Source organism: Pinus tabuliformis, chromosome 5_2, assembly GCF_031772625.1.
Source record: "Pinus tabuliformis cultivar Carrire ecotype Pingquan chromosome 5_2, CPIR1, whole genome shotgun sequence".
NCBI lineage: Eukaryota > Viridiplantae > Streptophyta > Pinopsida > Pinales > Pinaceae > Pinus > Pinus tabuliformis.
Window position 1 is genome coordinate 455,182,055 of NC_142306.1, and position 72,089 is coordinate 455,254,143.

Consider the following 72,089-nt stretch of genomic DNA (forward strand, 5'->3'; position numbering starts at 1 on the left):
CGGGTGCTTCGCACAATTTGATGCCAAAAGCAATCATGGAAAGGCTGGGATTGGACATCACAAGAAAATATCATGATTTGTATTCATTTGATTCCAGCCGGGTAAAATGCATCGGTTTGATCAAGGACTTGGTGGTAAGCCTAGATCAAATTCCAGCTAAAAATGTTTTGATGGATGTGGTTGTAGCGGATATTCCTCCGTGGTTTGGTATGTTGCTTTCAAGATCTTGGGGAACTAAGTTGAAAGGTACACTTCAGCTAGATTTTTCCTATGCTACAATTCCAGTCTTCAGTCAAATGAGAAAGTTATATCGGGAGCAAAAGATGAAATACATGATAACTAGCAAAGAAAAGCCAATAAATCATCCTGTAAATTATGTACATACAGATTTGGAATCGTTTGTTTTGTTTGCTGATAATTTTAATGAGGTAGATAGTCAGTTAGTTCAAGCAGAAGATATACCAGAGATTACCAAAAAGTTTCGAAAAGTTTTGCAAAAGGAAAGAGTAGAAACGCCAGCTGCCATGGAGCAAACAGCTGAAGCTAATGGGCAGCAAGCAGAAAAAACAGAGGCAACACATTTTCAGCACTTGGAGGAAGATGAAGATGGTCTTTGGACCATGGATTTCGATGGCGCTGTGGGCAGCGATGGTGCTGGTATTGGTGTGTGGATTCGAAGTCCCTTTTCTGCCCAAGACAAAGTCCCAAGCAAGGTGAGAGTTTGCTCTTATAAACTAGCATTCGATTGTTCAAATAATGAGGCGGAATATGAGGCTCTCATTGCTGGCCTTAAAATTCTTCGAAAGCTGAAAGCAAAGAAGATTGCAGTCTATGGCGACTCCGAGTTGGTGATAAAGCAAGTTAAAGGTGAATTTCAAGCCAAGCATCCTCGTATGAGAGCATATCGAAATGTTGTCCTAGATATTTTGAAACTGTTTTCTGAGCATACTTTGACATGTGTGCCCTGCATACAAAATGGTGTTGCTGATGCATTGGCTAAGGCAGCAAGTAACTTAAAAATTCCCATGAATTCCAGCAATAAGTTTGAGATTTATGTGAAGCATCGTCCTACAGTTCCGGACAATCAAATATGTTGGCAAGTCTTCCAGGATGATGAAGAAATTAAAGATTTTCTGCAAGTTGAAGGTGAGTTTAAAGACATCTCCATAGATACAGAACCTGATGAAGTGAATCAAATGGATGTGCTGCAACTTAAGGATAATTTTATTCCTAAAGGATTGATTCCTTTGGAAGAGCTGTTTGATCAAGATGATGTGGCCTGCAAGCCGACATTGAGACCTACTGAAGAAGGTGTTGAGGAGGTAAACATTGGAACAGCTGAGAATCCTAAGATGGTAAAGTTATCTAAGTCATTGTCACCAAAGGTAAAGAAGGAGTATGTTAGATTGTTGTCTTCATTTTCTAATGTCTTTGCATGGGATTATTCAGATCTGAAAACGTATGATACTAATATCATTCAGCATACTATTCCTATAAAGCCAAATCAAAAGCCTTTCCGCCAAAAGTTGAGGAGAATCAATCCTAAATTGCTGCCATTGATAGAAAAAGAAGTGAATAGGTTGTACAAGTCTGGAATCATAGTACCTATCAGATTTTCTGATTGGATATCAAATTTGGTGCCCGTAAGAAAGAAGACCGGTGAGATCCGTTTATGCATTGACTTCAGAAATTTGAATAAGGTATCTTTAAAGGACAATTATCCGCTGCCCAAAATGGATCATATATTGCAGCGAGTAGTTGGAGCATCAAGGATGTCACTACTCGACGGCTATTCCGGGTACAATCAGATTTTGGTGCATGAAGATGATCGTGATAAAACCGCATTCACTACTCCATGGGGTACATTTCATTATGCAAAAATGCCATTTGGCTTGAAAAATGCAGGTGCCACTTTTCAGCGTGCGATGGACATGGCCTTTGCCAATGAGAAAGATGTCTTTTTAGTTGTTTACCTTGATGATTTGACTATATTTTCAAAATCCGATGAAGAACATTTATATCACTTGCAAATTGTTTTTCAAAAGTGCAGAAAATATGGTATTTCGCTGAATCCAAAGAAAAGTCTTTTCGCCATGAGTGAAGGCAAGCTCTTGCGTCACATCATTTCCAAAGATGGCATCCGTATATATCCTGCACGTGTTGAAGCTATTCAGCAACTTGAGCAGCCTCGGAACAAAAAAGAAATACAATCCTTTAATGGTAAGCTGAATTTTCTGCGTCGCTTCATTCCGAATCTTGCCGAGCATCTTAGAGAAATCACAAACATGCTGAAAAAGGACAGCCAGCTCAAGTGGACCGAAGAGGCGGTAAAATATTTCAATTTGGTAAAGTTGGTTTTATCTTCAGCCTCTACTCTAATCAGTCTAGATTACACACAAGATTTTATTTTGTTTTCATTTGCTTCTGAGCACACATTGGTAGCTGTACTAATGCAAAAGAGAGATGGAATTGAGAAGCCTATTGCTTTTTTCAGCCGTATTATTAGAGATGGAGCATTAAAGTATAACATCATTGAAAAACAAGCACTTGCACTTGTGAAGGCCCTGAAGGATTTCCGTGTGTATGTATTGCATTCCCACATTATAGCTTATGTTCCTAATGCGGCAGTAAAGGATGTGTTGGTACAGACAGAACCGGAAGGAAGGCGGGGAAAGTGGATTGCTGCATTGTTAGAGTATGATGTGGAGATTAAACCCACTAAGTTGATCAAAGGGCAAGGTCTTGCCAAGTTGATGGCTGAAACAAATCTACATGTCGTGGACATCAATTTGATGGCTGCCATGTCCGATGACGATGAGGAGAATTCAGCACAACAGGTATCTGATATCTTTATTTCTTCTCCTTGGTATGCTGATAGTGTATATGTACTTCAAAATTTGTCTTCACCTCCTGGGATGCATCGAAATAAAAGTAGGGCATTGAAGTTGAAGGCAGCCAAGTTTTGCATCCTTAAATCTGCACTATATTGGAAAGACCCCGGTGGAATATTGATGAATTGTTTGGTTGAGGAGGAAGCCAAAACAGTGGTGGAAGATTTTCATAAAGGTGACTATGGGGGTCATTTGTTTTGGAAGACTATAGCAAACAAGATCCTAAGAGCGGGTTTTTATTGGCCTTCATTGTTTTCAGATGTATATAAAGCTGTTAAGAGTTGTCATGAGTGCCAAATATTTCAAGGAAAACAGAAATTGCAGCCATTGCCTCTCAAACCAATTGAAGTCAGCGCACCATTTCAGCAGTGGGGCTTGGATTTTATCAGTGAGATTCATCCGGCATCATCAGGACAACATAGATGGATATTGACAGCCACAGATTACTTCACAAAATGGATTGAAGCCATTCCCACTCGGCAGGCCACAGATGCGGTAATTATTTCTTTCCTTGAAAATAATATACTGTCACGTTTTGGCTGTCCAAGTAAGTTAATTGCAGATAATGCAACAACATTTAAATCAAAGAGAATGGTTGATTTTTGCTACAAGTATAACATCAGCTTGGGGCACTCTACTTCCTACCATCCGCATGGAAATGGACTGGCAGAATCTTCAAATAAGTCCTTGGTAAATATCATTAAAAAGTTGCTGGAAATTAATAAGAAGAGCTGGCATAAAAATTTAGTGAATGCACTATGGGCTGATAGGGTAAGTCATAAAAAGTCAATTGGTATGTCTCCTTTTGAGCTGGTGTACGGGGCAGATGCAGTGTTTCCTACATCGCTTGCTATTCCAATGGTCAAATTGCTTCAAGAAATTGATAGTGAGGAAGATCCCATGCAGAGGCGGATTAATCAAATGATTCATTTACAGCAGACACGGGAGGAGGTTCTTCACAATACTCTCAAGTTGCAAGAGCGCATAAAAAAGATTTATGACAGGAAAGCAAAATCAGATGACTTTCAAATAGATGATGTGGTTTTGAAGTGGGATGCTCGGAATGAAGACAAAGGGAAGCACGACAAATTTGATAATCTATGGAAGGGTCCCTATAAGATCGCATCATATCGTGGCCAAAATGCTTTTCTTCTCAAGGAGATGAACGGAGATGATTATCCCGGTCGGTCGATCAATGGTCGACTGCTGAAGAGGTACCATGTCTGAGCATTTTTGTTCTTCTCACCATCATTGTATATACCATTTTACTTCTGTTTTATCGCATGTGTGTGCTGATATTTCATCCTCAGTTTGGGGCTCGCGGTGAAGGCTATAATTCTGAAGATGGAGATTTGTTGGTTTGAGGTTTGTCATGTTGTTTTTATCAGTCTATTTTCTGTCTAAAGTTGAGTTAGTTTGGGTCAAAGCTATGTCCAATTTGTAGTCAGATGTCCAGTCAATAAAGTTGTCCAAGCTTAGGTCAGATATGTAAATAATGACTCCATCGCCCAATGGTTGAAAGCACTGGTCTGCTCTCCCAGAGCTCTGCGGTTCTTGGCACCTCCAAGGAGCTACCATCCCCATTGGAGCCAATGTTAGAGTCGGTCTAGTAGCCCTCAACCAGAGATCAAAGCTCTTTGCATTTCATAGTTAGGTGTCTCATTAGTGTGATCATGTTGCATTCTGTTAGGCATGCCATAATCTCGGTGGAAGGAGTTTATGTCGTTATTCCCCTCTTGTTTGGCACTACTGGTTCAGGTTTGTTCGAATAAATAAAGTCCTCAAAGGGTCATTCATTTTGCTTTAAGTTTTTAGGTTTTAGGTCTAGGGTTGAGTCTAATTTTGTCTTGAGAGGTCATCAAGGACCAGTAGGCCAGAGGGATGTCCTTCATTAAACATTTCTCATCATTGTACAGCTAAATTTTTGCCTTGTTCTCAAAAACTTTGTTTTTGAAAACAAGGTCATTATCTCATTTTTGTAAAAATCATCAAAATTTCAAATTCTTCAAATGTCGAAGTGCAACCTTGGTCTCCTTTGCCAAAGCATCCCAGAAACTATCCCTGCAAAAATTTTCAGAAGAAATCATCATTTCAACCAATTTTTCAAAGAAATGAAATTAAAGGTCAGAGCCAATTAAAGCAAAAAGTGTCAACATTCAAACATTACAAAGTGGGTTTTGGGCAAGTGAAAAATTAAAAGGAATCCTATAAAAGCATGCCATCCCTCATTGGTAATTCATTTGCCTCTCAACACTCCAAGAGAATAGTTGTCAAGTCGATTTCAAAGTTCATTGGGCGAATTGAGCAGTTGCAGCAGCGCGCTACGCATCAGAAGAGGCGTGCTACCCGTTGGAGGGTGCGCTACGCATCAGCGTGCAGTTTCCAGTTCAATTTAACTCAGGCGCTACGCGTTGGGAGGCGTGCTACGCATCAGGCTGGGCGCGCTACGCGTTGGATTTCTTGCTCAGGAAATCGCCAGCAAGCCACCAAAACTGCTTTTCTCTCCAAATCTTTTCAGGTAGGCCTCTGATCATGGTGATTTTTGGTTTTGCTAAGATGAATGAGCAATGAAAATGCAAAAATGCCATGCTAATATGGAGTAAACCCTACCTTTCTGTATCAAATATTAAAAATGAAAATGTGTTAGGGTTTCATTTGAAATTTGTTGCCCAAGGTTACCCATTTTCCCATTCCTCTTTCCCCATATTTTCCTCACCATTTTCCTTGACATTTCCCATGCAAATCATATAATTTCCCTACTAAAAATCATTAAAATCCTTAAACCCTATTAATTCCTAAAATCCTATGTAAATTCCTAAACCCTACTTCCCATTACAATCCTACAAATTATGATTGCATATGTTCCATGTTCCTTTCCTAACATTTCCTTCCACATTTGTTTTCCCTAATCCCCTCAATTTTCCCTTTTCCCTAACATTTCTCATGTGTGTTTGTCCCCTTGGTAACAGCTTTCAAACAAGTCAAAACAGTAGTTCATTGGGTGCACAATCAGCATTATTTTTCAGTCACTTGCCTCCAAAATCATGTCAGAAACCGAAACAGATTATGAGCAAAGTGATGACCGTGAATCAACACCAGAGGTAGAGGTGCCAAGGAGGCATCACAGGGGTGGTAACGGTGGTCAGCATGTTAGGGAGTAACCCACCTCTTTGGCTTATCTACAAACTTGTCCACTTGCAGTGTCATGTTTCAGATATCTATCATGCTATGAATATTGTGAAAGAATCTCCCAAATTCAACACCACAAGGAATTGGCCCGCTTGTTTGTCCTACATTTTCACAATGGGCATGTGAATCTTGCAAGAGTGGACTTCACATTGTCACCTGAAATTGTTGCTCAAGCAACAGGGATACCCAATATTGGAGAAGAATGGAGCAAGCGCCAACTGTTGAACAGATTTCATTATGAGCCATATATCAAACCTGCATATATGAGGTACCTAACTGGTGTTTTTCCCTTCAGATTCTTAAGAGACGAGTATGCACCTATGATGAAGATTATCATTCGCTATTTTACTTGTGAGGGCAGATTTTCATGTTTGTATTCGTACCATATCCGTTTGTTGATGCATTTCACATGGGTACGAATGATGAACATTCCATTTTTCATGTGCCGAAATATAGAGAGGATGGTGCCCTTGGTGCAAAGAAAGAGCCCAGCACAGCAACACAAGAGCATTTATCATTATGCACTGATCAAGATTGTGGTCATGCATCAGTTGGCACAATAGGGTATTCCATGGGAGGATTTCATTTCTCGTGACTTGTTCACGGTGCCACAGCCACCTCCTGAGGTTGTCCATGATGAGGGAGGGCCTTCACATCAGTTTGATATTCCAGAGCCCGAGCATGTCAGCACTCCTCCTTATGTTGCATATCAAAGAGGCCACAGGGTTTTATTTGCATCTGCACGGCGAGTATTATCTCCACATCAGGTGGAAGGGGTCTCGCCTTCTTCATCAGCACAGCGAGTGTTATCTCCACATCAGGTGGAAGGGGCCTCGCTTTCGACAGCAGCACAAGTACCAGAGAGAGGCAAGCAGCCCAAGATTGATGAGGGGCCGTCAGATTTTCCAGGCATAGATGTTGTTGACCTTGATATCATTTCTCCTAGCCTAGAGTCACAGGAGATCATCCAGCAGCTAAGAGCTGAAAATGACTTGTTACAGCAAAAATTGGAGATGGAAAATTGGACAATCACTTATTTAGAGCAGCGCAACAAGCAATTAGAGGATGAACACTCTCTTGATGAGTTGCGGAGGATTCGAGAAGACCGGAACTTGGCTCACAAGAGACTCGGTGATTTGACACCTAAGGAGCAAAACTCTATGCTCATTCAGGTGAACACACATCTAGAGAGGTTGATAGCGAAGGCAAACAGGGACAAGGACATGCTCTGACACATGAAGAATCACTATTGTGCTCGAATGCATGTGTGTAAAGCAAGAATGAAGGTGCTCAAAGGACGGTTGGTCAAGGCACTAAAACGGAGGAAAAGGCCCGATCCCCTTCATATTTTGGCTGAGGCTAATTTGAAGGAGCATGGTGCTCAATGATGCACTTCCAGCTCAAATTTCAGGAAATTTTGAGCAATTTTGATCAATTTTTGACTTTTTTGTGCCACACACAGGTTTTTGCTCTGAACGCGTAGCGCGCCGCGCGCTACCCTGAAGATGGGCAAGTCCATTCCTCAAAAACTCAAAATTTTTGGATTTTTCATGACAAATTACACTTGCTCAGCAATTACCAAGACATTTAATCTGGTTTTGAGCCCTCAGAAGGTCAAAAAGCATGCAAAAAATGACTTTCTGCCACTTTTTGGACACACAGGGAGCAGTCTTGGGAGATTGCAATTTTTGAGGGACAAATGGACACCAAATTGAGAAATTCCACTTGGGATGGAAAGTAGACATCCAGACCTTTCCAACAAGCCTACTTTTTCCTCATTTGGATGCCGGTAAGTGCCTCAAAAGTTGACTCAAAGGCGCGCTACGCGTTCAGGATTGGGGCGCTACGCATCAGGGAAGTTTGCCAGATTTTCACCTACATCTCAGCAAAACGCAGATTTGACTAGTTTTGATTTTTTGGAGTGATTTTTCATCCTCTTTGATGTAATTGATGTAATTTTATGATGTCATGACACTTATTTATCTCTTCTAGAAGATTCATTCATAAAAAGTCAAAAATTTAATGAATGAATTGGTTTCCTAGCTTATAGAGGCAAGTTGTTTTGACTGCCTAGATTGTAGTGCCCAGTTTAGAATTGGTTGAAACAGCTCCTAGGATGATGAGCTCGACCCCTAGAGGCAAGGAAGTGTGTTAGCTTGCCTGTATTATGTAATTTCTTAGTCATTTTCATGGTTGGACTCTTGAGGGATAAGCTTCTATTGTATTACACTTTGTATCTCTGCAATTTTGGCAAAGGAAAGACCAGGGTTTTGCAACACTTTTTGGGATTCATGTGGTTATTTGTGTTGATGGTGTGCTTATCTCATGTACTTGTAAGTGTGTTATGTGTATCATTTTCCCACTTTTCTTTTCTTCACATTAAGTAAATGAAGTGTTAAGGTAGAATTCATGATTTATATGCTCTGCCTTTAAGGTTGCTTAATATCTATGTTTTCCTCTGTCTAAAAAGAACTCTCGATGGTTTCTTGCTCTCTTTAGCTCCTCATCGGTCATTCCCATCCATTCACTTAAATCAAAGGCATCAAGACAATTTCCTACGTTGCCCGAAAAAGACCTCTACAAAAGTTGTGTCCCATCCCCGCACCCAAAATTGCTCTCCCCCTGTTTTCCACCAAAACTCTAAAAATCTGAAATCAAACCTTCTCAATCAGTTTACTAGCCTAAAATCAGTGTTCTTATTGGTCATCTCCGACCTTTGAAGATCTTTTGTTGAGATAGACCCGGAGAGAGCCCTCTCCAGCCCCGTAGGACTAGCTACGAGGCTAAGTCGTTTGATGTTGGCTTGGATTTTGTCTTTTTCAGCCTGAGGCCAAATTCAAGCGCTAACACCTTGGTTCATTTAATGTTAAGGCTAAGAGGCAGAGCTAAAGGTTGGGGTGCATCCTCTTCCTCTCAATCCAAATCTTTCAACAACACCCTCAAGCCAAGGCCTACATAAGAAATTCCCAAAGAATTCTTAGGGACAACCTACATTGTGGACAAGGTGGAAAAGATCCCAACTATTAAAGTGGTCATCTTCAAACTGAGAATGCTTACATGGATTAATCGATGCATGTCATGATTTTTCGATTTGATGGGTTGTGGTTTATGCATTTGTGCTCTAGGAATGGGTGCATCATAGTTTTCTTATGGGGTATGGTAAAGATATTAAGCATTATCAGAAGGTTTTTGATGAAGGACCTTGCTTTTGTGGTTGTGCTGGGATTTTTTTCATAAATTAGTTTGTTATTTTTAACCCTCTCTCTATGCAAACTATGGTTAGTCCAATCTAGGTAAGACTCCCACATTTTCCCCTTCATCTGCTTCCTTTGGACATCTTAGTTGATGTGGGCAACTCACTCAATCATTTCATTAAAGTAGACATCGAAAGACTTGAGAAGGGTATTCTGAACTTTTCCTATTGAAATCAATCTCAACAAAGGGTTGTTAGAATAAATTCTCCTTGAGTGCAATGACATTAACTATTCACAACTGTTGTGCTACAAAAAGACAATATTTCATTATGGGATTTGTTAACAACTTGGTAACCTTCATAATGTCTCTATGATGCATGCCTAGTTAGAATCTGATCAACATCCATTCTTCATTCTGAATTTCATAGACAGTTCCATACCACCCACAATGGGAAATAGATTCTCTTTTATGCCCAAACCTACCTTTCCTAAACTTTTAGTGGGAACAACTACGAGGGTAAAATACAAACCCTTTAATAAAACCATCGAGTTCAAGTCCTATCGTCATACACCTTGAATCGTGACTTTGGAACGTGATACTATATAAGAGCATGGGGAGAACACTAAATTTTTCTTTATCGTGGTTCTATTCTATCTTGTAGCCTCATTTCCTTACTATCAAACTTGCAAAAAAAAACTTTGCAATCAATTTTAGTCCTTGACGCTTACACTTCACAATTGAATGCAACCTTACCTCGTGACCTGGGTCCGTGCTCACATCACCTTGATGCTTTCCTTATTTTCTGGCTACCACATCCACTCGATCCTCATCATCCCAACCTTTCCAATAGCGTGCATAATGAAATCCTCCAGAGGATGGGAATTATTCCTATCAAATATTATTTCACTGGTTCCCATCAACAATTGTCCCTAACCCTTTTTAAAATCATGCATGCCTCGTTCTTCCGAGAGGAGTTAGCAGTCTTTCGTGGCCCACTTATCAATCACACTCCAATAAAGAAATTCCACATATCCTCCCTCTACACGTAGTCCCGCCGCTTGCATCATCCCAACGTGCTTCTTCATGTGCTAGTCTTTTTTCGTCCGAGGGAAGACTCTTAGGACACGCCACCCCACACTTTTATTAACTGTGCATTTTTAAAACTTCCTACTCCAATACGTCGGCTCCACTTCACCCCGGTCCCGTACACATCACCAAAATTCACACATCAGCTTAATGCTTAATCATCCCAAGACTTTCGTTAGTTGCACACTTCTCCAACCACCCGGGTAACAAACTTTGGGAGATGGAGATATTTTCGTCAATTATCCTTCTCGATCTATGTTAGATGACGGATTCCCGCACACTTAATAAACTAAACCTCACCTTATTCCTTTCCTCGACCGTTTTGTTTATAATGCTCTTGTTCTGGTTCTTCTTTTGTCCACTACGATCACCATGCTTCCGTTGTGGTTACTATGATTGCTTTGTTGCACAACTCTTCTTTCTTTGGATTGTTGATCATGTGTATTGATCAACGATTCATTAAGACCTTCCTAAACTATAAATAGAAGGTTCCCCCCCAATATATAAATTCCAGTGCACTCCTGCAAAGCACTTTCTCAAAATAAACTCTAAACTCTAACACATGATTCCCAATATCTATGTATTTCTTATGCACTCACTCTAGGTGCAATCCCTCCTAAGATTTGATTCAGCTGCAATCCTATTAATTCACACTTATAACATAACATAGAGGGCCAAAATCCACATATTAACAAAGGATTCACAAATTCCTTTTACACTCGAACAGAGTGACTAATTTCAATAATACTCACACAATATGAACATAATAGTTACATACAAGGCCATTTAGCCTTCCGGCCTAATTTACAATACAATTGGCCCTTTTCTCTTTTTGGCCATGCTTGGCCTTACTTTGCCAATCCTTTCGATACTCTCAGTTTACTTAGTTATAAAAAAAGGAATTCTCAACTACAATCAGTTCAGATCCATGAAATCCTTAACAAACCTATATTATAGGATCCTCTAGATCCATCTATCCTTGAAGAAATCTAACCAACTCTAAAATCTCGCTAACCCACTCAATAGTTTCGATATTTCTCCTTAGAAGCATATCTACTTACAACATCTTCACTCCTATATACAATATTTCTAAATTTCCTCAAAAACATAATACAAATAATTTAAGCAATTACACTCAATTAGGGAATCAACTCCCTTGGTAAATGAAAGACCCTAGGCTTAATCAAAATGTATTTTGACTTGGAGGTAAGATGCTCCTACATTATAATCCTAAGGTGAAAAAACAGTCATGGTCTCCGGACCATGTGCTTTCATATGTTGATGAAAATTCTCTTGGGTCCCAAAATTTAGTTTTTAGATGCCTATTTTCTCTAATGTCAATATGTACACAATCCTTCTCAAGGTATCCTTATAAAATTTCTAGCTACATTCCTTCCTATACTTCACTATTTTTAATTTTTTTAATCTAATATCTGAAATTTTCCATTGTTTACTTCTAGATTAAAATGCAAATATACTAATTTTTTAATGTTGAGTCTTTTGCACCTGTGTTTTACAAAAATCTCTTCTTCTGCAACTGTTAATCAGTATTTCCTCTGTATAGTGATGAGAAAAATAAAAATATATCTATGAATATCTGGTAGGAGGAAATGAAGGGATGTTCTATCAAGAAGAAAGTTCTTTTAAGGGTATTGATGAGTGGACCGAGAAACATGATTGGTAATGGTCATAGTGATGATCTACATAGTTTAAAAATGTGAAGATATGAAGTTGAGAATTTTCATAATGACCAGTGATGATAAACGAGGAAGATGTTTAAAGGTTTAAATGGTAAAAAAAATAAAAATAAATAAATAAAAAATAAAAAAAATAATAGTGAAGTATAGGAAGGAATGTAGCTAGAAATTTTATAAGGATGCCTTAAGAAGGATTGTGTACATATTGACAAAAGAAGTGAGAGTCAATTAATAGAGGTTGTACTTCACTGATTTGCACTCATTGTTTCATGAGTAGGACTTCACATAGAGAAACTTATCAAGTTTTGTTCCCATAGCGTTAAAAGAGGTTGTTTCCACATAACACCACACATTTAATTTTTTCATGGACAATGATGGTAGTAGTGTTTCCAACTGTTTCAAAATCTAAAATAAAGATACTCTTTAATGAGCAAGAGTCTCTTGTTCAACTTGAAGAAGGGTGAATTTATGATAAAGCAATCAAGTGGTATTGAGATAGGAACTTGATGAGAAAAGAAAATATTTTTGGATGAAAATGATAATTGTTAAGTGATGTATGTATAAGTCAACATGGATCAAAAAACCCTCATGCAAGTAAATTAATCATGATATAAAATTAAATCATGATGAACTAGTGTAGCGGTATTGAAATCGGTAAGCCAAAGGGTAAATGGATGTAAAACCAAGGGATTTTAATTTTGAGATAGATGATTTAAAAAATGATTGTATAACTAGTAATATCTTAACAATGAATTTCACCATAATTTCCTTGGGGAAGGAAGAATATATGATGAGAGATTAAGACTCAAGATGATGAGGCTCATGTGAAACGATGTACTTAGATGATTATACCTATGGTGTAAATGGTCAACTTCCTAGTTGAAAGAAGTGGAAATGATAATTGAAAAAATAATTGGTATCTTGATGAAAACATAACACTAATAACACTCATGAGATAACATAGATCCTAGATGGATGTTGAATAATCTTAGTTCATAGTTGAATGTTTGTAAAGTAAATGAAATTGGTTTTTCTAATAAATCATGATAAGAATGCTTATGGAGTATTATTCTATATTTGATAAGTATTGAAATGTTTCTCATATTGATGATGTTTCATGATATGATGGTATGAGGGTGATCATACATATGTGGTTAATTTATTATGTGAAGTCATGATATGTCTTTGATGCAAATATGTTGATGTTATAACTTATGATGGTATTTCATGAGGTGAAGCATGTGATAGTTGCGTACAAATTTATGACATGCATGAGCATGCAGTTCATTATTATTCATAATGTTGCGATTAACAATGATGAATGTTCTCATAATGACATGCAAGACCTGGCATGTGGATTATTTTTCTATGATGCTATGATGGTATAGCTAATACATTGGTTTCATGTTGAGGTGTGATGATTGACATGACTCCACAAATGAGCTGAGAGGGCCAATTTATTTGATGATCTCGTGCGAGCCCATACACACGAGGGGGAATAAGTAACACCATATGGGCTGGGGACAAACTTAATCAACACTACATATGCGAGTGGTTCCTTTGTCTTGTGTAGCTCTTGATATATAGCCCTTGAAGGGCTATGGGACCATCTTGAGGAGGCCAAGTGCCTGATGTTCTAGGCTAGGTGCCTGTTATTAGATTGTGATGCCAAAGTTTGGTGGTGGTGTAAGGACATCGATGCCTGGGGTTGTGCGCCTTAGTGAGTTGTGGAGGGAGTGGGCCAACCTTGCGAGATTCCCGGAGTCATTGAGTACTGTACCGAATGCCTACCTTGGGGCAGATGAGGTTTGAGTCAGGCGTGAGCCTTGGGGCCAACCTTGGACTAGGATATAGACCAGGGAGGCTTATGCTTGGTTCCAAAAGTGGGAAAAAGGACAGAGATTCCTTGGGATTTCTCAGGTGTTGTGAAACTTTCGATGCTTGCTGGTTATACTAGTTCAGCAGAGGGTGTCGGCAACATGAAGTAATAAATAACAAAATAAAATGTTAAATAATTCAACTTAACTTCAAGACGAAGTTCCTTAAAGTGGGGAAGTATGTAATGTCCCTTAATAATAAATAATAAATAATAATAATAATAATAATAATAATGATGATGATGAATAGTAAATAATATAATATACTATTAAAATACAAGAAAATAAATAATAAACAATAAATAAAAAATAGTAATAGTAAATAAATAATAATAAAATAATAAATAGCAATACTAAATCTCTAAATAAATATAAATAGAAATAAAACAAGAAAGCAGTGAAAATCAGTAAAGTTATTAAAAAGTAAAAACAAAAGAATAAAATAAGAAAGAAATAAAGTTGCATGTTGACAAATGGAGTGTGTGCATGTGGTTCCCTTTCCAAGGTTTGCTCTATTTAATAGATGGTGAGGAAGATGAGAGGCATTCCATCATTCCATGATTCCACCATCCATTCTCTTGGGAGAATAGTGTAGTGAGACAAAGGATTCCCTGGTAGTAGTACATTGATTGAGGGCTCAGGGGTCGCCAGTTGTAGCAAGATTTTGTGCAACTGAGCCTACAATTGGGTGGAGAGTCGTCCCCAAAACTTTGTTGCAGGTAGAAAAATTCAACTAGCGTTCCACAGGTAAGTTGTCTCTCTTCACATTTCTTTTGAAATTTAATGTTTGATTAATCTAATTAATTAATACATTGAGAAGGATTGTGTACATGTTGACATAATTAATCCACACTTTCTGTTGTTGATTCCCATTTTCTTGTTGATGCAAAGTTCTTGAGTCTAATACATTTCCTTTTTTTTTCCCTCCTCTGTTTCCCTGAGATAATGGTGGGGGGGGGGTGTCCAAGATGGGAAACCACCCATGGAAAACCACTTTGATTCCTAGGAACCTAGAACTAGGGGTAATGTGGGATCATTGCATAACTCGTGGGGCTGAGCCTAGTGGGGCACACAAACTTGGGTTGATTGTGAAAGCACCATGGAAAGCAAGTAATGGCTTTGTGGATGCCACGTAGGGGACATGGGTCCACCCATGAAAAACCACTTTTATTTCTAGGAACCTAGAACTAGGAGTAATGTGGGATCACTACATAACTCATGGGGTTGATCCTAGTGGGGCACACAAACTTGGGTTGATGTGGAAAGCACCATGGAGACCTAGTAATGGCCTCGTGGATTCCATGTAGGGGGCATGGGTTATGTGGAACTACTTGTGGTGACATGGAAAATCCACGCACGGGTGCCACATGGATGCCACTGTATGGTAGCCCAATGCTGATGTGGCCTTATCTTATTGGTCTTCAAGGGAACATAAATTTCAATCCAAGATTTGAATTGAGAAAGAATTTATATCATCAAAAATATATTGATGAGTTCGATACGATGGTGGTATCAAAATTCAATTCCACAAATTTTGAGAAAGAGGTAATATTGTAACCCCATCCTCATAATAGACTTTGGAGGTCAGGTTAATTATCTAGTAACACATTCCACAACCCAATTTATCACAAGGAGGTGGGAGGAACTATTATATTTTTTAAAACAAGTGTAGGTCACATAATTTATATTTACTCATGAGGTGTCAAGATAAACATTGACATTGATACTGAATTATATGTTTTGGAAAAAAGATTACACATCAATTTATTTATTTTTTTGGAGAAAAATCGTAATTTTATTCAACCTAAAAAACAAGGAACAAAATTATATTTTGCATATATTTAAGAGAATTTTATCATGTTAGTGTTTCATCCAATGCACAAAAAGAAGAAACTATAAAATAATATACATAAATTTATTAGGGCTAAGTGTGATAAATTCACTTTTTTTCTCCAATTTTCGCCAAACCCCTTGATTGGGAGTTTCTATTACTATTGACAATTTGATTTCCATCTTCATTTTGGGGGATTTACTTGTTTGAGTTTGAGTTCTCAGACACATGGGTTCTCTTTATTCCCTAAGATTCCTTTTCAATGGGTTTTTCCTCTTTCTGATGTTTTCGTACTATGATCTATGTGGGTTCAATACCCTTTTGGCTAAGAGTCACTATTCCTTAATGATCATCGACTTTGCCATTTGATTGGCTTCCAAGTTTCCTTTGTGCTTCTGTATTTGGAACATTTACCTCAGGCTCTTATATTTCGTCTTCTAAAGTGTTAGGCAATTGTCATCCCCATAGCTTAGGGGCCCACCTGTTTTTGTTTTTCTGGATCTTTTTGCTTATGGGTAGGTATCATCAGGGGAATTTTGAGCTCTAAAATGGACCTCCTAAGAAAAATGTACAACCAATATAAACTTTATAAGAACCAATAGGATTCAAGATGATGAATCAACAATGGGGGATGATTCACCATTTTTGGAGTAAAAAAGTAAAAAGATTAAAAAATAACAAAATAATAAAACTATTTTCTCAATTCATATTTTTAACTTATCTCCCTATGGGTTTACTCAAATTTCGAGCAGCAACACCTGTTGGATGCAGAATTTGATTCATCATCCAAGGAGTACCCATGTTGCATACTTTTGATGGACCCTGCTACACGAAAAATGAGAAATACATGAAAACATGTGATTGTAATCATTCATGGAAATAGACATTACCTAAAATAGACATTTCCTAGGGGTTTAGAGTTTTTTAGTCATGGAAAAATTGTAATGGAGAAATCTCTTTGAAATTGAAGAATACAAACCAATTTGATTCTAGTTCTTGGGGTATTGCAGAAATGACTTTCTTTGTTGTGTTTTCATTATTTCATTATTGTTGTAATAGAATACAAACCAATTTGATTCTAGTTCTTGGCTTATTGCAGAAATGACTTTATATGTTGTGTTTTCATTATTTCATTATTGTAGTTTTTCTGCTAGCATGAGTGCAATGAAGTTGTGGATATCTTTTAAGTTTTGAGTGTGAATTTATCTTCAATGATAATCACATTTAGATATGGGGAGTCTTAATGTGCACTCCACCATGCTGGAAATTCACCCATAATTATTTTCCTTTTCATCATTCATTCTACAAAGCTTAAGCCCAAATTCTTAGTTACCTAAGCCATAAAGTTTTTTCCTCTTTATATTACTTCCAACCCACTTTCTAATATAAAACCATGTAAACCTCAGTTATCTTGGCCAGTATGGTTTTAAAGCTAGGTTTAAGATTTTGAAGTTTTGTTGCAGATCTCATGGCTTGTCCCTCTGACCACATATTTTAAAGGTTTCATAAATATTTTAGATGTCCCTGGAACTCGTTCCCCCATAGCCAAGAACTATCTCCGGTGTTATAATAGGTTTCATGCTTCATTTGATTGGTCAACTAGGTCAAGCATGCATTTCAAGCTCCTAAGGTTTGTCAACTCTAAAGAATATTTGTCATGAGTGAGAGTCATTATCATTTGTATAAGACCCATTTGAGAAAGTTGTAATATGTAAAAGACATTATTTTTGTGTTTAGAAAGTCTTTTGTAGCCTATAAGACCAAGTTTCCCCTATTAGAGGAAGTCAATTTTCCCCTCCTAGAGGAAATCAGCCTAGAAGAAGGCTAATTCGACCCTTGAGACAGGTATATATAGAGGAGAATTTGACCTCCTTGGATCATTATCATCATTTGACTACATGAGTTCGATCTGCAGGTGAACAAGAAGTGAAACTAGAGAGAAAGTCAAAGAGATAAGAAGAAAAGTGAAACTAGAGATAAAGTCAAAGAGATAAGAAGAAGTGAAAGTGAAGGAAGAAAACTTTAAAATATGACCATTTACTACTCACACATGCGAAAGTCTATGGCTTATATGTGAACTAGAAAACCAAAAGGTGTAGTTCAAAGTTGTAGACCTAAATTGAGGGTTGAAACTTTGATTGGAACATATTTTGAAGAGGTTGGCCTTTGTGGACTTTTGTAGACTTTATTTCATTTGGAGGAGATCCTTTTGGAGGGCTAACTTGATGCTCGGAGGAAGTATTGAATTTGGTCTTTGGATCTTGGATTCCTCATTTAAATTGATTCTATAAGAAGAGAAGAATTTATTTATGAGTTTTCCCCTTTGAGGGGGTTTTCCTTGGCTTGGAGCCTATATTTTTTTTCTATTGTCTTCTATCATTTTCATGGTTTATGCTCTTAGTAATTGTTTGATGAAAAATTTCTAATAAAGAACAATAAGAAGCTAACTAAAGCTCATAAACAATTATTAAGGAAAATGAGAATTTTTTAAATAGTTTCCCTACTAGATTATCCAACACCTTTAAGATATTAAAAGTGGGAGATAATTCCTATAGACTTAGTATAGCCCCATACATGGACATTTACTTAGTTCTGAATGTGGATAATCTGAAGCTCTATGAGCCTTCCATGATAGATCAGGAATAGGAACAAGTCCCACCTTCTATGGAGGATTAGGCACTAGATGCTTAGGCAGAGTTGATGGAGGATACATTTATTCAAAAGAGGTCCATAGCTACAAGATGAGGCTAGCATGAGATTTGGTAGATTGGGTTGAAAGGAAACATCCCAGGAAAGGATAAATGGTACACCCAAGAGAAGGCAAAGGAAAAATTTTGTCACCTCATTCAGTAGAAGCCTTTAGGGACCAAAAGCCTCCCAAAATCGAGTGTGGTCCAGATTGGATCATTATATTTTTTGTCATCTACCTTGATTCTTTTAGAGTGGAAAAGGTGCAGGTTTCAACTCACATAACCAGTTTTACCATCGAGACTCAGTTTGGAAAATCAAGGTCTGAAACCTTCTTGGAACATTTTGAGGCATCAAATGACATTTTTTATGGGTACTTCTTTTTTGCTTTAATGCAATACCTTTTTTTCATATTCTACACATAGATACCTTTCCAATAGTGTAGGAATCGCCTCAATATGAGTCTGTATGAAAAATAAATGCCACTCAGAAACTGACCTCCCTGTTTCCACCACCATAATTCAAGATGATGCCATGTCATCCCCCATTATTCATGGAAAACAGGCTAGCCATGTTATTATTATGAAGAGGACTCTATAAGAGTCCATATCGTAACTATGGTTAACAGTTGTGGTAGCCAAACCTAAGCACTAGCAGGTTATTGGGTTATGCTATAACCTGGCCACTAGGAGGAAAAGGGGACCCATTCTTTTTTAGTGCATTTTTACCATAGAAGATCAAAAATAGTGTAGAGGGATCAAATATAGAGCACATAAAGAGGATTTGTGCATACTATTAGCGAATAGGCCACCAACCATATTGCATTATACTAACATCCATTTTATATTCAGAGAAGGAGAGCAGGTAAAACCTTCCATCTAGGTTTTCTCTCAAAAGGGTTTCCTAGGTCATATCTTATGCCAATTGTGGTTTGTGAGTTTTTCATTGTTCTCTATTTTCTACATAATTTTAATTTTCATGCATACTAGTTAACCATAATCTACATATCCAAAAATCTAAAGAAAAATAAAACCCTAATAGTGTTAATTTCATATTTTTAAATATAGTTTTATTAGATTCATTGTGAAGAATTGTCCAGTGGAATATCCATGCAACTTTAAAGATCATATTCATATCAGAGTGAGATTCTTTGGGTATATATTATGGATATTTGTATGGGATCTAGATCGGCTAAGAAAAAGTCTTAAAACGTTAGATGTAGCCAATGGATCTGTGAATAATGATCTTGATCTTGCAAAGGAGAGGTTTTCTTGGCTGGAAGCACAAGTCACATATATAAACCATAATGTAAATCTCCTCATGTCAGCCATGAGAAATGAGCTTGGGATATTTGGAGAATATGAGGATTCTAATGTAGAGGATAGATCATAGGGGAGATCAAGAGATCGGGAAGAAACAAATAACTAACCAAAGAAAGGACCCAAAAAATATCAACCCATTTTGAGTGTTATGTATCATTCATATTCCTTATTCAAAATGGAAGAAAAGGTCGATATCGAGTTGTACCAAGGTGAGATCGATGCCCTAAATCTAAATCATAGGTTACAACAACTAGAAGTGTATTTCAATGTCCATCATATTGAGGAAGAAAAAAATATTTCATTTGTGAGGTTGATGTGGAAATTTCACCATAGATCACCTGATAATGCAATTTACTAAAGCAAAATACTTGATCTACTTCTACTATCAAACTTTGTGGAAGCTTAATCAAATTGAGCAAGATCAATCGGAACACATATAACAGAGAAGAAGAAATCATACACATGAAACACAAAAGAATACTCAGGGGAAAGCCTCAGCTAAAAACCCCGCAATCTATATTATCATACAAGTGGAAATATCTAAGGATTACACAAAGCTTTAGCTCACAAGCTATCCAGCTCTTAGTACAATCCTTCATTGTTGCTCATAAACATAATAGATAACACATATGCCTCCCTTTAGTCCTCCAAGACTCTTATTTCCTTGCGCAGTTTCTCCTAGGTCCTCCAGCTGCAACCTGTGTGATTCTCACCGCACACACAACACTGACCTCTGAAATAACTGCGCAATCTTGAAGCAGATAATTCCTTCTGCATGGATGAGTTTCCTTAATAGGAAAATTCCTCCAACTGATAATCTCAACTGGGTCTTTCTCTAAATTGACATGCATGAGTTATTTATGAGAGAATATTCAGTTATCTGGAGAACACTAGTTGCATGCATGCATGCATTCACTGACTGAACTCACAATTAGTTCCTCAAATAGTTTGGAACTAATCTAATTGGACTTAACTCAGTTAACTGAGCTAACTAATTACAACTCAAATACAACTCATCCTTATCTCCTTAATTCAGGGATAACTTCCTCAATCAAAGGGATAACTGTAGCATGTCTTTACAAAGATTTCATGTTTGATTTTCTCCAACTAATTAACTCAAGATGAATTAATTAATTATTTTTCAAACAACTACTGAGACCAAATTCGAATTTTAATTCAGGACTAATTAAAATTGGAATGTATCTTGAAATGGTATTTATAGCAATGCTATTTTTTTCTATTTCCAACAGAGTTGAAGTATATCCTGAAATTCTGTTTATAACAATGCTATTTTTAGCATTTCTTGTTGCTATATTCAACACTCCCTCTCAGCAAGAAAGGCATTCAACTATAACCCGATCCTGAACCTTTGGAATGTTCTACATGTAACACTTCTCTCAAGTGTTGTTGTTCCAACAACTCTAGGAACAAAAAAATATCCAACCTGAATCAGAATGATGCCTCTGTCATCAAAGTCTCTGACTGCTATTACCGCTGTCGACTGAAAACTCAGCACCTCTGTGCTCTTTATTATCTGACTGATCTAGCCTTTATCACTTTGATCTCTGACTACATCAATCACATTGACTCCTCTTGTTGCATCCATGCTGCTACTGGTCCTATCTCCCAACACTGCATCTGCATTGCATGTCCTCTCATCATGTTGCATCGTGTTGCCCACTGCTACACTGCAACTCAGTTACTGATAAGTAAGTAACTGATCTCCCAACTGACCTCCCTGTTGGGCTAGAAACATCCTCTGATGCTGAAGCTTCCTCTGCCGCTCCATCCGCATCTGTCTCTACCCACTCAGCCAGTCCTGTTACTCCTCATCGGGGTTCTCGTAGCAAGTTCTAATCAAAGAGGCTGGGTACCTCAAGTATCCTACCCCTATTTCAGCCTTCTTGGGACTATCGCTTCACATCGCCCCACCTCACACCTGGAGGTATGGATGCATGTGATCCCTCTGCCCACTTGGCTCGAAATTTCCCCCTATTGGAGGTCTCTGCATGAGTGGATGCCTCCACTCGGTCTCCTCTCTGCTTCTCCAGTTGTGGTTGCTCCACAACCTACTGAAGCTGCTTCACTAATTGTGGCTCCTCCACAATTGTCTGAGACTTCTTCTGGCGGTGAATGTTGAGAGGTAATGTACTCTCCCTCTCAACCACCAAGTCTCCAATAGTTGCCTTGCTCCTCAAGGTTTTGGATGCATCTTGAACCTCAAGAGCATACAGGTTCTTGACTTGTGAACCGATCTGCTTCACCTGTCTCGTGGTGATGTGTCTAAGGAAAACCTTTCCCTTATTGAAGACAACATCGTAGCCTTTGTCCTCCAACAGCGTGATCGATACCAAGCTTTTCTTTAGTCCAGGCACATACTTCACATCAGTCAAGGTGATAGAATCTCCATGCTCCCTCTAAAAAGCAACGGTACCTTCACCTGAAACATGGTACTTTCCATCATTGCCCATATCTATGCGTATCTGGAGGTCCTTCTCCTCCAATGTAATGAATAAACTCTTATCGCTGGTCATGTGGAATGAGGCTCCACTGTCACAAAACCAACCACAACCCATCATTGATGAAACCATGCATGTGATGAGGATAAAATCCAATTCGAACTGAGAAGCTAATGCCTCACCTTTAGATCCTTCCAAGGATCCCTTCTTGGATTTCTTCAATGGACAATTAGTTGCATAATGGCCCACCTCATGAAAATTAAAGCATCTCACTTTAGATTTGTCAATCTTCTTCCCACCATGAGAAGAAGTCGATTTGGGATGAGAATCCTTCTCCTTCCCTTTCCTTTCCTTACTCGCTAAGGCGGAATTTTCTTCATCCTCCTTGGATGAAGAACCATCTCTAGTGCTCCTCCTGATCTCCTCCTGCATCAGATCCAACCACAGTCGTTCCCAATCTAGCAATTTCTCTCTTCCATTAACTGATTCCTGGCAGCTATGCCAGCTCTTAGGAAGACTTAGGAGAGCAAGACTCACCATTGCTCCAATAAAATGTAAAACTTTTCCTAAAAACCTTACTCTGATACCATGTAGAAATTTCACCGTAGATCACCTGATAATGCAATATACTAAAGAAAAATACTTGATCTACTTCTACTATCAAACTTTGCAGAAGCTTAATCAATTTGAGAAAGATCATTCGAAACACATAACAAAGAAGAAGAAATCATACACATGAAACACAAAAGAATATTCACGGGAAAGCCTCAGCTAAAAACCCCGCTATCTGTATTATCATACAAGTGGAAATATCTCAGGATTACACAAATATTTAGCTCACAAGCTATCCAGCTCTCAGTACAATCCCTCACTGCTGCTCATAGACAGAATAGACAACACATATGCCTTCCTTCAGTCCTCCAAGCCTCCTATTTCCTTGTGCAGTTTCTCCTGGGCCCTCCAGCTGCAACCTGTGTGATTCTCACCTCACACACAAGACTGACCTCTGAAATAACTGCGCAATCCTGAAGGAGATAACTCTAATAATGGATGAGTTTCCTTTATAGGAAAATTCCTCCAACTGATAGTACAATGTCCCTATCTTTAATCTCAACTTGGTCTTTCTCTGAACTGACATGCATGAGTTATTTATGAGAGAATATTCAGTTATCTGGAGAACACTAGTTGCATGCATGCATGCATTAACTGTCTGAACTCACAATTAGTTCCTCAAACAGTTTGGAACTAATCTAACTGGACTTAACTCAATTAACTGAGCTAACTAAGTACAACTCAAATACAACTCATCCTTATCTCCTTAATTAAGGGATAACTTCCTCAATCAAAGGGATAACTGTTGCATGTCTTCACAAAGACTTCATGTTTGATTTTCTCCAACTAATTAACTCAAGATGAATTAATTAATTATTTTTCAAATAGCTGCTGAGACCAAATTCAAATTTTAATTCTCAATTTCAATTCAGGGACTAATTAAAATTGGAATTTATCCCGAAATGCTATTTATAGCAATGTTATTTTTAGCATTTCTATTTTTTTTTTTAATTTCCAACAGAGTTGGAGTATATCCTGAAATTCTATTTTTAGCATTTCTTGTTGCTATTTTCAATAGTTGAAATTAGAGGGACATGCTTTGACTTGGTGGGAAAGCCATACTCAGACCTTGAGGTTTGAGAGGTCCCCCAATGACATAGTGGAAGGACTTCAAAACTCTCATAAAGTCACAATTTTACATTATTGGGTATGTAGAGGACCAGTGGATTTGGTGACACTTCTTTAGGCAAAAGCCAAGGAAGAGCATATAAGAGTACACTACATATTTCATAAAGATGGCCATAATGTTAGGTATGTATGGCACATATCTTAAAAAAATGACTAAATTCTATCACCAACTCATCCATTAACATTTGGTCAAGTTTCAGATAGTGAAATTTTTTGGCCTTGTCATCAAAGTAACATTTAGTTAGATATTTTTCCTTTAGAAATATTTGAAATTCTTCCTAATTGATGTTCATTTTTTTCTAAATTATGAATTGTTATGACTTTTTCCCAGCACAGGGAAGCTTTCCCCTGTAACTAGTACGTATCTAATTTATATTTTAATTAGTAGAATAATCATAGACTTGAAAATACCTACTAATATTAAGTATCCATTCCTATGTTCCTTCTTCAGACTCCCCATCATAATTTGGGGTTCTAATCTTCTCGAATTCTTCTTGTAGTTCCATTTTTAACCTCTTTCCTTACTTCAAATAATTTTTTTGTGATTTTTTCTCTTCTTTCCTCTTAGATTTAGCTTCTTCACTTTCATTCACCTCATCAGAGTTCTACTTCTTAGAAGTATCTCCTCGACCCTTTTCCTCCATTACTATTTCCATAGTCATAGGATTGGATTTGTCTGTTAAATTTTTAATAAGCTTTTCTTGTTCTTCATTGAATATTAATAACTGTTCATGTCTTGCATGGAGGCTTACTAGCTTTTTCTTCACATCTCTCACCATATTCATTAATTCAACTATGGTAACTTTGCGCTTGTTCACCCATTGTAACCATATCATGTCTTCATCTATGTGAGTTTCTCCCTGTAGTTCTGCCATCACTTGTCCCTTTTATTTACTCTTCCACTTTTGTGCAAAAATGTACATTCATTTTATTAAAAAATATCATGGTCAACTCAGAGGCCACAATATTGCAACCTATTTTTCTTTGATACCATATATAACATCTCCCCAAGATGACCCAAAAACAATTAAGAATTACACAATATTTTTTTAAACTTAATATGTGCTTACCACAATAAAATGATAGCCATTGATTTTAGTTGTAGAGAAAGAATTTATCATTACTAGCTCGATATCTATCTGTTTTCTATACACAATACATTGAAATATCTTTCCAATATTGGATATATTGTTTCAGCCATTCTTACCTATTCTTAAAATTCACGTTCATTTCCCCAAAGCCATGCCTATAATACATTGAAATATCTTTCCAATATTGGATATATTGTTTCAGCCATTCTTACCCATTCTTAAAATTCACATTCATTTCCCCAAGGCCATGCCTATACTAAGTCATTTCTATGGCTTAGGTCGCCCATAATAATGATATATGTTGTTTCTATAAATTTATAGCATATCTCCTTTATAAACTATATCCTCGCAAATACGATATCTACGCTCTCAATACATTATTGTAAAGGATTTATAACTATAGAAATGTCAATGTTAATGTATTTTCCTTGATTCCGTTTTGTGGTGGTTTGTATACATACATGAAATGTATGAATGGTGTAAATGTTAGAAGGTTAGAAGGGCGTTTGTGGAACTTTGCTCCAACGTGGAGATTGTGGGGGCAAATTTCGCATATGAAGGATCCACATGTAAGGAGTCTTTGTGTTGGAGCATACCCACCCATATGATCCCCCCTCATCGACGGTGGATTGTATTTGGTTTAATCGACAATGGAGATGAGATTCAACACCGTGAGGGTAACTACCTACCCTCTGGCTCTCTCTTGCATTTTTCCCTTTGCATTATGACTTGGTTGAGAGTAGAGCTCTGCAATAATGAGGAAATCATGGGAAATCGAAGGTATAGTCATATGTTTAATAAGATTGTCACAGTGGATTTGTTATCTCTTGATGGTATCTTAACGAGGACAATGTTGGTTGCCGACAAGGACATGGTTTTCACACCAGATCGAAAATTGACTCTGTACTCCCTCGCTATTCTCTTTCTTTTTTCTTATTTATCAGTGACAAATTCTAAGCATCTAACTTCTCTTGATGTTTTATAATTCACAGGGTAAGACCACAACTTCTTCTAAAGATTCTATTGAAGACCAACTTTGTAAATACGGGGTTCACTCTCCCCCCTCATGGTTTTTCTTAAACCCTAACTCTGTTTTCTTTTCCAGTAGGGTTTTTCTCTATTTTTGTTTCAATAACAGATAAATGATTCCAACTATTTTCCTAGATGTCAAAGTCTAATATCTCACATGATAGCCTCTAATGTATTTCCTAAAAATAACAATACATAAAATAAATTTTTTTATTAATAAACTAAATATTTGCATTCTCATAATATATTACTTTTTACCATTTAACTTTTAAACCACATATCCAATATAAAATTCATTTTTACAAAAATCTAATTTACCAAGTATATATATATATATGTATGTTATAAATACTATAAAATTATAAACAACAATAATGAAATTTTTTTTTCATACTTTTCATGATCATTTTTTAATTAATTTATATTAACATAATTTTCATGAACATTTTTTTATCAATTTATATTAACAGTGATAAGTTATTTCATTAGAAAAAATAAATATATATAACATAAAAATTTAAATATTAAATTTAGTTGGTTATATTACAATTTTATTATTCAAATAGCATTTATAATATATAAATGAATTTAGCACTTCAAAATATTTAGATTATATAATCTAAATAATTGATATTTAATATATATATATATATTGAGCTGAGAGGTTTATTCTACAACTTAGTATGATGTGTAATTTTGTCCATGGATCATCAAAGTTGAAATTTTATTCATGCCGACCCAAATAAAAATTTTAAAAATATAAAAAAAATTGATAAACTATACAAAATATTTAAATAATATGGGTTCATAAAAAAAATTGCATGTGAAAAAATTAAATCCATCTCGACTCGTAATCTTTTTTACTTTATTGTTATGTGAAGTATTATTGTTTAATTATTCTATGTTTTAAATTTTTAGGTCAAAATCTACCAAACAATCTTTAGTCAATTTTTTTTTTTTATTACATAAATAGATTTAACATCAAACAGAAAATATACCCAAAATAAACCTTTAAAATGTATAACAAGCAAACTAAAGCGCAATAAATTAAAACAAAAAGTTCTAATTTGAAAATAAAGTATCATTAGTTTTGTTCCTAATCCTCTTGCGTGCAGATTGATCAATAATCATATTGGAATCGACCTGCTTTTTTATTATTAAATTTGTCAAGGGTTTTAGTAGAATCTACTTAGTTTATTCGTATGATCAGATCTGCCACTGTTTGCAATCGACTCCATATAATAATAATAATAATAAACGTTGTACAGTGATGTGTGGTTTAATGGTAAGACACATGGGCGAAGCCCGGGAGGTCTGAAGTTCAAATCTCATTGAGTACAGTGACCTGCTGTGGTGGCGGCTAGAGGGGCGGACCCCCTACCGTGGGTGTGCTCTTGCTAAAACCATAGGATCTTAGTATACCCGACTTGCAGGTGGTTGGTTATGCTCTTGGTGTTATAGTGGCAGCAATGAGGTTTGATCCTGGATCTCCCGTGGATTAAACTTGATAGTTACCGATTCACCATGTGGTTAAAAAAAATAATAATAATAAACGTTTCTCAATCATTATACTTATTTCGAAACGTTTCTTAACCATGAAGGCTACATTTTGGTCACCATATTCCGTCCATTATCTTAATTATCTGACGAAAGGGTAACCTGAATATTGTTCTGTAGTGGGCATCCTCTATTTCTAGGGCCTTTCTGGATCAGGAATGCCAGACCGAGCGCAACGGTGGTGACCGGCTGATATCCCCCGAGGGATCCAGGTGCAGGCCTAAACAAATGATTTGTTTCTGGTGAATGCATTATAGCCATGGAAAATATCCATAGCAGAAAGACTGTCTAAATTTAGCAAAGTTGTATAAGCTTTGTTCCATTTGCCTACTAGTCAGAGCTTTCGAAGTTGCGTGTTTTGGGTCGATTAATGTGTGATGCGAACGATTCATGTGGAAAGGTAAACCCAATTAAAATTATTATTATATATGTAATGTGAAACAAGGCAATAAATTAGGAAATCCATGAGGAGTATAAAAAGTTAAAATGTCCCCACATCATAATACAATTAAAATTATCATTATATATGTAATGTGCAACAAGGCATTAAATTAGGAAATCCGCGAGGAGTATAAAAGGTTAAAAGTAACCCAAAAAAATATGATTTTTTTGTCAACTCAAAAATTATATGTAATGAAATAAAAGATATATGTCAAGGTAGAAAATACAATCTAAGATCACTTTATAAAGAAGCAAAGATCATTGTGATATTCTTGGGATTCTAGATTGTGATATTCTCGGCCTTTTCGGTATTGCATCTTACTTTCCCACCTGAAGATGACTCTAAAGTTGTTGATAAAGTAGTTTCATATTTTACGAGTTGATTCTTGTAGCCTGCATCTCAACGTGTGTTGAACTCACAATATAGGTGAGTAATATAGAAGGTTTTGGTTCTTGCACTATCCATTCCATTTGAAGTTGTTATGGTGGATCTGGAAACAAATGCCCACAAGCAGCCAATAAATCCAAAAGGGCAAAAGGAAGGAATTTATTAAGTGATTAATGTAGCCTAGGTGTTTTTCGGCATGTAAATTAATGGAATGAAGGCGAATTTGTGAATTGACACATATGAATTGAGGGCATGAACCATCACATGGTGGGTAAAGAAGACGACTAGTTTGAAAAGAGAAGTTATGAAGATTATAGATGGCAGACTTAATGACGTTTTTAAGGAAGAGGTCATGCATATGTTCTTGGTAGCTCCACTTTGCACACAAGAGCAGCCTGTGCACATACCCAACAGGGCGAGATAGTGTCACTACTACACTAAGGGCACTTTTAAGACAAAAGAAATCTTTTGTCTTAAAAAATCACTTTTTATTTTAGTTATTTTACATTAAAATTTAATATCAATTGAATTGTCTTAAATATAAACTTTAAGACAAAAAGAGTTTGAGACAAAATTATTTTAAGACAAAAATAATTTAAGACTAAAATATTTTGAGACAAAACATTATATTTAAGACGAAAGTAGTTTGAGACAAACATTTAAAGACAAAAATTTATTTTTAAGACAAAAATAATTTGAGACAAAATTATTTTTAAGACAAAATCAATTTAAGACAATTAATTTAAGACAAAACTTTATACTTAAGACAAAAATAGTTTGAGACAAAAATATTTTAAGACAAAACTTTATATTTAAGATAATGGCCACTTTAGATGAAACCTATTTAATACAATTAACAATTAAGACACAAACATATCAATTTAAGACAATATTATCTAACAACTGCAAAATTGACTCTGACAGTGCACCCTAAGTCCGCTAGCTTGCAGGCAACTACTGTCTTGTGTCTATACCGAGGTTGTTATTTTACTTACCATTCACGTTATCTTATATAAAGACAACGATTTGTTGGGCTCTTTGTTTTGTGGGGGTAGTCGACTAAGAAGAACACGACAACTTTTACTGACAAGATTTCTCAGACATCAATTCCTCTTCTATCCCTTTCATATTTGCTAATACAATTAGAGACAACTTGTCTATTGTTGCATTCATCACTACCATACGGAGGGGGATTTTAAGATAATTTTCTAAGAGAAAATAAATATTTTGTCTTCAAATTTTCAATACAAGGCACCAGTAAAAAAAGTAAAGGATTAGGGGTTCGTCTACTAGCATTCACCAAGTGGATGGTTTACCATCGTTGTGAAGTGATATTCAACAAAGATAAAGCGTTCCTGAGACACATAGCCATGGGACAAGTGAAGCAGATCGGGGTTCGTGTGAAGAACCTATATAAGCTAGATGTGGAAGACTGTGTTCCATTAAGCACTAAGGTAGAGAAAGTGCAGGTTGCGATGTCGATGAACTTTCGCACAAAATACTTGGTAATTTGCATCATGGTACCTTGAATATTATACAACAAATAACTACTGGCCTTCCTAAAGGAGCACTTAAGCAGTATGATGTATGCAAAGCATGTACGTTGTAGAAGTACATAAAATCCACATTCCATGATTGGGACAACAAAGCACATGCAATCCTAGAAAGGATCCACTATGATGTTTATGGACCTTTCTCGACAAGCTACACTGTCAAACACAAATATGTTGTCATTTTTATTGATGACTTCTCACGAAATTTTTGGATCTTCTTCATGTGGAAGAAAGATGAGACATTCTCCAAGTTCGTAGAATTCAAGGCACTGGTTGGAAAAGAAGCTAGCAAGAAGGTGAAGGCTCTATTGTAGCGGCTGCAACACCCTCCAAAATTTTGGACTGCACTTAAATTTCAGAGCCTACTATGGATATTGTGATCGATCATTCCTTAGTCACTTATTGGTAAGTTGATGATCTCAAGCTCCCCTTTTCGATCCTAAGAGTTGTTCATGCTTTTATCTTTACATACAATGTGTCATGTTTGGACATGGGGGTTATCACTTTCCATGCAAAGGGAGGTTAGTTTTACTTCAAGGGGAAATATTTATGAGAATGGGTTGTCCTCACCACAAAGACATGTTTCACACTCATTTCACACAATCTTACACAAGTGTTGTGTTGAGATTGCAACAAGATCATGGAGCTTAGTGAAAAGAGTCGCCTTCACTAAGTGGGCCCGCAGGCTATTTTTGGCGCAAGTCTATTTTTAGACTATGTCTATTTTTAGACATATGGATCATGTCTATGTTTATGGATGATTGATCAAGTTGGGAAAATAGATGGACTTCTATTTTTGATGAAAGTGTGAGTGATCAAGTCTATTTTTAGACTGGCTGTCAAAAATAGAAAAGTCAAATATTATTATCTCACAATAATATTTGGACTATAAACTTAATCTTATTCTCTTGGAGCACTTCAGTTTGAGCTACGGAAGTGGCACATGCAGCTGTCAGAAGGAAATTCGTTTTTCTTATGAGTCAGTTGAGTTGTTGCATGCATGACTTCAGTTAGAAATCAAGTGAGTTGAGTTTAGTGGACTGGAGGTACAGTTGATGGAGTTGTGTTCAGTTTAACTTAGTTAAACTGGTTGTAGTTAGTCTAACTGCAGATAGACTAATGATGAGTTGTTAAACTAATTATTAACTCATAATACAACTAAAGAATACATCAGTTAACTCAGTTGCATGTCAGTGCATGTTCAGTTCAACAGGGACAGGTGGTAGAGAATCAGATTGCTATCAGTTGTGACTATAGTTGTGCACCAGATCTTGCACAATCAAAGGATTGAGTATGCCAATGAGTTTGCTCACGTATTTGGCCCGCATTTTAGCCTTTGCTCACGTTCACAAAGAGTGAGTGACTATTTTGCAGGTTAAAATCGAGTTTGGGAAGCAATTCTCATCAGTTCTTGAGCAGGTATTGAGCAGTGGAGGCAGGCAAGCAGTGGAAGAGATTTGGAGATCAGATCTGAGCTGTATTGTGTGTAACAGAGGTGGAGATACTTGTGAGAAGTATTATGCTGTGTAATGTTACATGACTCAATCATTAATATACAGATAGTGTGGGGTTTTTAGCGAGATGCTTTCCCCGTGATACATACTGTGTTAATGTGTGAATGCTCTTGATGTTTTATTGTTATTGATGCTGCTATATTCTTGATCAACGTAGAGGAGCTTATGTATTGTGTATGTTTTCCGCATTAGTACATGATCAGGATAATCTCCATTGAATATGTGTTAAATTATTCAAAATTTCTACATGGTATCGGAGCTAGATGATTTGTAGAAAAAGTTTCTACATGGTATCAGAGGGAGCTAGATAATTGTAGAAAAAGTTTCTACATGTTGCCTTTATCCTGCCAAAGTCTATCATCGAAGCCGCACTTGCCGTAAGCTGCCACAAAGGTTGTTTCATTAAGCGAAGTATGCTTTATATGTTTTAGATGGTCGATGTTGTATCATTAAGTTTTCAAGTGTGTGATCGTAGTCAAGTTTTATCATTGCTCACATTAGTTTCATTGATCCCACACTTAGCCAAATTTCGGACTTTCCTTATTAACCTAGCCTCATCCAACTTTCCTATATTATGCACTTCACATATGTAACCGTTAAGATTTTCCCTTTCCTATTGGAACTGTGCAATGTGCAAATATCCTAACCTCCCTTAGCATTCAAAATTGCATAGTGGTTTCCTCTAATGTCCTTCCCTCAACCAGAACCCAATGTCTCCAGAAACTGTGCAATTTTGTCCCTTAACTACCCAGTCTACCTTGCATCTTGAAATTGCATAGGTGTGTCCTCCCAGGGTCTCATCCCATAACAATGCCTTTCATCCAGCTAAAACTGTGTAAATGTGTCATCCCAGGGCCTCATCTCGCAATAGTCACTACCTGTTGAAACTACACAATTATGTTTCTCAGGGGCCATGAAGAAAGATGACATGATAGATAACTCTCAAGAAGCTGAGGAGAAAAATAATTAGGCCAAGGAACCCAAGGTATGATAGAATATCGGGAGTGCATGAAGACTCCATCTGATGCATAACCCTTTGGAGGCTAGGTATGAAAAACAAAGAACATCTTTTGAAATACACCTCTTAGTGTAGCTTAAAAGTTTTCTTATCATTGTCGTATCATTTTGTCTTCAATGACATTCATGGTTGCAAGAATTGAAAGTCATTCCATGTGTTTCCTCTATGTGTCTTTCTCCCTTTCACTTGTTTATTACATAGCTTAGAAGATGAAGAGCAATACCACTTGTTTATTTAAGCTACGGAGGTTGTGACCAACATGATCTTATGACTAACCAGGCACGATGCAAGTCATTCTAAGTGGGATGAAAGATGTTTGATGATATGTATATATTCAGTACACTCCTTCGCATTAATCCTTTCTTTTTATCTTGCATGTACCCTCACTGCTTGTCAGATTTGGCTACTTGTTGCCTTAGTCTCTTAGCTCTTTCGTGACAAAGCAGTGGAAAGAACTGTCTAGTGGAATATCCACAACAGTTTATGGATCACAAGTACACCCTCCTTTTAGACATTCCTTAATCATATAATTTTAGTTAAGCTCAAAGGTTTTCTTGAAGTTAATGAAAAAACATAAGGGACTATTTTTATTATTAGAAAACTCCTCCAAAATTATTTGAATCATAACAATGTGGTCCATAATTACGTCGAAAGGCATTTTCTCTATGGGCTTGGGGTGAGCAAACATTGTTCACCCCAACCAATAAGAGGACTTTATTTTCGTCGTCATCGCTGCGATCCAAAACTCACAAGTGGACGTTCACCCTTTGTTTTCCCATAATTGAATTGGTTTAGTTGGGTGCCATTCTACATGCGGGTGCATTCCAATTCAATGCCTTCACATTTCCTCGTCCTCGTACTCAGGGATAGCTCGTCCGAGGATTTTCTCAAGGATTGGGAATGTATAAAGAAAATCGACAACATTTGTTACTCCTAATCATAACAGAGTATTCCTCAGGCCAATAACCTTGGGTTCAACTAAAGTTATGATTATGACTCCACTCTTCCTGTGGCTATCGATATACCGATGCATGTTCAATGAATCCTTGTTGAGAAGATTTCTGCTGGCATAATGAATGTAGTAACATTTGGACTGATGTTTTAAAAGAAGAATGTGAAGCAATAGAAGATGAAGAAGCCCACTTGATAGCCACTGCTAGTAGTTTTATGGAATAACAAGCGCATACATGATTGTCATAAAGAAAAATGAATCCCATCAGGTGAATTTCTCTTCTTCCGATGTCGTCGACGAAGGCGACTGTGAACCAATATTACAGCCAAGCACCAAATTGTGTTCCTTTTATTTGATAAATTTCAATGGCGTTAATTTTGACAGCATCAGGAAGTCGTCCCATGGTACTGAAGAAGTTCTTTTGGAGTAGAATCCTTAACCCCACTAAATAGAAAACATAAGAAACAAAAAGAACCAATCATCCTATAGTAGAGAAAATATGCAATCTGTTTCTCAAACACAAAATTAGCAATGTCTTTAGAAAATCCATTTTAAAACACAGTAACATCTACTTCTTTTGATTTTTGGTAATGTTCATTTTTGCATAGGAAACAATTATCATGTTCAAACCATAAGAATAACAATAGATTTAGAGGAGTCATGCAAAGACAAAAACTATGTTTTATGTGCACAGATTGAATGCACCATTATTAAGCCTCGTCTAATTCAAATAACAACTATTTGAAAATTTGGAAGAGTTTAATAGGTACAAACTAATAATGATCCTCTGATTTAAGATCCCCCAATAGAACGACATCAAATAGTTCAATATCTGTCATATAATATTAAAATTTAAAGCATTATATACACACTAGAATTTTTCACCTAAATTTAAGTTTAGTTGGTTGCAAAGGTTCACCATTATTATTATTATTATTATAATATGTGGAAGTCGATTGCTGAGGCTCACCAATATTATTATTATTATACGTGGAATTCAATTGCTCATATCCTACATTTGGGAGTCCATTATCTGATAAATCAATATAGGGGCAAAAATTTCGTTGGCTACTATAATAAGGGATTCCATTTGGGAGATCTTAAATATGCTATCGTAAGGGATTCCATTTGTTCCTAGAATAAAAAATTTACATTAGTTCGTCTTTGAGACTTTGATTCCAAAGAAAAAGAGAGGATTTGTTGAATCTCATGTATGTCATTGTTTTTTTCTACATACTTTTTTACTATAACTTTCTCTTTTTTTTTAGACGATTTTTTTTTTTTTTTCATTCTTCATTAATCAAATAAGAAATTACATATCACTTTATAGACAGAAAAAACCAAAGAGAAGTAGGCAAATCATTGGATCAAACCAACACCAGACCAAAGAAGCAGAGAGGAGATCACTAAGAACCAACATTGGCCGCACGAGAAAAAGACAGACAAGGCCAAGACAAAGGAGAAAAAGATAGACCAAACTAAGAAGCAAAGGCATCCCCAAAAGAAATAGAACAGAGGATCAGAAACAGAAGGAGCCAACTTCCTGTATAATGCAATCAATTTGAAGCTCAAAAAACATAAAACCAAGACAGAGAGTGATCCCTCTCTTAGATAGAACATCAACAACCAAGTGTTGCTCTTTCTACACATGCATGAAGGATATATCAAAGAAGGAGGATATATGTTGACCATGTAATGGTGAAGCGAAGGAACCTCCAGGGAGTTCCGCCCTTGCAGCCAATCTATGACCACCTTAGAATCTCCAGCAACCCTAAAGGAATCAATGGAAATCCACAACATTATGGAGAATTCCCCACAATGCCACTATCTCAACCCTATTGCTAGTTCCTTTGCCACCATTCCAAAAGAAATGATATTCCATACTAGGGCAGAGACAGATAATAGCACCACATCCACATGAACCATCAATGGAGGCCCCATCGAAGAAGCCCAAAGGAAAATGATCACCGAAATTCCTGAATAGAACAAAGCGTCATGGAGATGAGGAGAGACACAGACCAATTTCTAATAAATCGCTGACAGTTTTAACTCTGGTATATTGGCAATCATAGAAAACATTCTAAAAAATAGAGGCATTTCTGGAACGCGAGAAACACCAAGAAACATATTAGGGCAGAGCACGAAATGGCCTCTATTCCAATTTCCAGTACACTAGTCAATCCAAGATGGAAGACCAAATCCTATCAACCCTTATTTTCAGCAAAACCACCACTTTTTTCGAGATAGACTTAGCATGTGGCCATCCCAGAAACAATTTTTTTTTGTAAAAAAAAAGTTAAAAATAATTTTTTAATATAACTAGCATAGTTTTATTTTAACCGAGATCGAGTCTTAAGATATTTTAACTTTTCGTCTTAAGAGATCTAAAGTCAAAATGAATCTATACAAGTTTCTTATTAAACAATGACCCATGAAGATATTCATGCAAAGTGGAGACGAAGACTATTTTTTTAAAGATTATAAGTGAATACCTTTAGAAAAAAAGACAAACTAGAAAGCCACAGAAACTCAACAAATAAACACTCACAATAATCCGACAGGAAGAACACAAAGAAAATCTCCTCTGAGAGCAAGAATTATGCACTAGGAAAATTATTCACATGTAGAAATACCCACAATTCTCAGACAAGAAGAACACAAAAAAAATTACCTACAAGAGCAAGAATTATGCACTAGGAAAAATATTCACATTTTTAGACGTGCAGTTGACTTGTATGCTTTTCTTCAAGTGCCCTAGACAGAAAAGTGCAGATTTTAGACAGTTTTTTTCCAAGACTATTTTTTCAAAAATCACACAGGAAGAACAATTTTCTCAAACCATAAAGGGTGAAAAGAAGGTTCATAATGACACAAAACTCGAGGTAATTTATTCATTGAAGATGGTTTTTTTTCCTTTTCGAAATTTCCTGCAAAGATTAATGACTAGAATATCCTTCCTGAAAATGAGATTTTAAATTTTGTTTTACCAGAATCAATGGTTACAATTCTTTGGAGATTAAATGCTAAAGAAAAAAGAGAAATCAAATATTATTACTCTTCTACAACTAAGAAAGACTCTCTCTTTTAAAGATCAGTTCGTTATCCTAGAGCCAATTTACCAACTAGACATGCATCACATTTATCATCCAAGTCTTAAAGTTTGGGTTGTTGGCATCAAGAACATATCCTACCTTAAATGCAACCATAGTTGTTTGATATTCCTCTAGAGAAAAGAACACAATAATATAATGTAAAAGGATAAGTTAAATTAGGATGAAGGTTGTTGACAAATTTGTATCAACCCTTATTTCATCTATAAACATGTGTGGCTAGTGGATCAGCGAGTACATTTTTACACCACCAAACCCTAAAAGAGAAAAATGTCACAATATGAACTTAGAACAAAATGTTTACCCCTTAGGAAAGTATGCCTTTTCCATAGAAGGATCCAATTCTATTCCCTGGTTTGCATCAACCACAACATCTATTAAACAATGGACATAAAATAAATAAAAGCACAGTAGCATGCTTAAGTCCAATACACAAATCCTCAAGCTAATTAGTGATAATAAACATAAACTTATTTTAAATTTAACAAAAATGAAGCATCCGACTGAATGGGAAAATTATGAGTACCACTGATTATTTTAGAGGTAACCGGTTCATTACATAAAACTAAACAATTTTTGAATATGGAAAGGCTATTTCATGAATTCATAATGAGAGAATAAACCCAGGATAAATATTCCAATAAAAACATTTATTGTTCGGTGAGATTTATGTTAGTGTAAAATTCTTCTTAAATTTAACCTCCTGCTACATTCTTTAAAAGATATATAGAAACTCAAATTTCGATGACATTTCATTGTCCATATATTTAGCTTCATTATTGCCTTCCACATTCTCGATTCTTCCTATCGACATTCCTTTGCACCTCTCGGTGCAATTACTACTAATATTATGTTATGGACTTTGAAGAGTCATGCATTTGCAATACTTTCATACTGTCCCTATTTCTCATTATTAGATGTTCAAGATGCCAATATGATGTGTAGTACAATAAGTTCCACGTTGAATTAGGATAAATTGTGGCCACCAACTCACAGTAATATAACGAACCTGAATAGTAAAAATTAAACTGATCATCCATGGGTACGCAATTAGGTGGGTGCAACAAATCAAGTTAGTGACCATGGGAAGAATAAAATATTTTTAAACATTTATTTCAGTTGATTTTAACTTAAATTTAGCAAAGTTTTCTTGGAATCCTAAATTTGAACATTGAATTTTAATCCATATAATCTCATGATGTCGATTCATTTTATTAAATAAAGATTTTAAACAAACCAAATCAGACCACACTACTTTTATTAAATCCTTTTGAGGTACATATTCGTACAAACATTGAAGAATAAAGGTACACGTGGTATCAATTATTTGACCCAATATTTTCTCAAATCTATTATATCTCTGTGTTTTAAAATTTGGTATTTTTATGTTGAAAGACATTTTCTCTATGGAGTTCGATGGGCAAACATTGTTAAGCACAACCAATCTCCTTGATCCATTTTCATCATTCCCTCGCATCAAATTCAATACGTGGTTTGTCTTGTATAGGGTTCTTCGAGTCTCGTTTAAACCGTTGAAGTGGTCAGAATGTGAAAAGCTTCTAGCAGGTGGTGGGCATGATCATGCATTGTGCATTTGGGACACGACACATCCTAATTCGAATAAGTACCTAGTCTAGATGGAGAATCACAACGCTGTGTGAGAGAGTTGGCCTAGTGTCCTCATGAGACGTCTTTATTGGCATCATGCAGAGGATCAATGGATAGGTGCATTAAACTGAATTGCAGCACGAGAGTTCCCGTGTTTTTGAAAAGCACCAAGATAATATCTCAAGTGTTTTGTAGTGCAATTGATAGGCCCTTTTTTGAATCAATTCATTTCTCATTTTTGTCTACACTTTTCCTCTCATTTGACATGTGGTACACATTTTTATGCCCTCTTCTCCTTTCCATTTGACATCTGACACACATTTTTATGCCCACTCTTCTACTCTTCTCTTAGCTTGACACCTTTTCCTCTCCACTTGACACATTTTTCTCATAATTTGACATTTGTTTAACTATGGTACTTGGTTTATTGAAATCCCAGATAAGTACTAAGAGGTAGTTTTTTGAATATGCGTAAGGTGCCATGATGAGAGGCCATGGTGAGAATTTGCTTACAGTTTTTCTAGAAGTGGATTGCTTACAAATTTTTTCCCTTACTCGCCAATGTATTAAAAGTGCTAAGGGAGGCTGGTGGTACATTTTCAATCCCCATAGATTCACCCACTTTCTTGGTCTTCAAATGGAGCACAATAGTAACTGGAAACTAAAATACCAACTAGTAACCATAAGGGAATTAATAAGATTTTGTATTGAGAGCTCTATGAACTCCTTTGCAAGAACATTTACCAATTGAAATAATCCTTATTGTTACTAGTTCTTAACTAAACCTTTGACACTTTATTATTAAAAACATTGAAATAAAAAGCATATATAATTAGTGGCTGATATATTCCAATTTATCAAATAAATTAACAATCACAATATCAATTAGTTAATAAGGGAAAATTTTATCAATGGCATGAGGACAAATATTATTGAAGTAGCTTATTTATATGGTGTGCATGGAAATTGTTTTATACCTCAATGCATTTTGCTTTTCCATTTAGTCCAATAGGTTCCTTTCTTCGAGAAACATATCAAACACTAACATTTATTAATGACTTCTAAATATAAAAAGCTTCAAAGTGGAATGATATTTGTTTATATTGGAATTGTAGTCCACTAGTTTTACCCATTAGGATTAGTAAAGGCAATTCAATAAATTTAATATATCAATTCAAATTACACAAGTGACACCATATAAAGAGAAAAAATTAAACTAAGGTTGGTTATTATCATATTTGCATTGAAATTATGCATTTGTTTTTTGGTTAAGGGCAAACAAGAAGTTTTTTTTTTTGTAAGGAAATTCCAAATACATTATTACATTAGTTTAGTGGTTGCCATTTCTTAATATAAATATGCAATTGAGGAATGGAAATGGCATCCAAATGAGAGACCATGGAATTAACAAACCTTCGACTTTGTGTGAGATCACTCCCTTATACCCTAATTATTATTTCATTTGTGAGGTTGAAATTAGAGGGACATGCTTTGACTTGGTGGGAAAGCCACACTCAGACCTTGAGGTTTGAGAGGTCCTCCAATGACATAGTGGAAGGACTTCAAAACCCTCATAAAGTCACAATTTTACATTATTGGGTATGTAGAGGACCAGTGGATTTGGTGACACTTCTTTAGGCAAAAGCCAAGGAAGAGCATATAAGAGTACACCACATATTTCATAAATATGGCCATAATGTTAGGTATGTATGGCACATATATTAAAAAAATGACTAAATTCCATCACCAACTCATCCATTAACATTTGGTCAAGTTTCATATAGTGAAATTTTTTGGCCTTGTCATCAAAGTAACATTTAGTTAGATATTTTTCCTTTATAAATATTTGAAATTCTTCCTAATTGATGTTCATTTTTTTCTAAATTATGAATTTTTATGAATTTTTCCCAGCATAGGGAAGCTTTCCCCTGTAACTAGTATGTATGTAATTTATATTTTAATTAGTATAATAATCATAGACTTGAAAATACTTACTAATATTAAGTATCCATTCCTATGTTCCTTCTTTAGACTCCCCATCATAATTTGGGGTTCTAATCTTCTTGAATTCTCCTTGTAGTTCCATTTTTAGCCTCTTTTATTACTTCAAATATTTTTTTTTTTGTGATTTTTTCTCTTCTTTCCCCTTAGATTTAGCTTCTTCATTTTCATTCACCTCATCAGAGTTCTACTTCTTAGAAGTATCTCCTCGACCCTCTTCCTCCATTACTATTTCCATAGTCATAGGATTGGATTTGTCTGTTAAATTTTTAATAAGTTCTTCTTGTTCTTCACTAAATATTAATAACTGTTCATGTCCTGCATGGAGGCTTACTAGCTTTTTCTTCACATCTCTCACCATATTCATTAATTCAACTATGGTCACTTTGCGCTTGTTCACCCAGATGTAACCATATCACATCTTCACCTATGTGAGTTTCTCCCTATAGTTCTGCCATCACTTGTCCCTCTTATTTACTCTTCTACTTTTGTGCAAAAACATACATTTATTTTGTTAAAAAATATCATGGTCAACTCAGAGGCCACAATATTGCAACCTATTTTTCTTTGATACCATATGTAACATCTCCCTAAAGTCACCCAAAAAAAATAATTAAGAATTACACAATATTTTTTTAAACTTAATAGGTAGATTGCTTGCCACAATAAAATTATAGCCATTGATTTTAGTTGCAGAGAAAGAATTTCTCATTACTAGCTTGATATGTATTTGTTTTCTATACACAATACATTGAAATATCTTTCCAATATTGAATATATTGTTTTAGCAATTCTTGCCCATTCTTAAAATTCACATTCATTTCTAGACACTCTTATTGGCCTCAAGGCCATGCCTATACTAAGTCCTTGCTCTAGCTTAGGTCACCCATAATAATGATATATGTTGTTTCTATAAATTTATAGCATATCTCCTTTATAAACTATATCCTCGCAAATACGATATCTACACTCTCAATACATTATTGTAAAGGATTTATAAATATAGAAATGTCAATGTCAATGTATTTTCCTTGATTCCATTTTGTGGTGGTTTGTATACATACATGAAATGTATGAATGGTATAAATGTTAGGAGGGCCTTTGTGGAACTTTGCTCCAACGTGGAGATTGTGGGGGCAAATTTCACATATGAAGGATCCACATGTAAGGAGTCTTTGTCTTAGAGCATACCCCACCCATATGATCCCCCCTCATCGACGATGGATCGTAATTGGTTTAATCGACAATGGAGATGAGATTCAACACCGTGAGGGTAACTGCCTACCCTCTGGCCCTCTCTCGCATTTTCCCATTTTCATTATGACTTGGTCGAGAGTAGAGCTCTGCAACAATGAGGAAATCATGGGAAATTGAAGGTATAGTCATATGTTTATAAGATTGTCACAATGGATTTGTTCTATCTTGATGGTATCTTAACGAGGACAATGTTGGTTGTTGACAAACGCATGGTTTTCACACCAGGTCAAAAATTGACCCTGTACTCCCTCACTATTCTCTTTCTTTTTTCTTATTTATTAGTGACAAATTATAAGCATATAACTTCTCTTGATGTTTTATACTTCATAGGGTAAGACCACAACTTCTTCTAAAGATTCTATTGAAGACCAACTTTGTAAATACGGGGGTTCACTCTCCCCCTCATGGTTTTTCTAATATGTAATTCCTCTAGAATTCAACCCTAAGCTTAAACCCTAACTCTGTTTTCTTTTCTAGTATGGTTTTTCTCTATTTTGTTTTCAATAACAGATAACTTTTTTCTTTTTTCATTATGATTTGGAAATAAAGAGGGGATGTCATCTACCTTTCTCCAAGTTAAGGCATGGTTCTACAACGTAATTCATTTGTAAATATTCTTTAATAGAATTCCTTCAGGGTTCAAAAACTAATTAAAAGTTTCTATGTTTACAGGTTAGCTCTTAATCACACATGGAGTTTTGTTTGAATGCCACATTCTGGCTTCATTTTCTTACGAGAGTACTCTTTTCCATCTCGGCCATTACAGCTACTCATTTTCTCGGTACCTATCGCAAGTCCTCGAATAAATTTTTGTGCTTCGACTCTATCCCATCGAGTCGCATGAATTTTATAAGCGTTAAAAAAGAAAGCCTTAACCTACTCAGGTTTTTCCTAATTTATTTTACTATCTCCTTGAGGATTCTTGTTAGAATAATGGGTAGAAATCCTAACCTCTATATACATAGTAGTTTTACTTTTTTATTAATTATTGATTTCCACCTAGGTCTTTCTTTGGAGCCTTATAATTTTTTCCAAGGGGTTTTCCCTCCTCATCTATGACCCTTGAAATGCTAACCTAAGCTCCAATCTCCATTCTTATTCAACTATAAAATGCATTATTCTCTATCACTCTTTTCTGAAGTATGAATATGTATTCAATTTTGTAACAAGTGAAATAATGCCATCATAACATGTATTTATAATGAACTACTACCTTATATAATTACAACCCTCAACTTCAAAAGTAAATATATTTAACACAATTTTTTCCTAATATTCATATACTTATTTAAAAATTCATGGAAATAGATTAGAAACTGCCATGTTCCTCCCAATCATTGAACTCTGTTTTCAGTTGCCGCTAGCTCTACTCCATCCTCCCACTAAAACAACTCAGTATTCTTTCATGGTTTACACCTCTGCTCTACTTCTTCCTGCCATGAAAACAATTGGGTATTTCTTTCATGGTTTACACCTCCTTAACCCAAGGAGCGTCCTACTAATTATATGGGTTGTCCAATCTTTATCTAATTGGGTATTTCTTTCATGGTTTACACCTCCTTAACCCAAGGAGTGTCCTACTAATTATATGGGTTGTCCAGTCTTTATGGCAACTTTCTCCCACAACTCTTTTTTTTTTCACAATTACCACCCATGGCTTTTATCTATAGTCATTTATTCTTTTGGTGGTCTTCTTAGCGAATAGTTCTTCTGTGACTAGAATGAAAGATTTATTTTTTTCTTGCACTGTCTTGGACATAAATGATTCCAACTATTTTCCTTGATGTCAATGTCTAATATATCACATGATGATCTCTAATATATTTCCCAAAAATAATAATACATAAAATACTTTTTTTAATTATTAATAAACTAAATATTTACATTCTTCTAACATATTACTTTTTACCATTTAACTTTTAAACCACATATCCAATATAAAATTCATTTTTACAAAAACCTAATTTAGGAGGTATATATATATACTAAAATGTTATATATATTAGAAAATTATAAACAACAATAATGAAAAATCTTGTTCATAATTTTCATGATCATTTTTTTATCAATTTATATTATCAATGATGGGTTATTTCGTTAGAAAAAATAAATATATATAAAATAAAAATGTAAATATTAAATTTAATTGGTTATATCAAAATTTTATTACTCAAATAGAATTTACAAATATATAAATGAAGTTAGCACTTTAAAGTATCTAGATTATATAGTCCAAATAATTGATATTTACGATATATATATTTATATATTGTTTTGAGAGGCTTATTCTACAACCTAGTATGATGTGTAATCTTGTCAGTCCATCATCAAAGTTGAAATTTTACTCATGCCCACCCAAATAATAATAATAATAATAAAAAATAAAAAAAATTAATAAACTATACAAAATATTTAAATAATATGGGCTCATTAAAAAATTTGCATGTGAAGAAATTGGATCCCTCTAGACTCATGTTAAATTGGCATTTAAAATAAATTTATGGTAGTAATTAATTGAACATATAAGATAAAAAATTATTATAATAAAAAAATCAAATATTTTAATACATAATTTTTTTATAATATATATATATATATATATATATACACACTTTAAATTTTTTTATATTTTAAATATTAATTAATACTAGTTCGTTTGGGGTAGGTCAATTAGCAATGGTCATGGAAATAAAGTCTCACCAAATCCAAAATCTTAAATTCAAATCTTGTACTATTCCCTATCTAAATAAAAAATTAAACATACAAACAAACTGCTATCAAACTTACAAAAAAAAAATAATTAATATTAAATTAAAAATATTAATTAATAAAGAAAAAAATCTAAAACGCAGTGAATTAAAACAAAAGTTCTAATTTGAAAATAAAGTATCATTAGTTTTGTTCTTACTCTTGCGTGCAGATTGACCAATAATCATACTGGAATCTACCTGCTTTATTATTATTATTAAATTTGTGAAGAGTTGTAGTAGAATCAACTTAGTTTATTCGTATGATCAGATCTGTCACTTTTTGCAATCGACTGCATATAATAATAAACGTTTCTCAACCATTATAATTATTTCTAAACGTTTCTTAACCATGAAGGCTACATTTTGGCCACCATATTCTGTCTATTATCTTAAAAATATATTCGGTGTTTAACTATCTGACGAAAGTGTAACGTGGATATTGTTCTGTAGTGGGGATACTCTATTTCTAGAGCCTTTCTGGATCAGGAATGCCGGGGGATCCAGCTGCAGGCCTAAACAAGTGATTTGTTTCTGGTAAATGCATTATAGCTATGGAAAATATCCATGGCGGAAAGACTGTCTAATTTAGCAAAGTTGTATAAGCCAACTCAAAGCTTTGTTCCATTTGCTCACACACTGTAAACCAAGGCAATAATTTTGATGTTCCCATGTGCCCAAAGAAAGACGTCGTTGTCCATGTTACCACGTAAATCAATGGTGGCATCGTCCATATAAAGTCATGACAAATCGGCTTAGTGCCACTCGTTGGCCGTTTATCATTTCAATCTTATATTTAACCATGAGTGTAAGATTCATGTTTTTCCGAATTTGTATTTCATTTTATGTAAAGGTAATGGAATCTATCCGTATTTTGATTAATAAAAAAAAATTAAAAGGCTTTCTAACGTATTATACATAATATTATAAGTTTGAAGATTATGTAACAATGGAAAATGACATCTTAGATATAGTTGTGATTTGTCATGGGTTTAAAGTTTAAAGTTTGTATTCATGAGGAATGATATGGTGACTACACTCTAACCACAATGACAGTGTGAGAATTTTTATCCATTATGGAGATATTTATGAAAATATTTGCTCGGTTCGACAACCACGTGTCACAACGAAGCAAATTTGTAAACTCCCACTTATGAATCGAATAAGAGGACAAACACCAGAATTTTGACTTCCAAACAATGCCACTGAGATTCTTCTTCTTCACATCCAACGACAATACGAATTGAATCATTGAATGTAGACTTTAGAGACATGAGGATCTGAATGTAGATTTTAGAGACATGAGGATTATTCAACGAAGAGGAAGTTGCACTCTTAGAGTTTTCCTTTGTATTCAACGCGCAAGAGTCTGCACTATCACGAACTCCTGTATCATTTAGTGGAGCTCGTGACAATTTCAACCATTGTCTGAAATGTGAAATCTTACAATCAATTTCAACACATGATCATTGGTAGAGACTGTAGCTTGATTTTAGGGTTTAATTTTGTGTTATGTTTCAAAAATGTAGAATCCCAGTGTAGATATCAAGCCGATTTTCTGCTACGTAGCATGATATTTCTCTCACCACGATCACAGATTAGACTTCCACAAATTTGAAACAGGATGTTGATTTAGTGTACAAGAGGGTTTCCACCATTAACCGCTCACCTCTCAGTTTGAATGGTAGAGTCACTCATGGTCGTGCAAATGAGTCATCAGAGGGTGGTGATTGTATAACATGCAGATATTTTCAAAGTCCCTTGGAGTATGTAAAAGCTCTAGGTGGAAGGTATTCTAGCACTGTAAACAAAGGTGAAATCTCTTTTGTAGGGCAATGCTAGAAGAATGTGGAACATCCCTCAAGTGCCTTGCAATAAACCTTAATCAAGGAGGTGGATAAATTTAGTAAGCCATCTCTTTTGTTGATTGGGATTCAAGGAAGCAGAGCTCTCAATCACTGTTGTGGGCCATATTGGACTCGAAGTATAGGGCAGGAAAGGAAAATCTACTATGTGGATAGATAAATTGTATAACACTTTAGACCAAGAGGGCCAAGACGATGGATTGACAATCCACGACAACTTTTTGTTATCGTAATTCTCAGCTCAAGTTTGGTTCTTACTATTTATTTCTCAAACTTGGAAACCATATTGTATTCTCATTGCAAACATTTCGTTTTCATATCCAATGAGATGGAAAAAAGGATCAGCAAAAACCAATTTGAACAGGTGAGCCACTCTTCTCCTAATACCAATGGTGCTTTGTTATGGTAAAATGGTTCAAACTTGAAAGCATATATTTTTAGGTTATAATTCTAGCTCCCCTTTGTTTTGGGTTGGAGTTGAGGTATTTCTCCCACTGGCACTATATTGGTGTTTTAATTGCCTCTTTACCAAAACTCCTCCAGGGTTGAGCGGACTCAAGTCTTAATCTAATCTTTGGGGAAAGAATCAAATCATACCCATTAAGAGATCACTTGGTCCAGAGCGTTGTCACAATATTCATATTGATTATCAAACTTTATTCTATCTTTAAAAGGACAAAAAAATTCGTTATCCTTGTTTATTTATCCGATTTCGTAACTTTGTCTCATAAAATATAGATGGAAAACCACCTGTCGATGCCCAGAATCCATGGAATTTTTTGGGATGTTCTATCATCTATAGCATATGTGGATTCTATAGAAAAGTAAGACTCAAGTAGAGATCGCATCCATTAACACGACCCCTTTTGATTGCAAGGACTCGAGTGGTTCCTGAGGTCTAGAGGTTAGAATTTTTTTCCCCTTCAGTGTGGCATTGTGCACCCCAGAAGGTGACATTGATGATGTACCTTAACATGTAGCACAAGGAGATAGTTTCCTTCCACATTCTTGGCTCCTCCTTTTGGCATTCCTTTGCACTTCTTGGTGCAATTGCTATTTATATATACTAAAGTGTTGGTAGAAAATGGCCACTACGATGATTTTTGCAACTCTGTCATATGCCAACCTAGAGGGCATCTACCCTAATCCATAGGCCATAGGCTCAATGGAAATAAATTAGTTCAGTCGAAGTTGAAACTAAGATTTGTGGGCGTATTTAGTGCAAGGCACAAGTAGTCGAGGAAGCATGCTCTTCTGCTCCAAAGAAAATGGTAGCGACAATGTGGATCCGAGAGATTGTAATTATCCCATATGCACTTGATTCAGTTTGTTAAACCATTTGGATATCCACCAAAGAAATGGCATAGAGTTTTTTCTCAGATCTGACAATTGTAGGATTTTTAACCATGGTGGTTGCTCCTGTTTTAACCATGACATTGGCTTAGTGGCAGCAGTTGAACAAAAACCAGATGAACAAAATCCAGATCTGCTTAAACATTTGGTAATGCAAAGGAAATATTTTTTAGTGAAGGGTTCCTCTTGCAACCACTAGGAGGTTATTACCCCAAATTTGGAGATTTTCACTATCTTTGTGAGACCACTATCAGGGGATCCTTTTGCATGTAGGTTAAAACCATAGATACCATTTCCTCACTTGCAGCTAGGATACAAGATTGGATGAGAGTCCCATATGGAAACATTCAACTCCTACATGGAGGTACAGAGCTTCAAGATCTGAATCTCTCATCAAGCATGACATAACTAAGAATACCTTGATTCATTTAATGTCAAGGCTAAGAGGCAGAGCTAAAGGTTGGGGTGCATCCTTTTCCTCCCAATCCAAATCTTTCAAGGACACCCTCAAGCCAAGGCCTACATAGGCAATTCCCAAAGAGATCTTAGGGACAACCTACATTGTGGACCAAGTGGAAAAGAACTCAATTATTAAAGTGGTCATCTTTAAAATGAGAATGCTTACAAGGATTAATCAATGCATGCCATCATCTATCGATTTGATAGGTTATGGCCTAGGCATCTGCGGTCTAGGAATGGGTGGATCAAAGTTGGTCCCATATACATAACTGTCTTTTTTACTCAAAAGGTTTTTTTTTGGTGTATCGTAAATATCTAAAGCATTATCATAAGGTTTTTGATGAAGGACCTTGGTTTTGGGGTTGTGCTCGCCATTCACAAATTGGTTTGTTAGTTTTAACCCTCTCTCTATGCCAACTACGGTTACTCCAATCTGGGTAAGACTCCCAAATTTGCCCCTTCATCTACTTCCTTTGGACATCTTATTTGATGTGGGCAACTCACTCAGTCATTTCATTAAAGTAGACATTGAAAGGATTGAGAAGGGTATTGTGACCTTTGCCTAAATATGTGTTGAAATCAATCTCAACAAAGGGTTGTTAGAAAAAATTCTCCTTGAGTGGAACGACATTAACTATTCGCAACCGCTAGGCTACAAAAATACAACATTTCGTTGTGGGATCTATTAACAACTTGATAACCTCCAAAACGTCTCTAGAATGCAGGCCTAGTTAGAATCTGATCAACATCCCTTCTTCATTCTAAATTTGAAAAACACTTCCATACAACCCACTATGGGAAATAGATTCCCTTTTATGCCCAAACCTACCTTTCCTAAATTTTTAGTGGGCGCAGCTACAAGGGTAAAATACAAACCCTTTACTAAAACCATCGATTTCAATTCCTATCGTCATACACCTAGAATCGTGAATGTGGAACATGATACTATATAGAAGCATGGGGATAAATTTAAATTTTTCTTTATCACAGGTCTATTCTATCTCACAGCCCCATTTCCTTACTATCAAACTAGCAAAAAACACTTCGCAATCAATTTTAGTCCTCGACGCTTACAATTGAATGCAACCTTACCTCGTGACCTGGGTCCCTGCTATTTTAACTTGTTGCTTCTGCATGTCACCTTGTCGATATGCTTATTATATGCCTACCACATCCACCGGGTCCTCGTCATCCCATCCTTTCTAATAATGTGCATAATCAAATCCTCTTGGAGATGAGCTTCGGGGAATGGGAATTATTCCTGTCAAATATTATTTCCTTGGTTCCCATCAATAGTTGTCCCTGACCCTAGGGAAACTCCTATTTCATAGACCATAGAAAAGTAAATGCTGCCTGACATGCAAGGCAGATAGCTTTCGCCCTCTCTCTCCAGGCTGCTATCTCGATTCGCGTGCTGTCACTCAGAGGGCGAAAGCTATCTGCCTTGCATGTCAGGCAGCATTTACTTTTCTATGGTCTATGAAATAGGAGTTGGCAAAAAGAAAACATGCACTCCTCGTCCTTCCAGGAGGAGTTAGCACTCCTTCGTAGCTCACTTGTTAGTCATGCTCCAACAAAGAAACTCCACATCACCGTCCTCCACACGTCATCTCGCCGCTTCTATCATCTCGACATTCTTCTTCGAGTGTTACTCTTTGTCCATCCAGGGGAAGACTCCTAGGAAACGTCGCTTCACACTTTTATTAACTGTGCATTTTTAAAACTTCCTCCTTTAACACGTCGGCTCCCCTTCACCTGGGGCCATTACACATCACCAGAATTCACACATCAACCTAGTGCTTAATCATCCAAAGACTTTCATTAGTTGCACACTTCTTCTCCAAACACCCACGTAACAAATTTTGGGAGATGGAGAAATTTTTGGTCAATTATCCATCTCGATCTCTGTTTGATGACGGAGTCCCGCAGACTTAATAAAATAAGCCTCTTCTTTGTTCTTTCCTCGTCCCTCCGGTTTATAATTCTCTTTCTATGGTTCTTCTTAAGTCCACTACGATCACCATGCTTATGTTGGCATTACTATAAACTCTTTGATGCACAACGCCGCTTGCTTTGGATTGTTGATCCCGTGTATTGATCAATGATCAATTAAGACTTTCCTCGATTGTAAATAGAAGTATTTCCTCCTCTCTTCGGGCCATTGATCTCTGCGGGCCATTGATCTCTGCGGCCATTCATATCTCCGTGGCCATTGATCTCTGCGGCCAAGATCTCTACGGCCATTGAAACCTGAGCATCTGTTGCAGTTACGACATCCTCTTAAATCCAGTGAAGAATAGTGTGATGCTGCATTGTGCTCAAATCTGAGGTCATACATAATAGCGTGGATTAGCGGCTTCGGTGAGATATTCGGTCTTCTGCGGCTCCGGCAGATCTCTTCTGGCAGATCTCTTCTGCGGCTCACGGTAAGGGCTTCGGTGAGATATTCGGTCTGCGGCTTCGGTGAGATATTCGGTCTTCTGCGGCTCCGGCCTTCTGCGGCTCCGGCAGATCTCTTCTGCGGCTCACGGTAATAGTATTAGTATATTATTAATACAATAATAAAGATTTTAATATCTGCGGTCTTCTGCGGCTCTGGCCTTCTGCGGGTTTGTATTCGGTCTTCTGCGGCTCCGGCCTTCTGTGGCTCCGGTCTTCTGCGGATCCGGCAGATCTCTTCTGGCAGATCTCTTCTGATCTTCGATCTTGCAGTAGGGTTGCATGGTATATCTCGCAGATCTCTCGCAGTTTTTTCGTAGATCTGAATATCCAACATTCTTAGGGTCTGCCGTTCAAATATTTGCTGCTGTTCCAGCATTCTTTCGATCTGGTGCAGATCTGCGTAAAATATGGCTCCGAGCTTCGCAAAAATAACTAGTGGCTCATCCGCCTCTGGAGGGCAATCTCCTGCCCATATCGTGAGTGAAGCCCCAGCTCCCACTATCCAAGTGGTCCAGGACTCACTCGATGAAGCTTCGAAGTTCTCCGAAAGTGCCCTAATTTGCCGATTCAATGGTTTTTGGCCGCGGCTGATAGCACTCCACAATTGGATCTCGGAGGTATGGAAGCCTATCATTTCTGATGACATTAATATCTACCCCTGTGCTAGAGGTTTCTTTATAGTATATTTTGAAAATCCTGAAAGCAGACAATGTATTCTAGATTCCGGCCCTTGGTTTTGGGAAAAATCAGGCCTATTCATGAAGCCATGGAACCCATCATTTGACCCTCTACAGCAGTGATAACCTCAGCACCAGTTTGGGTGAGATTTCCAAGCCTACCCTTGCATCTCTGGAATCTCTCCTCACTAAAAGCCATCAGAAATGCAATTGGGAAATTTTACTGCAGGTGCCCAGAAACAGAGGAATATGCCAGAACCACCTATGCACGCATCTGTGTGGAAATGGATTTCAGCGCCGGATTCCCAGCTGAAATAAACCTAACAAGTAAAGACTATGTGTGGAACCAGAAGCTTGATTATGAAAGTGTCCTTTTCAGATGTCGATCGTGCTTTGAGACGGGGCATCTAGCCAAAAATTGCCCAAAAGCCTCTGAGAAAAATTTTGCTAGGAAAAACCTCCACAGATCTACATGGTGGGAAGGAGCACAAAAAGAACACTACACTGTCATCAAAGAAGAATATTCTAGCGAAAACTCTGAGTCACAAGAAATCAAGGAAGAAGGAAACAACTCTCAAAGCATGCAAGGAGAAAGCCCGCCCCAACAAATCAACAGTTATGAGGATTTGAATACCACAGAAAATAAATCTTCATTTAACAGCAAAGCAGATCTCCTAAACCAAACTTCTCCGACTATAGATCGCGAAGCTAAGACACCAATGTCCCAAGAACCAGAAGAGATGAAGGAGATGCAGGACAAAGGAAGTTGGAAGACCGTAGAGAAAAGAAAGAAAGCTACAACACCAATCTCGCCAAGAAAGACGAGGAGCCAGACAAGTAAAAATTAAGAAAATTGTAGGTCCGATAGACCAATTTGGTCTCAGTGGACGTTAACCATCATAAAAAAAAATAAAATAAATAATTAAATTCCAATGCACTCCTGCCAAGCGCCTTTTCAAAATAAATTCTAACATTAGATTCCCAATATCTGTGTATTTTTTAAACGCTCACTCTAGGTGCAATCCCTTCTAATCTTCGATTCACCTATAATCCTCTTAATTCACACTTTTAACATAATATAGACGGCTCGAATCCACATGTTAACAAAGGATTCATGCAATCCTTTTACACTCGAACAAAGCGACTAATTTCATTAATACTCACAAAGTCTGTACATAATAGTTACATACAAGGCCTTTTAGCCTTCGAGACCTGATTTATAATACAATTGGCCCTTTTCTCTTTTTGGCCATGCTTGGCCTTACTCTACCAATCCTTTCGATATTGTTCTTGACACTCTTACATACCTTTTTTCTCCCAATTTACTTAATTATACAAAAAAGAATTCTAAACTACAATCAATTTAGAGCCATGAAATCCTTAACAAACCTCTATTCTAGGTTCCTCTAAATCCATCTATCTTCAAAGAAATCTAACTAAATATAAAATCTCTCTAACTCACTCAATATTCTCGAGATTTATCCTTAGAAGGAGATCTAATTACAACATCCTCACTCCTATATATAATATTTCTAGATTTGTTCAAAAACATAGGAAATACAAATAATTTAAGCAATTACACTCAATTAGGAAACTAAATCCCTTGATAAATGAAAGAACCCTAGGTTTAGTAAAAATGTATTTTGACTTGGAGGTGAGATGCTCCAGCATCATACTCCCAAGATGAAACAAATTCATGGTCTCCTCACCATTTTCTTTCATATGTTGATGAAAATCCTCTTGGGTCCCAAAACTTAGTTTGTAGATGCTTATCTTCTATTTTGCCTTTAGTTCTCTAGGCTTCCACACTTTATGTTATTGCTGCCTAGTTGCTTTGCCGTTGTAAAGTTCTCGAGTCTACTACATTTCCTTGTTTTCCATCCTCTTCCGTTTGTCTGAGATAATGAGAGGGGTGGGTCTAAGATGGGAAACCACCCATGAAAAACCACTTTTAGTCCTAAGAACCTAGAATTGGGGGTAACGTGGGATCGCTGCATAACTCATGGGGTTGAGCCTAGTGGGTTACAAAAACTTGGGTTGATGTGGAAAGCACCATGGAGACTTAGTAATGGCCTCATGGATGCCACATAGGGGACATGGATTATGTGGAACTTCTTCTGGTGACATGGAAAATCCATGCATAGGTGTCACATGGATGCCACTGCATGGTATCCCAATGTTGATGTGGCCTTATATTATTGGTCTTCAAGGGAACATAAATTTCAATCCAAGATTCAAATTGAGATAAAAATTTTATTGCCAAAAATCTCTTGACGAGTTGGATACGATGGTGGTATCAAAATTCAGTTCCACAAATTTTGAGAAATATGGATTATTATAACCCCATCCTCATAACAGACTTTGGAGGTAAGGTTAATTATCTAATAGCACCTTCCACAACCCGAGTTATCAAAACGAGGTGGGAGGAACTATTATATTTTTTAGAATAAGTGTAGGTCACATAATTCATATTTACTCATGAGGTCTCACGATAAACATTGACATTGATACTTAATTTTATGTTTTGGAAAAGGGATTACTCATCATTTTTATTTTCGAGAGAAAAATCATAATTTTATTCAACCTAAAAAACAAGGAACAAAATTACATTCTACAGATATTCAAAGACATTCAATTTCAACCAATGCACAATAAGAAGAAACTATAAAAATAATTTACATAAATTTGTCAGGGCTAAGTGTGATAAAAATCACTTTTTTTCTCCAATTTTTTCCAAAGTCCTTTATTGGGAATGGTTGTTACTATTTCTAGTTGATTTCCATCTGCCTTTGGGGGGATTTATTTATTTGAGTCTAAGTTCTCATATACATGAGTTCTCTCTATGCCCTCATATTCCTTTTCAATGGGTTTTTCCTCTTTCTGTTGCTTTGATACTATGATATATGTGGGTTCAATACCCTTTTGGATAAGAGTCACTATTCCTTGATGATCATCCACTCTACCATTTGATTGGATTATAAGTTCAGTTTGCGATTCTGTATTTGGAATATTTACCTAAGTCTCTTATTTTTCATCCTCTGAAGTGTCAAGAATTTTCCATCCCCATAGCTTAGGGGCCCACCTATTTTTCTTTTTTGGGGTCTTTTTTGCTTATGGACAGGTATCTACAAGTGACCTGTTTGAGAAAAAGTTCGACATCTAAATGTTGTATTCTCATACTCTAACACTTATGTCCACTGAAATTTTTCATATTTTAAAATAAGACAATCAAAAAACCTTTGCTAAGGCCGATCTCTACACGTATCCTGGAAAATGTAAAGATTCATTTTATTATTCTACACAGATCCATTTTTTAAAATTTTCCCAAAGTATTTCCAATATCCTTTGAGACTTTATGGTGTCACCAAGGAAGAGGGAGGTTTGGAAACCCCACCCAAACTAGCATCGTTGTTACCACCATGCTTGTTGCATCAAACTCTGAGAACTATGGGGTAACAAAAAACATGGATCGACCCCAAAATTATGGCCCTTTGTTTATAACTTTTTCCATATCTTGTTGTGTATCAAAATTCACTATGAAGAAGCCTTTAGAGCATAAGTATAGATCACAATTTATTGTCCAAGAAGAGTACATCCATGGAAATAAGACTTCAGGTCTCAGCCATAAACCATTAAACCAACATGTTAGTGCCTTCGATTGTAAATCAACAAACAATGAATTTACCTTTGGCGTTTATATGTCCATAGTTGCTACCTTGTCCAGTTACTAAAAAATGTAAGGTCCTCGAAGATTTTGAATTTGATCTGTTGGAGCAACAATCTTCCCCTTCAATGCATCCTTGAATGAGTTAGATCCATTAAGGTTTCTAGGATTTTTATTAAGGTTTCTAAAGGTTGTAGACTCCCCTCCACCCCCGTCCACCTGCACCCTCAGATTCAAAATTATGGTAGAATCCTTTTCCATGCCATAATATTTCATATGGAGAGAGTCCCAAAGCAATTTTCCTTTGTATATCAAAACTTGATGTGTTGGTGGTAAAATCTCCAGTCATTTTGGATGCTTTGCTTTAGTTGTTCCACTAGCTCTGTGCCCTTGATCCAATGAATTGTGTCCTTCCCATTTAAATTCTTGACAAAGGTCTAGTATTTTTCTCTTTCTTTCTGGCTTTTGTCCATATCTGGATCTAAATTCCAGAGAGAATATACATAGATGACTTGATCTAGAGGCAGGATACCTTCACTCAAATCTAATCGAATCTAGGGTCTAAGGAGTGAAATCCCCATATCAGGAAAAATATCCCGCCCAAATAACATCAAAATGGTCACCTTTATTCCAATCAATTCAAATATAGAAGGGAGAGCTAGTTCTTCATGCATGATTAAGCCTATCTTGTTTGAATTTCGCGGCTCCTCCTCAATTAGGGGTTCCATCATACCAAAGCTCACATTCCTTTTCAGATCACTTATGCAGGTAATTTTTTCAATCCATTTTCCTTTCAACTTTTCACCTTCTCAACAAACCCTAGAACACGCTGCATACTGCAAGTGGGAGTGAAATCCGCAGGGACGCTGAAGAGAATAATCTTCTTCTCGACGACCAAAGACTAGATAGAAACTTGCCCAAGGGATTACTCATTTCTAAAAGAAGAAATTTTAAAAATTTTGTAATAGAAGGGGACTTAAACACAATTATTCAGATCATTAGAAAACTCCAATATAGCTCACACCCTTCTAAAGTCTCAAGCAGTTGGGGACATCATAATAGCTTAGTGAGGGTAGTGATGATTTTAGACGGAATCACGACGCTTGTTGTATACCATGTTATAAGAAATGGACATAGGTTTGTAGAAGAATTAGCTAATGAAAGGATCAACTTTAAAATTGATACCTTGGACCAAAGTTGGACTCAAGCCATTCTAGACTCTCTAAGAAGTATATGTCAAGAGATTGCAAATCAAGTTCTTTTCCCCCATAGTAGGTACCAGAGTCCGAGATCTATGACATATTCTGGATAAAGTGAAGAAGATGGATATCAAAGTTTTAGTCTTGGCCAAGAATATGGCATACATCACCTTCACTCCATTAAAGGAATACAAGGGCTCACAACAACTAATCAAGGTGCACTCTACTTCTAGATAGGTGAGCCCACATTTCTATTATTATTATTTTTTTAGTTGCAATGATATCTTTCTAATTGTTAATATCTCGTAATATGTTTTCATTGTTATGATTCTACTTTAAATGATAAACTTATAGCATTAGCAATATACAATACTCAAATTTTGAGAGTCTCTGTCTAGTTTCCTATATGACATACTAGTAGCTTCTAGACATTTGCTACATATCCTTCCATATAAAAATTAATATCAAAGGACTACGTAGCCTCTTATATATATATATATAATTTAATTTTGATTATATACAATAAAATATTATAGTATATAAAAGTATCATATCTTCCAATAATATTTATATCATTTTTTATCAAATTATATTATCAATAATCAATCATTTCATAATAAATTATAATAAAATTTTAAACAATAAATTTGGTTAGTTGCATTACAATTTTATTATTTAAATTGCAATTATAAATATATACTTAAATTTAGCACCTTAAAAAAATTCTTTAATCTATTTAGATTATATAATGTCAATACTTGTTAACATATATATATATTATTTAAATCTTTTTATACATTTAATATTAATGAAAACTAAATTAAATAAACGTACACTAATAACTGAAAAAGCGTAATAAGTAAACAAATATGAAACACACGCACGGTTGCGGGGTTGATATATATATATATATATATATAAAATATGATATATACATTACAATATATTATGTAACCTAAAAAACTGTGGAAAAGGACTCCTTGAAAGTCTAATTTGATAACGAAAGCTGGTATAAACATTATATTATAGTATGCCACCTAACATAGCTTCTTGTAGAGAAATGGGATTTTATTATTATAATGGGGATATTTATATATATATATATATATATATATATATATTTTTTTTTTTTCAGAGAGAAAATCATGATGGATTATATTAAGAAAGATACAGGGGATATTTTCATATTTTATTACTATAAAAAACTAAGGAAGAAAACGATGGGTTGAGATGCCATTATGTATAACAATTTATTTAGTGTGAATCTAAAATCATAAATTATTCTAGATTTATTATAAATTAAGATTTATTAAACAACGCTCTTGACGTGAAAGGATTTGAATTAACAATCTAATCAAATTGGATTTCGTCCATGGATTGCATAGAAATTGATAACTTTGTATCTCTTATTTAGAGAATAAATTTTTCAAGATGTAATTTCTTTTAAATGTAAAATTTAGAGAAAAAAATATTTTGAGAATCTCTCTCATTATTTGTAGATATTAAATTAAAATAAATTTATATTAATTCTTAATAATATTATTTATATTATATAAATTTCTCATATATATATATATATATATATATATATATATATATTACATATATATATTACATATATATATTACATATATATATATATATATTTTTTTTTTTTAATTTTGATTTAATTTTTGTGGAATATTATAAAATATTTTTAGTATTAGTGAGGATAGAGGGTTTAGATATATCTCAAAAGTATTTACCACTTTTTATTTTTAGATTTAATTAAAAAAATGTTATAAAATTAAATTGAAATAAAATCTTTATAAAATATTTCGATTATGAAATGAATTATTGTTTTTGTGCATGTGATATTGATAAACTATTATATTGACCCATGGTATTGTAACAAAACCTTTTTACAAATTAATAACATCCATAGTAAATATCATAATTTAGAACTAATAATATCATAATTTCATAATTTATATAAGTATTGAGTTTTAAGTCCATATTAATTAAATTTAAATATAATTATAAAATCATTATTTTAATTTACAACTACTATTTATATGTTATACATCTTTATGTAATGTATATATTATTAAGGAATTTAGACTTCTTGATCCATAACGTTTGTTTAGAAAATAATTGATCATAACCAACTAGTGTGGTTCATCGTCAGGACAAGTTGAAGATACAGATCCAGTATAGCGAGTTAAATAGTCCAAGCAGAGACTCCAATGGCTAAAAAGACTAAGGGCTATTTTTCAACTTAAGGACCCAGTCAAACCCCCTTTAACTAAATTAATATTAATATTCTTTATAATTATTATTATACTTCTAGAGCTAAGTAAACTGGGTAAAAATTAACCAGATCAGAGGTTATTAATCTATTTATATATTTAATATATAATTATATATAATAATATTTTTCAATACCTAATATAATACTATATTTAATATTTAGTTTTTAAATTATTTATATAAATTATTAGAAAACTATAATTTTTACTAAAAATTGAATTAGATCCATGGTTAGTTATCAAAACTAAACCATTTATTTATTTAAAATATTAATTATATATATATATATATATATATATATATATATATATATATATATATAAACATATACCTATATATATAAATTAATATATTACCATACCTAACATTCTAATAATATTATATTTAATGTTTATATATATATATATATATATATATATATATCAATTTAAAATTCTTTAATAACTAATCATTCTAATAAATTTTTATTTAAGGTTTAGATATTAAAATATTATATCAATTTATATCAATTATCAGCCAAACCTATATAATTATAAAACTTTTTTTATTTTTTTTTTTATCTTACACTATCTCTTAAGGTTAGTTCAATTAACTTAGAACTAACAAAAAATCAAAATTAATCAAATAAATAAATGAAAAGTAATATTGATTAGTTAAGAAAAATGCATATTTTAATTATACACGTATTTATAGCATAAGGATGTTAAAAATATAAGGCTAATAAAAAGTTAAATAATTACCTTACAATCTAAGGATAGTTCAATTATTCTTAATCATATATTATGCTAAATATTCCCAGGTTGCCAAATTTAATAATCTTCGAATATAAAGGGAAAAAGAGGGGACTAAATCAAGACCATAAGGGCGATAAAAAGAAGAACAAATCAAATCAAGAGAAAAGCAAGCAAATAAACCACAAACACAGAGGAAACAATTCTTAAGGAAAGGAAACAAGAAACACTGAGACCATACCAAGAAGGGACCGCGGAGGCTAGGAAGATAGGGCTGGGACCCAGCAGCTGCTGATCTTCCAGCCATCATCCCTATTAAGATTATTCGGCCTTTTTTCAATCTCCAGGGCCTCCCTGAACTTGCGATGGTGAAACTGAGCAACTATTTTTAATTTTATTAATAAAAACAAAATTACAATATAACAATTTGATTATATTACTTTTATTACTTATAAGAATCAATATTTACTTATTTAAAAACAATACAACATTTTTCTTATATTAAATTTTATATTACTTTTAACTTCTTTATATATATATATATATATATATAATTAGTAATTCTAACCAACATTTAATATACAATACCCTCAAAATATAATCATTTAAAAACACCACATAATTACTTTATTACAACAATGCACCGAACCAGTAACAAACGATTTCACGTGTATGTTTAACAAGCGGTATTAATCATATTATAGATTTCAGCGTCAAGTCACCTAAATTTTATAAATAATTTGATCGAAAATATTCGGAAAGGTTGTTTTAAAAGGTTCTTCGATAAAACGAAGATGAAAATATTCGAGTTCTATAATAAACTCTACGCTCAGATCTGCAGTTATTAGCAATAATAAATTATTACTAATTATTATTATTTGATATTTTTTATTTATTTAATTAAAAACAGCAAATTAATTTATATAAATTATATTTTTTTAAATTAATAAATTAATTTTTATACTGGTAATAAAATTGTTTTTTAGATTAATAATATTATTAAATTTTGGTTGACATTCTCACAATAAAGGTGAAAAAATCAATCTTCTTAAATAAAAGAAATCACATTATTAAGTTTTGGTCAACATTTCAAACTAACTAATATGGTCCATCCCCAAAATAAGAGTGAAAAAATCAATATTCCCACATGTTTAAATAAGAGAGGTGCATTTTGCCCAACAATTAGTTGTTATGAAATAACCATTATGAATTAACCGTTATGCAAAGTTGTTATGAATTAGAAATGTTCATACGTGAATGACTTACTTAACGCAGTTGAATCCCAAAATAATATCTAATTAGAAATTAGTTAATAGGATATAATATTAATTTATTATTTATTTTCATTTTAATGTTATTATGAAATAAAATTAAAAGAATAAAATAATATTTATTTATTAATTTACTATCTATTTTCATTATTGATGTGTAATATAATTAGGAGTTGTCTTTAGTGCTATTTTTTGGACTTTCTGTTGCCGAAATCCGATGGAAAATTTTGAGGTGAAATCTTGATTTGTGTTATTTAAATTGGTTTTTTGACGATTACCTATCAGGCTTGTGGGTTTAATAATTTCGTGGTGGATTTTAGAGAAGTTAAACCAGAAAAAACTTCCAAAAATCACATTAATTGAAACAGAATAAAGAATATTTGAAAAGTGGTTAGAGTTATATTATTAATAAATTTGATTAATATTAAATAAAAAAAACTAAAATTAGTTCAAATATTATTAAATATTGAATTATAAAGGAAAAAAAATACAAAGATTAAAGAATAAATGGAAATGACAAGAATAGAGAAAAATATAATAAGAATAATAAATAAATAAATAAATAAAGTTAGATATAAAAATAAGAATAAAAATAGAAAAAAGAGGAGGGCACAAGAATCCAACTCCTACTTAATTTCTAACCATCATCTCAGTTGAGATTGATCACATGATTCTCAATCTCAATGGCTTCTCTTAGCTTCCTATGATGGAAATGATCAACCCTGGCGATGACTTGGGAATCCTCAATGCAGACATGGTGCTTAGATTTCACTGCATGTTCAACTAAAGCTGAGGAACAAGAGTGATTGTCCCTAATGTCTGTTGCATGTTCTTGGATTCTCTAGTTTATGGAGCAACCAGTTTCACCAATGTAAGGAATCTCACACGAGCAAGGAATTGAGTAGACCCCTTTCATGTCTTTAGGGTTAACCGGGTCTTTAACATATCTAAGAGAATTCCTAATGGTATTAAGGGGCTTCAAAATAGTAGCAACTTTATTCTTCTTAAAGCAGACTTATTAGTGGTTCCCTAGATAAAGGGAAGTAACACATTGGAAATTTGATCATCATGAGTTGGCTTAACTCGAGATTCTTTATTGGCTCTTTGAAACGCTCTTATGCCTTGTTGTCTCCTATACCAATTATTATAAAAAAATCGGCAGATGAGATTTTTCTTCCTCCAAGTGATTCTCATAAGAAATCCTAAGGGCGCGGGTGGCAAGAGTGTTAAGAACTCTTAGGTTGGAAAATGATGAGAAGACATGAAGATATTGTTACGTGTGATTTTTTTTGGGAAAATCTTGGTGAGAAACGAAACCATCCTCCATATTGGAGAGGAGAATATCAAGGAAAAGAAGGTACCCCTTATCTTCAACTTCCATCATGAATTCGGTGGATTTGGATTGGGAATTCAGATGATTGAGAAATAGATCTAATTTTTCACAACCATGGGGCCAAACGGCACAAGTGTTGTCCACAAACCTCTTCCATTTATTGGAACAGAACGCTTTATTTTTATATTATTAATTTTTATTTTGAAAAAAAAATCTATGAAAATTGTTTCAAATTAGTTTAATTTTTCAACATTGATACCATCATAAGTTAAGGGTGTTGTGTAGCTATTCTATGTTTTAGAGTGTTTGGGGAAATCTGGCCAAACAATTTTTGGCCAAATAGTAATCACGCTAAAATTTTAGAAAGTTCACAATTGAAATTTATAATTCCGACCCATCACTATCAAAATTCAATTAAAAATATGCCAAAAACCTCCCAAAACATATAACAAGTAAACTCAGATAAAAAAAACTCTAAATTAAAACAAAAAATACTAATTTAAAGATAAAACTTTCTACAACGCTACTTCGAAACGTTTCTTAAACTATGAAGGCTACATCTTGGTTATTGAGGTTTCTTAAACTATGAAGGCTACATCTTGGCCACCCTCAATAACCAAGAAGAAAATATCGGATTCCATGACTACCACCAAAATGTGTGTCAAATTTCAGTAGGCATTGCTCATATTAAAAACTTCTCAGAAGTTGGTTCTGGAATACAAATCTTTCATTCTTTTCTGAACTTGGTATTGAAATGCAAATCCCTAGTTCCCAGATGTTTTCCGTGTTTTATGGTGTAAAGAAAAATGGTTGTACAAGAGTGCTGAAAACAAGTGTTGACCCATGATCTAGTTAAAACAATTGAATTAGCTTTTACAAGATTTCAGAATTTTCTTGAAACTGCAATTATACAACTGTGAAGGAATTTGGAATCTGCAATCATTCATCAACTGCAATTATACAACTGTGAAGGGATTTGGAATCTGCAATTATTCATCAAGGATTTGGATTTGCATTTGATTATAATATTCAAGTAAATTAGGTTTTATACATCTATGCTTTAATAATATTTGTACAGTGATGTGTGGTTTGACGGTAAAGTCATATGGGCGATGCCCAGGCAAACCCGAGTTCTAATCTCATTGAGGTCAAATCTCATTGAGTACATTGACCTGCTGTGGTGGCGGCTAGAGGGGCGGATTCCCCTTTCCCGTTGAGTCTGCTCTTGCTAAAATCATAGGAACTTAGTATAACTGATTTGCAGGTGGTTGGTTATGCTCTTGGTGTGCTCCTGCTAAAATCATAGGAACTTAGTATAACTGATTTGTAGGTGGTTGGTTATGCTCTTGGTGTTATAGTGGCAGCCTTAAGGCTTGATCCTGGGTCTCCCCTAGATTAGGCCAGGCAGTTGGTTATGCTCTTGGTGTGCTCTTGCTAAAATCATAGGAACTTAGTATAACTGATTTGCAGGTGGTTGGTTATGCTTTTGGTGTTATAGTGGCAGCGTTAAGGTTTGATCCTGGGCCCTGGGTCTCCCCTAGATTAGGCCAGGCAGTTACCGATTCACCATGTGGTATAAAAATAATAATTTAATTTTAAAGTTAATTAAATTGGTGTATGAAAATATTTCTTTATTGGTAAAACAAGTTTTTTTCGTAATCTATTATAATAATATATTTAAATAAGGGAGGTTTCATGCATCAATTTAATATGTGATTTAATTTGTATTTTGCTAGATATTAATAATAACAAAATATAATTTGGTCCTATATTAATATTTAAGTTTATATTTATTGTCAAATTACAACTTCTTGTATAAGATTCTTAATATATAATAATTATAATAATAATAATGTAATTTTAATGCATGATTTTTCTTGTATTACACTAAATATCAATAATAATAAAATATAATTTTGCCTTATATTAATATTTAATTTTAAATTTATTGTCAAATTACAATCAAATTGTTGTATAATATTTCTAATATATAATAATAATAATAATCTAATTTTAAAAATATTATTAAACGTAAATGTAAAATATATATATATATATATATATATATATATATATATATATATATATATCTATTTAGATAGGGTTGGCTACTAATATTTAAGAAAATAGAAAATAATTTATCCCTGTTTAAATTTGAACATATAACTTCTTCTTTAAAAAAAAATAAAAAATAAAAAAAGATATATTAAATTATAAAATTACAATTTTTCATATTAAATTAATAATTATGATTATTTTCCTATTTTTGCATCAATTCAAAAATAATTTTCTATTTTACTAGCAATCTTATTTCTAATTTCCGATTGGTCTAACAACTTCCAATGGAACATAATTCCCCTATAGGAGAGCATTTTATTTTTGGTATTTATTAGTGATTGACAATTGATTTTAAAAAAGAAAAGAAAAAAGAATTCCTGAGCGGTCATTTCGTCGGCGAGTGCTCTCACATTAACATTGCCATTGACACTGTTATGGTACTACTCTTCCCCATGATGATAAAGCTGACGCGATTGCAGGTCCTTTTCATGGGCGGGGGTGTACAAATTCCCACTGTAGATCAACAAATTATGAAATATACTAAAACAAAATACAAGATCTACTTCTACAACAAACTTTGCGGAAGCTTAATCGAATATGAGCAAGATCAAATAGAATACATATGACTGAGAATAAGAAATCAATCACACATAACACAGAAGAAATAACCCGGGGAAAGGCTCAGCTTAAAACCCCAATCTCTGTATTATCATACAAGTGGAAATCTTGTTCAAGTTACAAAAAGAATCAGCTAGCTATCCTGCTCTCTCTGCAATCCAATTTCTGCTCATAGAAAGTCAAAGGCTTCTCACAAACCTTCTCCTTTGCCCTCCAAGCCTCTTATTTCCTTGAGCAGTTTTTTCCTGGGGTCTAGTACTTCCACTTGTGTGAATTCCCACCTCACGCAACTCACTTGGCTCAGAAATAACTGCACAAACCTGAAGAAGATAAATCTGTCTGCATGGATGAGTTTCCTTTATAGGAAAAATTCATCCAACTGATAGTACAATGTCCCTCCTCTAATCTCAACTGGGTCTCTGACTGAACTGACATGCATGAGTTATTTATGAGAGAATATTCAGTTATCTGAAGTGCAACAGTTACATGCATGCAAGCATTAACTAACTGAACTCACAATTAATTCAACAAACTGTTTGAATTAATCTAACTAGACTTGACTCAGTTAACTGAGCCAACTAATTGCAACTCAATATTACAACTCATCCTTATCTCTTTAATTGATGGATAAATTCCTCAATTAATGGAGAAACTGTTGCATGTCCCCACATCGATTTCATGTTTTTTCCTTAACTAATTAACTCAAGATGAATTAATAATTAATTTACACACAGCTGCTAAGATCAAATTCGAATTTTACTTCTCAATTTTAGTTCAGGGACTAACTAAAATTGGAATCCATCCCGAAATGCTATTTATAGCAATGTTATTTTTAGCACTTCCATTTTTCATTCCTTGTTGCTATGTCCAACACTGGTACCCGAACTGCTATTTATACCAATGCTATTTTTAGCATTGCTTGTTTCCATTTTCAACACTCCCTCTCAACAAGAAAGACATTCAACTCGAACCCAATATTGAACCTTTGGAATGTTCTGCATGCAACACTTTTCCCTAGTGTTATTGCTCCAACAACTCTAGAAACAAAAAAATCTCCCAACTGACCTCTCTGTTGGGCTAGAAACATCTATGATGCTGAAGCTTCCTCTATCGCTGACAAGTGCTCCCTCTATGACCTGTGAGCTGCTGAAACACTCCATGCATCTCGCACCGTTGCACACCTCTCTGTGCCATTCTGCACTAGTGCAACACTCCCATGCCTCTCGCATTGTTGTAGCCTACTAGCTCTGCACTGTCTTGGGATTCCTGCACTGTAGCTCTCTCTGCCGCTCCATCTGCATCTGTCTCTACCCACTTAGCCAGTCCTGCTACTCCTCTTTGGGGCTCTCATATAAAGGTTTAATCAAAGAGGTTGGGTACCTCAATGATCTTGCCCCTATTCTAGCTTTCTTGGGACTGCCACTCCACATTGCCCCACCTCCGGCCTGGAGGTATGGATGCATGTGATCCCTCTGCCCACTTGGCTCAAAATTCCCCCCTACTGGAGGTCTCTGTATGAGTGGATGCCTCCACTCGGTCTCCTCTCGGCATCTCCAATTGTGGCACCTCCACAATTGTCTGAGACTTCTTCTCGGACTACATGTTGAAAGGTAATTTACTCTCACTCTCAACCACCAAGTCTCCAACCTTTGCCTTGATCCTCAAGGCTTTGCATGCATCCTGAACGTCAAGTGCATTCAAGTTCTTGGCTAACACACCAATCTGTTTCATCTTTCCCGCCGTCACGAAATTTTATGGAAAATGAGCTAATTTTAAATTAGCGATATCTCCCTCATCCAAACTCCGATTCAGCCACTGTTTTTTTTTTCAATTTGGGTATTTTTTCGCAAGGAATCCATCTCTGCTATTTGTTTCTGAAAATTTTGCACAAAAAATTTAGATCTTCTCTGCAAACTCGCGGCCCAATTTTTTATTTTTTATTTTATTTTTACTTCGAATTCTCTTCTTCGTATATTGTTCATTATGATAAACTTTGCTCCAATAAACCTGGATCTGATACCATGTAGATTTTTTTTACAAATCAGCCAGCTCCGATACCATGTAGAAATTTCCACTGTAGATCAATAGATTATGCAATATACTAAAGCAAAATACAAGATCTACTTCTATAACAAACTTTACGGAAGCTTAATCGAATATGAGCAAGATCAAATAGAACACATATATATGAGAATGAGAAATCAATCACATGTAACACAGAAGAAATAACCCAAGGAAAGCCTCAGCCTAAAACCCCAATCTCTGTATTATCATACAAGTGGAAATTTTGTTCAAGTTACAAAAGGAATTAGCTTTCAAGCTATCATGCTCTCTCTACAATTCAACTGCTACTCATAGACAATCAAAGGCTTATCACAAACCTTCTCCTCTACTCTCCAAGCCTCCTATTTCCTTGCGTAGTTTTTTCTTGGAATCTAGTGCTTCAACTTGTGTGAATTCTCACCTCACACTACTCACTTGGCTCAGAAATAACTACACAAACTTGAAGGAGATAAATCCTTCTGCATGAATGAGTTTCCTTTATAGGAAAAATTCATCCAACTGATAGTACACTGTCCCTCCTCTGATCTCAACTGGGTCTCTGACTGAACTTACATGCATGAGTTATTTATGAGAGAATATTCAGTTATCGGAAGTGCAGGAATTACATGCATGCAAGCATTAACTAACTGAACTCACAATTAATTCAACAAATTGTTTGAATTAATCTAACTGGACGTGACTGAGTTAACTGAGTCAACTAATTGCAACTTAATATTACAACTCATCCTTATTTTTTTAACTAATGGATAAATTCCTCAATTAATGGAGAAACTGTTGCATGTCCCCACATCGACTTCATGTTTATTTTTCTTTAACTAATTAACTCAAGATGAATTAATTAATTAATTTAAAAACAACTGCTAAGATCAAATTCGAATTTTACTTCTCAATTTTAGTTTAGGGACTAACTAAAATTGGAATCCATCCCAAAATGTTATTTATAGCAATGCTATTTTTAACATTTCCATTTTTCATTCCTTGTTTCTATGTCCAACACTGGTACCCGAACTATTATTTATAGCAATGCTATTTTTAGCATTTCTTGTTGCCATTTTCAACAGGGGGTAGGGGGAAATGGTAGAGACTACATAAGTCATTGTGCGAAGATACTTTTACAATTTCTAAATCGTATATTGTATGAATGTTTACTGAGGACGGGGTATGTATAGGGAAACAAACAATATTATGTTTGTTTGTGAAGTACAAAGTATGTGCGGGAAAGAAATTATGTAGAGATTTTGATTTTAGATCTTTGAATATTTGCAGAGTGATTAATATTATTAATTTCCATTATGTGGGGTGGTGCAGAGGGTATTGTTAAACTATTAATGTTAATCTCTGAGAGTTTTTACAGATAATGATTTTTTTGTGAATTTTTTTATAAAGCAGGGTATGTGTGGAAGAATGACGAGTTCTATCTTTATAAAGCATGTGCGGAAGAAGCTTGTACATAGGTGGTTGTGTGGAGGAAGCTTGTATAAAGGTTGTTGTGCATAGGAAGCATGTCGTTGTTCGAAGGTGTTTGTTCGAAGCACGCTTGCACGGAATAAGTGTGTGTAGAGGAAGTTGTGAAAAGACCAGAATTAATCAATTAATTCAGTATTGTTGAGATTTTATGGCAGGGACTAAATTAGGACATGGTATTTTCAAGAGAACTGGGGAGGTAATGTTGATTTTTAATTTTCATTATGTTTCATTGTGGAGAAGATGGCGTGTGTATATTGTATGAAGGTTTACAGAGGAAGGGGTATGTGCAGGAGAACATGGAATATTATTAAGTTTCATTGTGGGAGATTTTACTATGTGGAGATGGAACATATTTGTCAATTTATTGAACAAATCTAATGCTTTTACAAACTTTTAGATCGTATATCATATGAATATTTACAAAGGGTGGAGTATGTGTGGGAGAACGAGGAATATTTTATGTTTTATTATGAAAAGCTTTTACTTTGCAGAGGAAAAAGTATGTGTGAGAAACCAATTACGTAGATCTTTGATTTTATAACTATGAATCCTTGCGGAGGATAGGGTATGTGCAAGAGAACATAATCATTAATGTTGTTAATTTTCATTGCGCGAGGTTTTTACTATGGGTTTGTGCGAGAGAACGGGTGTTGGACAATGCAATTTTGTAATTCTGCCTCTTTTCCATATGTAGTAATGCATAACCGCTTGCGCACACTTAGTTCTGTACTTAGTGACGCTTTGCAAATACTCATTTACAATTAATTGATGTAACTTTTATGAGTTACAATATAAGATTTAATATGGGTTTCGCATGAGAAAATGCTTCATACAATAAAAAAAAGTTTCTATCTTCAATAAGAATTTTAAATACTTATTTACGTTAATTAAAAAAATTGTATATGTCTATAAGAATATTAGTTACAAAAAATGGTTTACACTTTATCACTGCAAAACGAAATATGGAGTTTGTGCAGAGCTTTTACTCTATTGAGATTTTTTGGCAATGACGAAATTAGGACGCAGTATTTTCGAGAGAACGGGGGGGGGGGGTGCATAGGTAAATCAATGTTAAACTATTAATGTTAATCTGTTATTATTACGTTTCATTGTGCGGAATATGGGGTGTGTATATTGTATGAAGGTTTACAAAGGATGGGGCATGTGAAGGAGAATGGGGAATATTATTATGTTTCATTGTGTGAAGCTTTTACTATGCGAAGATGGCATATGTTTGTCAATTTATGGAACAAATATAATACTTTTATAAATTTTCAAATTGCATATCATATGAATGCTTACGAAGGATGAGATATGTGCAGAAGAATGAGGAGTATTATTATGTCTCGTTATGTGGAGCTCTGACTATGTGGAGTACGAAGTATGTGCAGGAGGCTAATTGTGTAGAGCTTTGATTTTAGAAATATGAATCTTTATAGAGGACTAAGTATGTGCGAGAGAACATAATCATTAATGTTGTTAATTTTCATTGTGAAAGGTTTTATTATGGGTTTGTGCATGAGAACAGGTGGTGCATAACACAATTCTGTAATTCTGCCTCTTTTCTATATGAAACAATGTAGAACCAATTGCACACATCTAGTTTTGTACTTAGTAATGTTTTACAAATACTTATGGAGTTGCCTACGGAGGTAGAGGAATTGCTCGGATGGCCAAAAGTGGCCGAAATCCCAGCAAAAAAATTTCAAAAGTCTTGTATATGTAGTGTTTAGATAATGTTTTTGATGGTGAAAATGGATTTAGCACCATCAAAAACTTCTAGGGCACCTAAAACTATGAAATTTAACAACTTTTACTTGGATTTACAAAATTTCCTCCCAGATTTTTTCAAAATATAAGCGGAATTCCCATAAATTTCAGGGCAAAAAAGCAGTCTCATTAGACTACGACAATACTTATTTACAATTGACTACTGTAAATTTTATGAACTATAATATAAGCTTTAATATGGGTTTCACAAAAGAAAAAGCTTCATACGATAAAACAAGTTTTTATCTTTTGTAGGAATTTTTTAAATGCTTATTTTCTTTAAGTAAAAAATTTGTATATGTCTATATGTAGACTAGTTACAAAAACTGGTTTACACTTTATCATTGCAAAACAAAATATGTAGCTTTGAATTATGCGAGTGCTCTCAGAGTGTTATTTCTCTGAACGAGACATTTCATTATGCAGAGATTTTACTATGGTGAGATTTTATATTGGAAACTTTATTTAGTAGGGAAGAAATTAGGACAAGGTTTTTTCAAGAGAACGAGGGGTGCATAGAGAAATTAATGTTAAACTATTAATGTTATGATTATTAATGTTATTATTTTTCATTGTACAGAGCTTTGATTGTGTGGAATATGGGATTTATGTCGATTTATAATAATATAGACAAATGTGATACATAGAATTCCTTTTTTTTTTGAATTCAATCACAATACAAAAATTTGAAGAACGATTGACATTGTTCATGATTGGGTTATAAAATCTATTCTAAATTGATTATTTATTAACGTTGGGAAAGAAAAACTAATAATTGTGTAAATTAGTACATATCTTTGATATCAGAAGCGACTTGGGCTTCTTTAGCTTCAGGCTCAAGCCGAGAAGGGGGTGAACATTAGTAAATGTCCATGATATCATCATCTTTTTCATTGGTGTCCTTTTCAGCATTGACGTTTTCTGCCTGGGCCAAATTATCGAGATGAAAACTCAACGTTTTGTTTGCTAATTAGAGTCTCTCCATCTTCAATTCTAGTATTTCCATTTTCTAATCTAGAAGGTAGAAATGGACCCATTCTTCAGATTTATAATTTTAGAATGCTTTAAGATCAAATCGATGAGAAATTCTAGAGCATCAGTTATTCTACCTAAATAAGCAGTGAGCTCTTGTTCTACAACTCCAAAATCACATTCCATAGACTTTAATCTGTGTTACAATTGCTAATAAACTTTCTGAATTATGATTCTAATCATTGATTCTATGTTTGCAAAGTCATTATAGCAATGTAAATATATCATCAATGTAACTTTCCTTGATTTTTAGTCTTTTTCTTTGTCGTTAATGCAGGATTTGACTCTGCATAGTGTAAATGTTCATTATCCTAAACAAGTGCGGAGAACGACGTATGAGTGAGAAAATAGAGATGCAGAAGCAAATTTATGTTGTCGATACATAGTTAATTTTACTAAGAACAAATTTAGAATTGGTATTATTTTGTGTCCTTTTGTGAAGCGTTCCTTGTGCGAAGTGTTTACAGTGCGGAGGATGGGTAATGTATGCGAGAATGAGGGGTGCAAACAAAAAATTAATTTCAAATTATTTTTCATTTAAAACTTTTGCAGATTTAGCTATGCTAAGAGTTTAAACTTTTGCAGATTTAGATATGTGCAACAAATTGCAAGTGTGGATGGAAATTAATAACTTTAATTCATAGTGTAATGACTTTTTTCAGTTTGTGTTTTCTGTGACTAAATATTTGGACATATTTCATTTTGTGGAGTTTTTTATCATAGTTGGTATAATGTTTAGTAATTTATTTAGCAATCTTTATAATTAAAAGTATTTTTTGTAACTAAAAAACTTATTTGTGAGTGGAAGTGTTTATGAATTATGCAGAAGGTTTGTGATTGTGCAGAGTGAAAGCTTGACATTTTCTTTTGTAGGATGGATATCCTTTGTAGTTTTGAAAATATGCCATAAACAAAGCTTTCACTGTGAGGATAGCATGACCTTTAATCAATTAAGCAACAAAGTATAATAAACATGAAATAAGAAACATCACTATTTTATTCTAAATAACGTGGAAATTTTTCATTTTGTTGGTGGATCATTGACCAAATTTTTCATTTTTCGATTATAATGTTGTGTTATGGGCATATGGTGTCATCATTAATAGGTGTTCATTTTTTCATACAAAAAGATTTCTCATGCTTTGACAATGCATCATTTGCCCATATTTCCAGCAAAAACATTATGAACTAAATCGCTAATAAGATTGCACTTCATAAAACTTACTTGCATTCAATCAATACAATGGATCATTGACCAAATTTTGCATTTTGTCGATTATAATGTTATGTTATGAGAATATGGTAGATGATATTACCATTAATGGCAAGTGCATCATTTATGATTCGTTGGCACTGCATGATATGCCCATATTCTCAGTACAAAACATTATGATCGAGTAGGGGCTCCTAATATTCGTAGCGCTTCTCTTTAGAGCATTCTGGTGAATTTGAATCATAATAAATCGACAAATAATATAATATCCTGTTTGTTTTAGATATTCCTTTAACTCTTCTAAGAATTAATAGCATAGCATTATCTATTGTTGGCACAATTG